General features: G+C 38.1%; 1 long non-coding RNA gene and 1 pseudogene across 1 annotated transcript; one reads left to right on the top strand and one right to left on the bottom strand.

The window, feature by feature from the left end:
- Positions 1 to 14532: 14532 nt before the first annotated feature.
- LOC149123568 (uncharacterized) lies at positions 14533 to 16282 on the top strand. Its single transcript, XR_016216901.1, has 2 exons — positions 14533 to 14681; positions 14871 to 16282. It is a non-coding gene; the product is annotated as an uncharacterized LOC149123568 (long non-coding RNA).
- Positions 16283 to 20252: 3970 nt separating this feature from the next.
- On the bottom strand, positions 20253 to 33468 carry LOC127490928 (oxaloacetate tautomerase FAHD1, mitochondrial-like; annotated as a pseudogene).
- Between the last annotated feature and the right edge of the window lie 38621 nt (positions 33469 to 72089).

Here is a 72089-nt window from a genome sequence, read left to right as displayed (position 1 = left end):
TTTTTTTTCCTACTGTGGAGGAGTATTTACGGGAGGCAGAAATAAATGCATTTCAAATTTCAATGTCTCAATCAAAACAATGAGCTTATTGTGTGCTGGGTGTGGTTTTCCAGGGCTGTTTGTTGACTGCAGTCTTCAGCATGATATGTGTGCCCAGAAAGAGCTTGTGCTCAGATCCGTGTGGATTTGGGGGAGGAGAAAACGCTTCAACAAAGGGCAGGCAAAAGAGAGGTTGTCTCTCTCCTTCTTTGTGTCCTAAATTATAACTGCTGAACACCCAGAAGCTCAACCTACACTTACCAAGGATTCCCTAATCAATTTCAGATTATGTCATGGAGAAAGAAACAAAAAAATTCTTCCAGTTCCTCAATTATGGTGCTTCTCTCTCCTTATATTTCCTTCCCCTAAAAGTAGACATTAACCTTATTAGCTTTTTTAACAGTGTATCACTGGTTACTAACAGACAAGCCTTGAGAGCAGGTGCAGTGGGCAGCTAAAAAAAATGATCTAGGGTTGGTGGATTTGGTCTTGACTCTGGAAACAAAGTGCACAGACTAGCTCTTCAGTTCAAGGAAGTCTGCCATTGCTCCGTCTGGGGCTAGAAATGGACTATGTCTTTTTCTGTGGCAATGGCCTTTCTCTCGCGTGCTCTTTTCTTTTTTTTTCTTTTTTTGACAGCCAGAGTGGACAGTGAGAGAGAGAGACAGAGAGAAAGGTCTTCCATTTTCCATTGGTTCACCCCCCAATGGCCACTGCGGCCGGCGCGATGTGACCGGCACTCTGCGCTGATCCGAAGCCAGGAGCCAGGTGCTTCTTCTGGTGTCCCATGCGGGTGCAGGGCCCAAGGACCTGGGCCATCCTCCACTGCACTCCCGGGCCACAGCAGAGAGCTGGACTGGAAGAGGGGCAACCGGGACAGAATCCGACTCCCTGACAGGAACTAGAACCCGGTATGCCAGTGCCGCAGGCGGAGGATTAGCCTAGTGAGCTGCAGCGCCAGGAAGGGTAAAGGTAGTCCCTGGGTTGAGGGTGTGGTAGCTGAGCTGGAGAGGCTCAATGTGGCTGGACAAAAAAAAAAAAAAGAAAAAAAAAAAAAAAAAAAACAAACAAACATGGAGGATAAATCAGGTAGGAATAGAATAGAGAGGTAAGAGATGGAGAGGACAGAACAGGAGAGGCCAGTGATGCAGAGGGAGTTAACATTAACAACTCGATACCTACGCATACCCTTTTCATACTCTCATGCTGGTACTGTCCACTGAAGTATTGTCTAAAATGGGACTTCCATTTCAAAAACACAAGGGTGCCTGATGGAGTGCAGATTTTTAGGTCCCATCACAAACTTAGGGGAACACTAGCTTCCTGAGCATGTGGCTTAGGAAGCTGCATTTTCCCAAGATTTTACATGTTTTCAACAGATGTTGACATTTGAGAATGACTAGAGTAGAGGAAGTGGAGAGTAGAAAGAAAGGAACGGCAGTAACAAGCCATAAAAAGTGGCTGGGAGCCAGTGGATTGATGTCAGGTTCAACAGGCATGTATTCCGTACTCAACAGTAAGAGCACTATGAGTCAGAGGAGTGCAGTAGCTCCCTGTAAGCAATCTACCTAATAAGTGGCAGAGTCATCGTTGATACTTAGAGCTTCTAAGGACCTGTTTTTTTCTGTGCTCCAAACTTAAATGACTATGAATAGGGAAATACTAGAGTTTAGATAGCAGGTTATAGTATGTAGAAAGCAACATGACTTGGGATCCAGGCTTTGCATTGGTTATATGAGCGTACTTCAAGATGTGTGTAGAAATAGAATTCAGAGATAAATTTATTTTGGTGCATAAAGTTGTAGAAATTCACATATAGGTCTTCAGAAAGTTTACAGGAAATATATAGTATGCAAAAAATATGTATGACTTTCAAAATCCCGTTCATAGATTTTGTTTTTGTTACATTAATGTGTATTTACTGTAATTATGTATTCAACTTTTCTTGTTAAATTGATACATTTTAATGTATTATATCATGAAGTCATCATTTTGATATATTAATTTTTTCTACTACACATTAGCAATTGTTCATCGAAACATCTATTTAAAAATTTATCTGTATATTACTTAAAATCATTTTGCCAGTGGTTGTACACCTACTGCACTCTGGATATGGTATTTTTATCAGTCTTCTCATCTGTTCTAAATTAATGCCTCTTTCATCATCCCTTGGTTCCTCCTTGTCTGATAGGAGTCCTCGTTATCTAACACCATCATTTTTTTTCAGATTAGCTTGTTCGGCATTATGTTATCAGTGATGTAGCCTGAGTCACTTTTCAGGGACTCCACCTGTCTTTCTTTTCATGTTGCTGAATTTCTCTTCTAGCTCATATTTCTAGCAGAATTTTACCCATGGAATTTGAGACTCTGTACCTGTAGTCATCCTGTGAAGAGGCTCAACTTCTTTCATCTGATAAACTTGAGCATCTTATGAATAGCTTTCAGTTGCATGCTTCTACTGACATGGTATCAGTAAAATATTTAATCAATTAACAAGTTAATCCTATTAAATGGTTGGCTGGCTTTTAATCAGTGTTATGACAGGGATTGAAAATGAATAAGTAAATATGATTTTTTGAAAAAAATATTTATTTATTTATCTGAAAGTCAGAGCTACAGAGAGAGGGAGGGGGAGACAGAGAGAACCATTCACTGATTCACTCCTCAAATGGCTGCAACAACCAGGCCTGGGCCAGGCTAAAGCCTGGAACTAAGAGCATCCTTCAGGTCTTCCACACGGGTGTAAGGGTCCAAGCACTTGGGTCATTCTCTACTGATTTCCCAGACAACTAGTGGGGAGCTGGATTGGAAGAGGAGCAGCCAGAATTGGAACTGGCACCCATATGGGCACAGCATCACAGGTGGTGACTTAACCCACTACACCACAACACTGGTCCTAATAAATGTGATTTTTAAAAAAGATTTATTTATTTATTTGAAAGTCAGAGTTAGACAGAGAGAGAAGGAGCAGAGAGAGAGAGAGAGAGAAAGAGAGAGAGAGGGGAAGAGAGAGAGAGAAAGAGAGAGAGAGAGAGAGAGAGAGAGAGAGAGAGAGAAATCTTCCATCCAATGGGTCACTCCTCAATTGGCCGCAACAGTTGGAGCTACACCAATCCGAAGCCAGGATCCAGGAACTTCCTCCAGGTCTCCCACAGGACTTGGGCCATCTTCTACTGTTTTCCCAGGCCATAGCAGAGAGCTGGATCAGAAGTGGAGCAGCCAAGACTCGAACCGGCACCCATATGGGATGCCGGCACTGCAGGCGGTGGCTTTACTCACTACACCACAGCACCAGCCCCGAATGTGATCTTAAGATATTGATTTCTTATACAGAGACAATGAAACAGAGTAAGTTACACAGAGAGACTAGAGGGGATACCTCTATGAAGAAGGAAAGAACTTTAATAATGGGAAGGAATCAAGTGTTTGAGAGTATCTGGAGGAAGAACATGAAAAGCACAAGGTGCAAAGACTACGAGGTGAGAATGAACTTAAAGGCCAGGGAGGACGGAAAGAAGCCTCTGGGGAGGGCAGTATGCTGGAGGAAAGGTTGGTGATGCTGTCGCTCCCCCTCTTCATGGAGGAACGACAAAGGACCCTGCGTTGTTCTTTCATCTGCTCGGCCCTCCCCGGGTTTGCTGCTGGTTCTTCCCGGGTTGGCTACCGACCCTTCCACCTCCGTGGAAGGGCGGTTCCCCCTGCCACTTTCCCCACTTCTGCGGGGGAGCGGCACACCGCCGGCCGGCTCTCTCGGGGGCTGCTCAGGTGTTCCTCATAGATGTTCCCCTTAGATGTTCCTGGTGCATGCTGTCTCTCTCCTCCTTTATAGTCCTCTTCCACCAATCCCAACTCTGCTACCCACAAGCTGAGTACGCTGCTCTCCTCCAATCAGGAGCAGGTCCTACAGTTTATTGGTTGAACTGGAGGCAGCTGTGTAGAAGCTGTTTCCTCCTCTCCCAGCGCCATATTGTGGGAGAGCAGATGCATAGAATAAGTCTTAATTCCAGTAACTTAGTCTAGTCCGAGTTGCTCCCAGTTGCTCCCCACAGATGCAGGCAAGGGGAGCAGCCCCTGGGATCTTCTACTCCATGAAAAGAAGGAAGAGGTAACCCTTAAGTGTAATAGAAGTGGTTGGATAGGACTTGCAAAGGGAGGAATACACACTAATCCATCTTCTCTCAGTCCAGGCTCTGGAAGGACTGAATTAATTACAGCTTCCCTTACATTGTGTGTTCCTATTTGCTTATTGTATGGTATTTTCTTCCTGGATTACTTTCCCTAATTCTCCCAGTTTTCCTAACTCATCTTTCTCCTTTTTGAATCTAGATTTGTAATGTAAAGAAATCATGCCTAACTGTTTCATTTGACATTTCTCAAACTTATGTATAGAGTTTTTAAAAATTCTATTACTTTGAGAAAACATCCCAGATCTTTGTTTAAGGTACTCAAGTTTCTCTTTCTCCAGTTGTAAAATGGTATAATTTTATGGTAATCAGGGTTCTCCAGAAGCAAAACAGAACAGACATCAATATACTCTGTTATTAGTGTGCTTTCTGTTGCGACAACAGAATACCTGGTGGTGACTCCCTTATAAAGATCAGAGATTTGGAAGATGAAATTCCAAGATCAACCATCTCCATCTGTTCAGACTCTGGTGAGGGCCCTCTGGCTGTATCATGGCACAGTGGAGAAGCAGGATCTACTTTGAGACACTAAGAAGGATAATACATCAGTTTGAGACGAGTCCCTATCAGATGAACATACTGCTAAAACTAAAGCTAGAACATCAAATGATACTGAAGTCTGGGTAAAAGAATTGCAAAAGCAACTTTATAGAGAAAAGTTCCCAGGGAAATCAGCAGTTTGTAAATGAGTAGCTCACTTTAGGAAGAGAAAAGATGGGTCTGGCACTGTGGCATAGAGGGTAAAGCCTGTGGTGCCTGCATCTCACTTGGGTGCCACTTTGGGTCCTGGCTACTCCACTCCTGATCCAATTCTCTGCTATGGCCTGGGAAAGCAGTAGAAGAGGACCCAAGTCCTTGGGCCCCAGCATCCAAGTGAGGGACCTGGAGGTATCTCCTGGCTCCTGGCTTCAAAATGACCCAGCTCTTGCCATTGCAGCCATTTGGGGAGTAAACCAGTGGATGAAAGAACTTCCTTCCTTCCTTCCTTCCTTCCTTCCTTCCTTCCTTCCTTCCTTCTCTCTCTCTCTCTCTCTCTCTCTCTGCCTCTCTGTAACTCTATCTTTCAAGTAATAAATAAAATAAAGCCAGATGTCAAGAGCTTCATCCAGGTCTTCCATGTGATTGGCAGGGGCCCAACTTGGGCCATCTTCTGCTGTTTTTCACAGGCTGTTAGCAGGGAGCTGGATCAGAAGCCTTCATGACTCAACCTGGCACTCAGTGTCACGGGTGGTGGTTTAACCTTCTATGCCACAAAACCAGCCCGTTTCCTGTTATTAAAAAACAACTTTAAATGGTGTTTGCTTTTCTTCAGTTAATAATGTAATGATCAATCCATGAACTTGGTTAAATTCCCAGAACTCTCAGTTCTTTAGGCATCAACAAAATGACAGATATCCTCACTTACAAACATATATTGAACTTGAAGGAACTTATGTTGATATTTTTATCATTATTTTTTAATTCCATGTTTCTGCAAATTTTTTGAAGTCTCTTTGTATATATGCTATGGGTGGGGTGGGGAGAGATTAGATAGAAGAGTTCCCTGCAGAATTCTTTCTTGTTAAAGGAGGATTAGTCTTTTGTTTAGGTCTTCAATGGATTGGCAGAAGCCCACCTACATCATGGAGAACAACAGATTTGTTGAAAGCCTACTTACTTAAATGTTAATCTCATTCACATTCAAAGTATCCTCAAGGGAACATCAGAACAATATTTGTTATTTGCCTGTGTTCTGTGGCCCAGCCAGGCTGACACATAAAATGAACCATCATGACTTTTCTTAAAGAATGAGACAAAGGAAGAAAACTCTATTTTCCTATTTTAAGAAGGAGAATTTTCTATATCTTACCACAAATGAGTTTGGCTATGCACTCTTGGTGCTGCCACTAACTCAACAACTATGAAATTAACAGATTCCTAATAATATTCATATTTATTAATAATGAAATTCACAGTAAAGATGTAGTACTGAGACAAGGAAGAACAAGGTGAAGAGGAAGAGATGAAGGGTGAGAGCATAAACTAGGTCAGGCTTAAAATAATAGAGAGGCAAATGTTGAGAAGAATTTACTAATGAGATTCTGAGGAAAAGAGAATAAAGAGTAAATACAGTAGTAACCTAAGCTTTGCTGATGCAGAATGGGAGGCAGCCAGAATGCCTTATTATAAATTATATTTTTTTTAGAGAGAAGCTTTAATTGATCAAAATTTCATGCAAATGAATAATGTAGGTGAACATTATCAGCATGCTGGAAGGTTACAATTATTCAAATTACACAAAGCCATCAAATTTGAGGAAATCAAAACAACAGAAAGAGCCATTAATTCTCGTTATATCCCCCCCAGCATTCTAGGATTTTACCCACTTTTGTGTAGGAAGACACTTCAACCTTGAAATTACGCAGAGAACACAGTATGGTAATTTAGTCACATGTGCACCATTTAATTGTTTTAAAGGTGATCTAGGCAAATGTACAACATTGAAGTGTGTGCATTTTTAGTGTGCAGCCAAATTCTGTTCATGTGTTGTGTGATGATTTGGAATTTCAGGTCATTCTACTTAATGGAAAATGTGTTAATTAAGATCAGTTTAATAGTGGTGTTTTTGGAAAATTTTTTGAAAAATGTTTCATTTGTGTACTGCATTTTTATTTTGAAAAGCTAGGGTGACTAGAAAGTGAATATGCTGGACATTAAACCCCTCCTAAACAAATCATCCTTCAAAAACTAGATTTCTGTCTTTGAGTCTGAATTCATATATCATTCAACAAAGGACTCTGCCCTCCCTCTTGCTCAGTTTCACTTTGCCTTTACATACATTTGTAGTATCAAGGATTTACAACAGTCTTTGCCAACTAAAATCCTACAACATCACAGGGAGGGGCCCTGGAGAAGGCAGGATCTTTGCTGAGTTTCTGAAAATTCAATTAATTGATACTTCTTGTTTAGTCAGGTACCATAGATTACATGGGCACAAGGACTACCCTATGTGTCCTAATCATGTCTTATTCAATGACATCAGGAAAGTTAACTGATAGCAAATTCAGTCACAAAACAAATATTAGAATAAGAAGATATGATGGTTTCAAAAATCCATGGTCACTAGTAAGCTATATGATCTAAGATAAGTTATCAATTTTTCTGTGCCCAAATTTTTTCCCCTAAAATGGATACAACAAACTATTATTGAGATTACATTATGAGCTATGCACTTTTCATAATTTATCCTCTTTATCTTCATGATAATACTTAGAAGCAGGAATAATTATACAACCATCATTTCCTGAATGATGAAATAACTGATGCTTAGAGATGGCAAGCACTACCAAGGGTCACACAAGTCATGAAGGAAGGATTTGAAAACAAGCTCTCCGTTGCTCTCAGCCTTGTTTATAGCACTGACCCATACAATGATAATTAGCAAATGCCTCATAAAATTGTTCTGAAATGAATTTATATACTGCTTGTAAAACATGTAGCACAAATACCTGAAAATAGATGCTAGCTTTAGCAACTGGGTACAGGAACAGTAACAGCAACACAGACTCTTTAGGCAAGCTGTTTATTAAACCTCCTCCAAAATTTTCCTCACTTTCTTTCAGTGCTAATGAATTCAGAGTCAATGCCATCTAACAGGTATCTACCCATATAATTGAAACCTCTAATTGTCTCCTAATTATTTCATGAATAAAAAGATTATCTCAGGGCCGGCACCATGGCTCACTTGGTTAATCCTCTGCCTGCACCGCCAACATCCCATATGGGTGCCAGGTTCTAGTACTGGTTGCTCCTCTTCCAGTCCAGCTCTCTGCTGTGGCCCAGGAGGGCAGTGGAGGATGGCCCAGGTGCTTGGACCCCTGCACCTGCATGGGAGACCAGGAGGAAGCACCTGGCTCCTGGCTTCGGATCAGCGCAGCGCTGGCGGTAGCAGCCATTTGGGGAGTGAACCAACGGAAGGAAGACCTTTCTCTCTGTCTCTCTCTCTCACTTTCTGTAACTCTACCTGTCAAATAAATAAATTAAAAGATTATCTCTACTGGTTGGCTTGCTTTAGGTAGTAGGAGAAAGTAAAGGAACAATAGACTCTTCTAAGACCAATATGGGTTCTTAGTTGTTCCAATGGACTTTAAGGAATAAAATTGTAGAATCTCAACTTTTTTATTTCTAAATTTAATGATAATATATATTATTTTTCCCTGTCAGTACTAGAATAGTACTCAAATGAAAGCAAGAATATAAAAGGCTTTATAAACATCAATGTGTCACAGAAATATAAGGCTTTTTTAAAAAATTTATTTATTTACTTGAAAGTCAGAGTTACACAGAGAGAGGAGAGGCAGAGAGAGAGAGAGAGAGAGAGAGATCTTCCATCAGCTGGTTCACTCCCCAGTTGGCTGCAACAGCCAGAGCTGCGCCAATCTGAAGCCGGGAGCTTCCTCCAGGTCCAAGGATTTGGGCCATTTTGTACTGCTTTCTCAGGCCATAACAGGGAGCTGGATGGGAAGTGGAGCAGCCGGGGCTTGAACCAGCGCCCATATGGGATGCTGGCACTGTAGGCAGCGGCTTTACCCTCCACACCTGCCACAATGTAAGGCATTTTAAGCAAGGGTTATGACATCTTCTGCTTCCTTTCTATTCATCCATTTTTATGGGTCTATCAACATAGCATTCAATAATTTTTTGAATCGTAAATTTATTGTTTAGACTCTACTATTGAATGATAAAACAACAAAAGGATGATGATGCATTCACATGTTATTCTAAGTGAATAACTTATGGAAAACTAGCAGAGGGTTTCATTCATATTTAGACCAAAATTTCAAATTGCTGGCCAGTATGAAGGTACTTTAAAAGATTCATGGAGGGGAACGAATTTATCACAGCAATTAAGATACCTCTTGGGACACTCACATCTCGTATTGGAGTGCTTGGGGTTGGAGTACCAACTCTGCTTTTGATTGTAGCTTTCTGAGAAGCAACAGGTGATGGCTCAAGTACTTTGGTCTCTGCAATCCATGCAGTAAACCCTATTGAGATTCTGGCTCCTGGCATCAGCACAGTCCAACCCTGTCTGTTACAGGCATTTGGGAGAGTAACCTCAATGAGCACTTTATGTCTGTTTCTGCCTCCAAAATAATGAAAAAATTAAATGTTTTAAAAATTCATTAAAAGATGAAAGAAATTTAAATGGTTCAAAAATTTTTGAAATTCATGCATAATTTTTTCATCGTATGGGTCATCCATTAGTATCTGAAAGACCCCAAGTATATGGGCTCTAAAAGTTCATGTGAGTTAGTTAATTTGTATAAAAGTTATTTGGCTGATTTTAAAAGGGATTAGGTAGGAAAGAAGCCTTCGAGGCAGAGATTAAATATAAGTCTCTTATTAGGGCATTTTCTTGGACCTGGCACCTGTGCAGGTTGTAGGATTGAACAGAGAGAAGACTCAGTAAAGGCCTCAGTTGATCTCATGGAGAACTCTAAAGTGGGATGATTCTTCATATGGTTCTTCAGAATTACCTCAGGTGAGGAAGAAAGGACTGGGCATTGGCGTCCTGTAGCAACCAGTCTTGGATATAGGTGGTCCCAGATGGATGGCATGGCTTTAAAGAAGTTGGCTCTTCTGCAGATAAGATCAATTCCCAAGATTCACTGATAGTCAGAAGCACTCTTAGCAGCAAGTGAATTATGTTCCTCAGTCCTTAATGGGATGACAGTGCTTGCCACACGTGGAAGTTACCTGTTCTTCCTAATCCATTTATACATCTCATCCTCATCCTCCTGCAGTCTCAGACAACTCATCACCGTGTGGGGAGCAACTCGGACTAGACTAAATTACTAGAATTAAGACTTATTCTATGCATCTGCTCTCCCACAATATGGCGCTGGGAGAGGAGGAAACAGCTTCTACACAGCTGCCTCCAGTTCAACCAATAAACAGCAGGACCTGCTCCTGATTGGAGGAGAGCAGTGTACTCGGCGTGTGGGTAGCAGAGTTGGGATTGGTGGAAGAGGACTATAAAGGAGGAGAGAGACAATGCACCAGGAACATCTATCTGAAGGAACACCTGAGGAACATTTGAGCAACCCCCGAGAGAGCCGGCCGGCGGTGTGCCGCTCCCCCGCGGAAGTGGGGAATGTGGCAGGGGGAACCGCCCTTCCACGGAGGTGGAAGGGTCGGTAGCCAACCCGGGAAGAACCAGCAGCAAACCCGGGGAGGGCCGAGCAGACGAAAGAACAACGCAGGGTCCTGTGTCGTTCCTCCGCGAAGAAGGGGAGCGACATCACCGCATGAGTATCTCTGTCCATACACAGGCAGAAATAATTTCTATACGTTATACACAGGTCTGTGTAAGCCAACATCTATCTCCAGATTCATTGAAAAGAGAAAATTCTGAAAAAAAAAAAACTCTGCTAAAGAGCCCAACTGGCATCTTGAATGAAGAGAGACAAGCATTAAATTCATGACTCAGAAATGTTAGCTGAAAGAACAAATGGTAGTGTGAAATGCAGAATTTAAATAGTTAATGGCTATTGCACGGATCTTCACTCACAGACACAGTTACTTCAGCCATAAATAAGAACAATAGTTAGCATTTATTGAATATTATCTACATATTGCACATTGTTCCAAGTGTATTACATAAATTAACTATTTTGATATCACAAAAACCCTACAGAATGTGTGTAATATACAGGTTTAGAGAAGTTAAAAGTATGTTCAAGTCACAAGACTAGTAAATAAAACTGACAAACTTGTTTACATCTCAAAATGACAAAGATAGTAAAAGAAATTGGGAAATTGGCATCTCATATTTTACTCCTTCCTTGTCTTCCTGACTTTTTTTTTTTTTTTTTTTTTGTCTCTGCACATGAGTTAGTTTCCTTTGGTTGCCCCACAAAACATAACAAACTGAGTGTCTGAAAAAACAAATGTATTTTACCTGAAACAAACTTATCAGCAAGATTGGCTGCTTGTAGAGAGCACTCATAGAGAGTTTTTCCATGCATTTCTCTTACAGTCTGGTGTTAATCTGGCGTTCCTTGGCTCAGAGCCACATTAAGCATCAGAACAGAATCAGGAAGACCACTTGGGTGGCTCCTGTAGGAATCTGAACAAAAGATAATGAGACTCTCTGGGTGGGCTGGGGTAAGTACGGCAATTGGTGAGCAGTTGTAACACATATATATACTAGAAGTAGAAAGGATGGGACATTCTCATGAGTCAGATGTAAGGTTTGAGCAACAACAAAAGACATTAAATATGACACATTTCCATTAAAGAGCTTATAATGTAATGAAAGGCATTACAGAAAGAGATAACTTCAACTCACTGCAATGGGTGCTCCAATAACAATAAACCTGGAGGGAATTTTTGAAACCATTCAGGACAACTTAAAGAAAATTAGTTTCTTCAAGACTGGTGGGCATGCATGCTTCAAAACTGACATTTTCTCCTACCTTATTTCAAAAGTTTTCATATCTAGGAAAAACACTGGTTACACATGGTTTTCTGGACAAAGAGAATTCAGGTCATAGCACTTTATATTTTGATGAAGACTCCTCTTTTATGGCTCCTAAAATATCATGACAATGGGAACCATTTGATGGGTAGAAGGAACATTGAAATTCAAGATTGAATTCACCCCAACTGCCTGTCTCTGATTCTAAAGGAACAAACCCAAGAGGCCTTGGGGTTCTGCTCTTGAAATGAGCCTGTGTGGGAGGATGGCAAGTGGATACATTGTTCATTCAACACTAAGTCTCTCTAGGCAGTGTGTGTTAAAGATGTGTTTCTACTGTGCTAACAAAAGTTATCTTGAATTGTAATGGATTCTGCAGACAGGACAAGAACTGAGTGAAACTTACATGAGTTTGTGATCCCCAAATCACATTTCCATAGACAGCATTCTCTGTACTGGCATAGAACAAAACCACCAGTAGCACACACTTTATAATTGCTGTGTATTGGCTATACTAAGGTAGAAACACCCTTACTACTGCTAAAAAGCAAAAAAAACCCAACCAACCAACCAAACAAACAAACAAAAACAAACAAACAAAAAAACCTTCCTACAACACTTAGATTTCAACTTATTTCAACTTCAAGCATGCGCTGCCTATGCTTACCTCATTTTATTTTTTCGATATTAGAAACTTAGCTTGACTTTGACCCAGGAAGTTAGTGTGCCATGTTGCTCTTCTAAGTTTCTGACTACTCATTCATATGTTGTTTCTCTGGAGGCTTTTCCCACTCTATATTGAATGATGAGCTAGTCCAGCATACATTTTGTTTCATTTTGTTTTTCTTTGGTATGGGAGATGGCTTTGTGATATGTCTGTATTTCTATGTTAAATTGTTCAAACAAATTTATGACTTTGTTTTTTCAAACAAAGTCTTGGAACTATAGCTGCAATTCAAATTGTTATTACCATTTGGGATAATGAGGTAACTGTCACTATTCATTTGCCTAATCATAGATTGGAAAGCAACACTTACAAATAGATACTTTCAATATCAAGTGTGTTTTTCTAGAAACACAAGATTTCTAAATAAAATATTCAGCATAAATATTTATTAAAGTAAGCTGTAAAGGAAAGGTCAGAAAAAGACAAAAGTGGACAGATTTGAAGGATTGCAGTTGAGTAGGGATAGATTAGTACATTTACTCTACTCTCAACAACAACAACAACACACACACACACACAAGAGGGCTTCAAAGTTTTGTGGAAATGGTATTGAAAGATAAATTTATTCTAGTGTGAAAAACTTTGAAGTCCATGCATAGCTTTTCCATAATACAAATTTCCCACAAACTATTTGAAGATGCCTGGTGTATAATTCAAAGTTCTACTATTATCAGAGAATTAACTTTTGTACCCTGATCTTCCTAAGCCAGTTAATGTTGTGCTCTGTAGCCAGTGGTGTTTGAAAGTCTGATGCTTTGACTAGGTTTTTTATGTAGATGTTCAACTTTTAGCAGCCTCTCAACTATCTAAGGCTACTCTACTTTATTTGACATGGGGAATAAAAACAAACCTCTCCATGTCATGTTCTCATAAGTTATGTTGAGCAAAGAAAATGAATATGTTTAAATTTTCCATTTTTTAAAGGACTGACTTAACAAAACTCTGAATTCCAGGTTTATGTACTCATTTCAAATTTCTGTTTTCATTCTATTTCTTAAAAATGCTTATCAATACTTTCACAACATGCTTGTTAATTTTAAAGATACTACCACTTACTAGTGAAAATATTGAACTCTGCTGCCATGCAATTTTTAACACATCCTGAGAAAATCATACAGTAGCCATTTTAGGTGAAATCTGAAAGTGGCTTCCCTCAAAGCAGTAATTCATTTTCCCAGTAGAATATTCCTTTCAGTGCAATTCAGAATAAAAATCGAAGTCTACAGTTTAGAGCATAAATAGAAATTTACTATAGGTGTGTTATATCTTGGTGAGTGGAAAAGGAGACTGAGACAAGGAAAATCAAGCAAAATAAATTTGATATGATACAAGAAAGGTCACTCCTAGACTTCATAGTATTTTAAAATGAAAGGAATTCCACAAAAGCATTTGTATGAATTGTATACATATACACAAATATAATATTTGTGAATATTCTAGGCTTCAAGGAAACATCTACTTATTTGTTGAATGTGGAGTCTTGGAATCGACTGTAGCCAGAGTAACTAGATTTCCTGCAATATAGACATTACCTTTGTGATGATTCAATTAATGTTTCTCAGATTTATAGTAACACATAGTTGATACATAGTCAGTAGAAACTATACTTTGAATTTTAGATTTAGATTTTTTCCTGGACAAGCTATCCAGCAGGAGGCTGTCTCTCAAGACTGGGAAATGGCAACAACTACAGCTACCAGTCAACTACACTACCGTTAGGGTAAATCACTGATACACTACAGTGTGATGTGTGGCTATGCTATATTTAGTAGACAAAATGTAGATCTATTTAGAGTTATGATATTTTCAATTTATGATGCATTTATTGAAATGTAACCCTGATATAAGTCAAAGAGCATTTGTAGATTCCAACATTAATGCATCATCAAAATTATATACAGGATTTATTCTTCATGACCATCTGTCTGTTGCAAGTGGAAGCTGTGGACATGGGCTTTGAGGAATAGCAATATGGCAGCATGGAGAATGTAATCTAAATAAATTGGAACCAGTTAAGAAACACCAAGAAAAAGAAATCACTGCTGTCTTGTCATTTTGCTTTCCTGCTCAGTCAGCTTCTAGATACTATATTATGTCTAATCTCTTTCTGCAGATGCTGATGTTGGATGACGCTTAATAGTAAATGGAAGAAAACTAAGAAAATATGTATATATACTTTAGTCTATGAAGTAAGTCCTTCAAGAAAAATAACATTTGAGAAATGTTGATATTCACATTGCTATTCCCATCCATACATGTGTCACTGGTGAGTAGTACATAAAACAAAATATCAATATTCTAAATGTGAGTTTTAGTTCATGATGACTAATGATAATTAACTATAATGTTTTTTTAATATAACCATATGTTTTGGAAAGTGCCTATATATATCATTAGTCTACAATGTTATTCAGAAGTTTTGGGAAATATAAAGAAATTTTGTCTTTTTTTTAAGATTTATTTACTGGGGCTCTACTTCAAATCCAGCTTTCTGCTATGGCCTGGAAAAGCAGTAGAAGATGGCCCAAGTCCTTGGGACCCTGCCCCTGCGTGGGAGACCTGAAGGATGCTCCTGGCTCCTGGCTTCAGATTGGTGCAGCTCCAGCCATTATTGCCATCTGGGGGGTGAACCAGTGGATGGAAGCTCTCTCTCTCTCCCTCTGCCTCTCTGTAACTCTGCCTTTCAAATAGAATAAATAGATCCTTTTTAAAAAAGACAGAGAGAGAGAGAGAGAGAGAGATTAGAGAGAGAGAGAGGAAGAGGGAGAGCAAAAGTGAACCATCTTATGGTTCACTCCCCAAATGACCCCAACGGGAGAGGCTGGTCAGGGCTGAAGCCAGAAGCCCTGAACTTTATCTGGATCTACCACTTGAGTGGTGGGGACCCAAATACTTGGATGATCTTCCACTGCTTTCCCAGGCACGTTAGCAGGGGGCTGGATGGAAAGTGAAACACTTGAGACTCGAACCAGTGCTCTGGTATGGGATGCCAGTGTCACAGGTAGCAGTTTAATCCACTGTACCACAAAATCAGTCCCAGACATTTTCACTTAGTTAATTTTTTTTTTTCTGAAGAGGCTCAGTTTCAAATAATTTAATGCTGTCAAACCTTGCATGTCATTATCTTTTCCCTAACAATTAGACACAAGTGAAATCATTGGCTCAGGCATTTAGTCTAGCAGTTAAAATGCCCACATCCAACATTGGTGTACTTGAGTTTGAGTACCAGCTCCGCTCCCTGCCCATTCCAGCTTCCTGCTAGTGTGCACCCTGGGAGGCATCAGGTGATGACTCAAGTAGTTGGCACCCTCATGGGAGATCTAGATTGAGTTCTTAGCTTCTGGTTTTAGCCTGGCCTTAGCTGTTTCAGACATTTAGTGAGTGAATCTGTGGATGAAAGCTCTTTCTCTCTTTCTCTCTCTCAAATAGATTTAAATGCAGTCACTGTAATTGTGTCATGGACCGATCTATTATAGATTGTACACAGAATTAGTTTCTGTTGTAGATTTTTTTTAATTTGGGAATATGGATTATGGATAAGTATTGAGGGACATAATTAGAATTGTGCTGCCTACTGGGGCTTGGAGTTATTAAATATTGCTGTGGGACTTTGTTCTTGATGTTTTTGTAATTTACATTTATTTTAGTGTTTACAGAGTTAAGCATATTCTAACATGTCACAGATAATCAGTGGAAGAGATGACAAATCCAGTGACATATTTTGCTCATGTAGAAGTGTTACCTTGTCATGATAAGACTCAGATATGAAGAAGTATTATATAAACATAGAGAAATTGGTTGGAGGAGTCATGTTTCCTGTCACAAATTTAATAAAAACTAACACTACTTTTTGGCATTGTATAAAAGAATTTTAAGACTTATTTTCTTCCTTATATCTACCTGTGTTATACCTTAGTATTTTTGTGCATGCATTGAATTGTATATGGGCTTTTACTTTTTTTATCCTTTCAAGAAGAAAAGTGTGTTGAGATGGACAGAGAAATGAGTGAAAAGGAATAGCATAGATTCTGTTACTTTAATGTTTCTGATCTTATTTTTGTTTTTTATCACTTAACGCTGGAGGAGTTATTTTGATGGGAGAATATTGAAATTTGTGCAGAGCACATTTTGTTTTGAGTCCAGATAACAAAAGCCAGAAAAAAATTTGTGGAAGATAGTATTCACCTCAATAATGTTGTGGCTTTGAAAGCATTGAGAAACAGCCCTCTTGGTGGCTATTAGAGGTATCTGCAATGACCAGGCCTCTCAACTGACTTGTTTGGCACCAACTTTCAAAAGGGAAAGTCAGAAAAGAAGCAGAATGTGATGGGCACCATGCATGTACCTTAGTTGAGAATGTGGGCTGTAAACACACTAAAAGAACTTGTGAAATTTCCTGAAACACATGCGGGAATCATAAAGAACCTGGTGCTTCTGTTGTGGGGATGTAGGTAGCTAGGGAAAGGAGTTGTCTGACAGTCCCAGCTCTAAATCACTGTTGATCATTTCCCCACCAACACAGGGATCAGTGCATGTCACTGACTGACCGCCCTAGCCTCTCCTGGCGGGTTGCTTATTGACAGCTTCAAGAGACCAGCAGTTTGATATTCAGTTTTCTCACCATGAGAAAGCAACATTGAGCCCGTATTTCAGCCTGGCCCTGCCCTCATGGCAACTCCTTTTTTGTAAACTGGGCACTGTCTATGCCTGCCTTCCATGCACCTCCACGCCCCTCCCCACTATTCCTATCATATACCTGATGCCATGACACTTCCAAGATTTCCAAACAGGAGCACAGAAATGGGCCTTGCCTCAAACTTCGCTTCTTTTTTGAATATTCTATTAGACTTCATCCTGGACATCATTCTCTATGCTTCTAGATGGCATAAGGAGAAGTCTTCTCTTTTGGGAGAGATTTTTCTTGGTTGAGGGCTTTTTATTTGTTGATGGTTTTTCCCTGGCAATGGATTTTTCATTGTTGTGATTTTTGTGTTTTGGGCTGTTTGTTCATGCTCTCACTGGCCAGACTTAGTTCTTGAGTTTGCACTTTTGCTGTGCTCTAAGTAAATCCCGCTTCCTTGTATACCCTTATGCCTCCACTTAGAATTCTTACACATGTGGAAGGAAGAACCTGTGATAAGCTTTGCCAGGAACCCCCATCCCACAACAGCTCTGCATGTACAGGTGACAAAAAGAATACAGGCTTATTGTGGGTTAATTTGTACCCATCTGATGATACACCTTGATAGTTTGGGCCTGGACATGATCAGAACAAAGCTTAGATCCTAAGATGTCATTGCTGTAAGATCCTTGGTATCTGCTGTTTGAGTAGCAGGACATATAATGGCTTGTTTCTCAGTCACATGAGGTTTGGTATAGACTGGATGTCTTCTATTTTGAGCGTCATGACTTGGAGATCATGACTTCCATGTTTACTGCAGCTAAAAAAGGGAAAGACAGAGGAAACACCCTAATCAAGATATAATCTGTATCAGTCAGAGTTCTTCAGATGTATAGACCAATAGAAGATAAACATCTGTGATTGAAAAAGTGACAGCAAATGAGAGCCAATAAGAGGGGAGAGAGTAGAGGGGGATACCTGTGGATTTGTTATGAAAACTTGGCTGACATAATTATGGAGATGGGAAAATCCTAAAATCTGCTGGGTGAATCAACAAACTAGAGATCCAGGAGAGCCAGTGGTATAGTTCCACTTCAAAAGATGGACAAACAGTATCCTAATTAGAAGGCAATCAAGCAGGGAGAATTTTCTTACTTAACGTAGGATTATCCTTTCTGGTAGGTTCTAGCTTTCAGGTGCTTGACTAATACTCACTCACATTAGGAAAGGCAATATACTTCACTCAGTTTATCAGTTTATATTAATCTCATTCAAAAATACACTCAGAAAAACACCTATGATGATTTTGTCCAAAAATATGGGCATTGTGTGGCCCAGTTAACCAAACAAGTAATCACCCCACCTACCCTTTGTTGACTGGGCCTCCATACATTTCTCCCATACTTAACCTTCAAGCAAAGTTAATAACAAGGTCATAATTCTGTTTAGCATGATGTAACTATTGTGCAGATGACTGTATATATACTAATGAAGTGGAGTTGAAGTCCTTGTGTAATTTCTTCTTGATATCTGATATCCTATAACTTAAATTTAATTCTGTAAAGTTATATAACATATAAAGTCAGTATGTCACATTTCCCTTCTTCCAATAACAGAGGGAAGAAGACAGGGATGTACTCTTCATACACACATGTTCATAACAAAATAAGGAGTGGATATTCATAATTATTGCAATCCTCATTTCTATGTCTAGTCTCTTGGACATAGCTGGTATTTAAAACTACCTTGTTCTACTTCCCGTTCTGTACTCCCCTTGCCTTCAGCAAGCACCTCGGCTAGTCATGCTTCTTTACCTGGTGGATAACCTGAGCCCTCATTCCTGAATGGTCTGACAGGTGTTTCAGAAAGACAGAGAGAAACAGATTGAATGTTTGATGAACATCTGAATACAATAGATGAATTTTTAGAATTGTAAAGAAGATATAGAAGGCTAAAGAAATTAATTGTGACAAAGACAGAAAACCAGACAGACATTCTTGGGTCATATGAGGCAGTGTTTAGTTGTAAATGAATCCTATGTTATTAGTCCAAGTGGAAAAGACAAAAAAAGAAAAGAAACTGCTGGTTTTATGCCTCAGTTGTGGACAGCTCTCCGGTTGATTTCCCCTGACCAACCCTGGCCTATTCATAATGATCTTCTCCTTGGGGTTCTCCGGCATTTTCACAGTAGTGTATATACTAACTTCGTAAAGTGATCCAGGATATCCGTTATCAGTTCACAGTTCAGCGTGTACTCTACTATCCTGTAAGCCCCTTCATGAAATAGTCCTCTTCCAGAACAGATAGCTTTGGGGATTAACCAAACAAAAAGTTGTACTATGTGGAGTTAATCTGTCCTTCACAATGGTTCTGTTTCATATCTCCAGCAAAATATCCATGGGTCAGCTGTAAAATTGTAGGAATCAAGTTGACTTTCATCCTTGAAGACGCTTCCTCCCTGTGCTCTAAGACTTATCCAAACACTGGGCATCCTTGAATAGTGCTTGCTTATCTTCTAAAACCAAATACAACTACATAATAGTAATACTAATACTAAGTTTGCTGAGCTGCCACAGCTGAGAGAATGGGTGAACTCCCAGAAAAATGGAACAAAAGAAGAACAATTAAAGATTCACACTGTCAGAAAAGAAAATTGATAGGTTTTTATCCCAATTAATTAATTGGTGTCTGAGTTCTTTTTACTTTTCTGTTCTCCAGTAGTTCTCTTTTTTCAGGACACAAAAAAGACAAAATTTATTTGGAAAACAATAATTTCAAAATTATCTTCCAAACTCAGAATCTATGAGGTAGGGTGACACTCTAAGTAAGTAGGAAAGATCTTCATCAATCGTTCAGTTATTAAGTAAATATTTAAGTTAACTGATTATGTAGAGTAGTGTTTTTCTTCCATATTTCCCTGATAATAATCATTCAGAGTGTTGTACACATACAAATTCCTGGAGATTAATATTATTAGTTAATCTAGTGGACATAGGATGGGCCAATAATTTGGAAATTTTTATTTTTACAAATGCTATCTGATATTAAATCTGAAGAAGTTTGAGAAATACTGATTTGGAATGTGACTTTCACTTTCCTTTGCAGTTTTTAAGTCTTGTGTTACCCTGAATGATCCACTGAAAAGTCTTACCATGTCCGATTTTACCAAAAGAAAACAAAATTTAAGAATATTTGGTTTGAGAAATTCTCTTCAAATTATGAAAATTCTCTAATTTGTCTCCATTCTGTCCCAGATCTTCTAGAACATGGTTTCCTGGAATGGTCCATCTCCCTTGAATTGAGATATAGCAATCCAACCAAATAATTTTTTAGACTTTGTATCTTATTAAAAAGATTGCCATTGTTTTCTTTAGGTGGTCCAATTCCCTTTGGTGTCTCAGTCAAGATAATATCTCCTTCTTCCAAGGCAATCATTTTAGAAGCTGATGATGTAGGGAATGGAAAAAAATCATGGAGGATGTCTCACCCTCCTTGTCTGAGTTTACCTTTGGCCTTAAGCCAAAGCTTAAGCTGGTTGTGAGAATCAAGGATCTTCTCTTTGGACAGGAATGTGCTGACAGGACAGGAGGTCTAGAAGCTATTGTCCAGAGTCCAAATCAGCCCCTTCTTTTTGCACTTGTCTTGATCATCTCTGGAGGTCATGTCCAGGCACAGGGCATAACCAGCCATGTATTCCATGGCAATGGCCTCGGGGACAGCATGACCGTATTGCCATCACCATGCCCATCTCCAGCTCATGGTGCAGGCTGTGGGTGTAGGGTGGGAGAGGGTAGCCAAGCCCTTGGCTGCATAGGCTTCAGGAAGAGTCCTGGCTCACTCAGCACCGGACTGTGCATTTTCCTTGATGTGATCCGTGGAGCTCCTCCCCACACAAGCACAGATGAGGTTCCGCCCCAACTCTCAGAAGTGGATCAGTTGCCATGGCACCAGCCAGCAGCTGGACTGAGGTGGATATCTCTTCAGTAATTTAACTGCAGCTGTTACCTTCTAGTCTATCTTTTCATAGATATAAAAAAAGTGATAGATTTAGCCAATTAAATGACATAAATAAGACTTATGTTTGAGGTTATATGGAGAAATTGAACTTCCCTGTTTTCTTCCAGATTCTCTTGGAAAAAAGGACCCATAGTTTTCATCTCATTAATCTATAGACCAATGTGGGAGAGTTACAAGGTATATGTAGGTGTATATTTGTTGACATACATGTTTGTATGTAAGGAGGCTGTTAAAAAATAAGCTTTAAAGTTAGACACAATCAACTTTCCAATGAACTTTTCCAGTATTCCTACTCAATGCGTTTCTTTTTCTTTCTTTTTTAATTTGTAGACTTTGTTCTGAAAGCATGTGATTTATACCCTATTTTGTAACAATACAAATTTTCAGTCAACATTTTTGCTCATATTTTACTTATTTGCTTTGATGTTTCTGGCTCTTTCCTTAGATGGGATTTCTTGTATTATTTTCTTCTCTTTGATCAAAGAAATGTCACAAAGCCCAGGGATTTCGTCTCTTAGTGTACATGAAATTCAAGGTTGTGAAGTTCATGAAAATTTAAAAGATACATATTAGTAACACAACGCTGAGTAGACTGGTATTTCTTGCAACTTTACATTGTCACATAAGGATTATAACTTAGACCAGGTCCAGCAATCACAATATATTTCTTTGGTAGCATATGAATTTAACAAAAAGCATTTATAGTCAACTCATGTTATATTTAGAGCAACCCGTAAGAAAGGTGGTGTGTATATTTTGATCCTAATCAACAACAAAATTATGAGCATTCTAGAAGTGACAATATGATTAGAAATTATAGAATCTAGTGTGTTTCAAACAGTGTCAGTCCAAGTTTATACAGATAGAAAGAAGCAGAACCGGAACTCTGTAATTTTTAGCTAAACTTCTTCAGTAAGAATGGGCATGAAGAAACTGGAGAAACCAGATAAACACATAAGGCCCAAAGAACTAGAGTGAAACTTTAAATGGGTAATGGAGTAATTGGTCAAAGAGATCTAGTAATATGATTAGAGTAACTCAAGCATGCAGGAGAATTCTGGGACAAAGAGAAAAGTAGTTAGGGTTCTGAATTAGGATTGTGCTGAATTAATAAGTGATAGCATTATAAAGTACAAGGTCAGAATGGAAAATGCTGTCTCTCTACATAGAATTTCTGGAATTTGAAAACAAGAAAACTTGGTCATCAGATTTACTTTGTCAAATCGACGTTTGACCCTGACAGATTACATATCTCTAAAACATAAAAACTGGGAATGGAGGAATGCTGGTGACCCAGGGATGGAACATCAAGTTTTTAATAGAAGGGGACAATAGGCACTGTTAGTGCTGGAACACTGGCCACTCAGGTGTGATCTTGAAGAACCAACTTACACAGGGTGATTACAAAGGAAAGACACTGTTTTTCTGTAGTCACTCAGAGAATACTTCTGACACCCAATGTGTTTTCCCCACACCAACCAGTTTTACATTTCTCAGTTGATACTAACCAGATATGCTACAAATTACTTTAATTCTGACATTAATTGCCCAGTTTTAGTGTATTTTCTTTAGGTTAAGGACTCAAGCCTACAAAGTTGTCTCCAAGTTCAGATGCTTGTCTCAAGTAGTGTGTCTCTAATTTGTCTACAACTTCTGATTAATTTAGCTAAACATCAGAGGTGCTCATGACCCTTTCCTCACGTTTGGTTTGCTAGAACAGCTCACAGAACCCAGGGAAAGTTGACCTACTGATATGAATTTACTACAAAGGAAAACAAGGATACAAATGAACAACCAGGTGGAAGAGATACATGAGGTCAGGTCTGGAGCTTCTGTTCCCATGGAATTAGGGGTACACCTCTTCCCTAGCATGAGATCTATTCACCAACCCCAAAATTTCTCAAACTCCATTGTTTAGGATTTTTATGGAGGCTCAATACATTGGCATGGTTGATTTCATCATTGGCTATTAATAAGTGGATTCAGTCTCCGGTCACTGTCCCCTCCACAAAGGTGGGAGAGGGATGAGGCTGAAAGTCCCAATCCTTTAATCATGTGGTCAGTTTCATTTGACAACCAGACCCCATTCTTAGGGACTTTCTGAACAGTCACCTCATTATCATAAACTTGGGTGTGGTTGACAGGAGCTTATTATGAATGCCAAAAGGCATTCCTTTCATCTTGGTAGCTCTGAAGCTATTTCAGGAACTGTGGATAAAACCAAATATTATAACAAAAAATGTTCCTATTGCTCTGTTCTTACCAGAGGATATTACAAGGTTTTAAGAGCTCTGGCTAAGAGCAGGGCACAAAGACTGAAATACGCACTTATTATTTCACAATAGCACAGTGATTCTTAAATAAATTGAGAAAGGTTGAGTAGGAAGGACTTTCACAAAATGCTTTTAGTCATAAAGTCCCTTCTTCAAAAGATATTGTCTTAGTCCATTTTCTGTTGTCATAATAAAGTACCTGAGACTATGTAATTTATAAAGAAAGTAAGTTTATTGAGATCAAGACTCTGGAGGCTGGAGTCCAGGATCATGGCTGTGCCTCAGGAGAAGTTCATGCTGCATTTTACATGACAGAAATGTGGATGGACAAGTGGGCACATACAGAAGAGACAAAACAAGATGGCTAGCCTTACTTTATCACAATCCGCTCCCAGGAGAACAAATCCTCTCCCATCTTAATGACTTCATCACCTTCTTAGTGACTTCATCACCCTTTAAAGGCCCTACTTCTGAACCCTACCTCAAAAACAACCACATTTCAACATGAGTTTTGCTGGGAGGGGGACAAAAATATTTAAACCATAGCAGATATTGCTTATGGATACCCGATCTCTACAAGTGGTAGGAGAGGGATTGCTTTGGTTGAAGCTTGGATGAGGGCCCCAGAGTCCTCTACTCTCCTTCCCACTTCCACAGTGGACCCTGAGGTACATTTCAGAATCCATCATGATCTGCAGAGTGTTATTTGAAAATCATGTAGGATGATTTCTGATCTCAGTTCCATTGTTAAAAATTCTAGTGGACTGTGATTCAAGATGCAGATTTTCACATTTGATTAATGAGGGTAGACAGTGTATGTGGTTCCTCTAGTTTATGTCTGTCTACAGCTCCTTAAATAAATATCTTGTAGGGAAACAGATCCTATTTCCCATCTGGCTTAAGTTTGGGGATGCATTAGGCCATGAAGGCAAAAATACTTGTCAAAGCTTCAGTCCCCTCGTGTCAGGGTCATACGATTCATTGCCATCTAGGGAGGTCCAATTTTATTCTCCAGAGACTGCAGGAAATTGGGTATTGGTGGTGTCAGTAGCATCTGCTGTCATAGCAGGTATGGACTTCTGGACATGGAGAAGCTAAAATCAGATGAAACAGCTATATTTTATTCCCAATATGGTTATTTCCTTCAGGTAGGATCTTGAGTGTATAACTTGACATAATAGTTCACTTGGTATTTAGCATGACACCTGGAGACTTGGAGTCTGCAGCCAGGTTTGTTAATTCTTAATTTTCTGATTTTGGACATGTTAGGGTACTTCAGGAAGTCATGTAAGTGATAGCACTAACTATGCAAATGGTATCTATAATGACAGATACAACAAAGCCAACAGCTTAGTAAAATTAAGAATTAGCAAAAATAGAAAGATAAAATAGTAACTCCTATTTTTGAGCCCCTAATCTATGATAAACATGTAACATGAATCATCTCATCTAACTCTTAATATTATCTGATTAAGGAAAGTCAAATGTATTCTTCCTTGTTTTATTGGTTAGCAAACTGAGGTTCAGAGAGCTAACATGACAAAAGTCACACAGCTAAATAGACACCAATGAACGTCCAACCAACTCTTTTGACCGTGAAATCTGTTAGGTTCCTACTATGGTTCAATATTTTATTCTTTTAACAATATGGAGGTTCTGTAGAAATAATGAGCAAATTAATAATCTCTAAGATAGAATTAAGTATAAAGCTCAGAGGGAATATATTATTATATAACACATCAATTGATATTAAATTTTAAATACTTTTTTCAACTTTTATTAAATAAATATAAATTTCCAAAGTACAACTTTTGAATTATATTACATTGTATTCTATTTCCCCCCATAACTCCCTCCCACCCGCAACCATCCCATCTTCCACTCCCTCTTCCATCCCATTTTTCATCAAGATTCATTTTCAATTATCTGTATATACAGAAGATCAACTTAGTATATACTAAGTAAAGATTTCAACAGTTTGCACCCACACAAAAAAGTATAGAGTACTGTTTGAGTAGTAGTTTTACTGGTAATTCGCATAGTACAACACATAAGGAAAGAGGTCCTACATTCAGAGTAGGTGCACAGTGACTCCCGTTGTTGATTTAACATTTGACACTTTTATTTATGACGTCAGTAATCACCTGAGGCTCTTGTCATGAGTTTCCAAGGCTATGGAAGCCTCTTGAGTTCACCAACTCTGATCTTATTTAGACAAGGTCATATTCAAGTGGAAGTTCTCTCCTCCCTTCAGAGAAAGGTATCTTCTTCTTTGACGGCCCGTTCTTTCCACTGGGATCTCACTCACAGAGATCTTTCATTTAGGTCATTTTTTTTTTTTTTTTTGGCCACAGTGTGTTGGCTTTCCATGCCTGAGAAACTCTCATGGGGTTTTTAGCCAGAACCGAATGCCATAAGGGCTGATTCTGAAGGCAGAGTGCTTTTTGGGGCTTTTGCCACTCTATGAGTCTTCTGTGTATCCTGCTTTCCATGTAGGATCATTCTCTCCTTTTTAATTCTATGAATTATTATTTGCAGACACTGGTCTTATTTATGTAATGCCTTTGACACTTAATCCTATCTTTTTGATCAATTATGAACTTAAACTGATCACTTTACCAAGTAAGATGGCATTGGTATATGCCACCTTGATGGGATTGAATTGGAATCCCCTGGCACCTTTCTAGCTCTACCATTAGGGGTCCAAGTGAACATGTGCCAAACTGTACATCTCCTCCCTCTCTTAATCCCACTCTTATATTTAACTGGGATCACGTTTCAGTTAATTTTAAATGCCTAAGAATAATTGTTTGTTAATTAAAGTGTTCAACCAATGGTATTAAATAGAACAAAAATACTAAAAGGAATAAAACAGTAAGGTGTTCTTCAACAATCAGGACAAGGGCTGATCAAGATATTGTTTCTCATAGTGTCCATTTCACTTCAACAGGTTTCCTTTTAGGTGTTAGTTGTCACCATTCAGGGAGAACATACGATATTTGTCCCTCTGGGACTGGCTTATTTCACTCAGCATGATGTGTTCCAGATTCCTCCATTTTGTTGCAAATGACCGGATTTCATTTTTTTTATTGCTGTATAGTATTCTATAGAATACATATCCCATAATTTCTTTATCCAGTCTTCTGTTGATGGGCATTTAGGTTGATTCCATGTCTTAGCTATTGTGAATTGAGCCGCAATAAACATTGAGGTGCAGACAGCTCTTTTATTTGCCAATTTAATTTCCTTTGGGTAAATTCCAAGGAGTGGGATGGCTAGGTTGTATGGTAGGGCTATATTCAGGTTTCTGAGGAATCTCCAAACTGAATTCCATAGTGGCTTTACCAGTTTGCATTCCCACCAACAGTGGGTTAGTGTCCCTTTTTCTCCTCGCCAGCATCTGTTGTTGGTGGATTTCTGAATGTGAACCATTCTGACTGGGGTGAGGTAAAACCTCATTATGATTTTGATTTCCTTTTTCCTGATGGCTAGTGATCCTGAACATTTTTTCATGTGTCTGTTGGATATTTGGATTTCCTCTTTTGAAAAATGTCTGTTTAGGTCCTTGGCCCATCTCTTAAGTGGGTTGTTTGCTTTGTTGTTGTGGAGTTTCTTGAACTCTTTATAGATTCTGGTTATTAATCCTTTATCTGTTGCATAATTTGCAAATATTTTTTCCAATCACTTTCCTGACTGTTTCTTTTGCAGTACAGAAACTTCTCAATTTGATGTAATCCCAATTGTGAATTTTGGCTTTGACTGTGCCTCTGGGGTCTTTTCCAAGAAGTCTTTGCCTGTGTCTATATCTTGCAGGGTTTCTCTGATGTTCTCTAATAATTTGATGGTGTCAGGTCATCCTCCACTCCCGCCCACACACCAAACATTCTTCTTCCTCCCATACCAATTTCCATTCTTAAGTTTTACAAAGATCTATTTTCTGTTTACTTTATACTAATAAGGTAAACTCTACACTAAGCAGAGTTCAACAAATAGTATGAGAAAAAAAATCACTGTTGTCAATGAAAGAGACAAGGGCTATAACAATTATTGAATCTCAAAATGTCCATTTCACTCCAATACATTACATTTTGGGTACTCTATTATTTACCACAGATCAGGGAGAACATTTGATATTTGTATTTTGGGGACTGGTTTATTTCACTAAATATAGTGGTTTCTAGTTGCATCCATTTTGTTGCAAAAGACAGGATTTCATTCTTTGTTTGTTTTTTTTTTTTTTTTTTTTTTTTTTTTTTACAGCTGAGTAGTACTCCATAGTGTATAAATATAATAATTTCATCATCCAGTCAACAGGTGATGGACATCTGGGTTGATTCCATGTCTTAGCTATTGTGAATTGAGCTGCTAATAATATGGGGGTACAGATAACAGTTTCGTATGCTGATTTATTTTTGTTTGGGTAAATTCCTAGGAATGGGATGGCTGGATCATTTGGTAGGTCTATATTCACATTTCTAAGGTATCTCCATGATGTCTTCCAAAGGTGCTGCACTAGTTTATATTCCTACCAATAGTGGATTAGGGTACCTTTTCCCCCACATACTCGCCAGCATTTTTTGTTTGTTGATTTCTGTGTGAAAGCCATTCTAACTAGGATGAGGTGAAACCTCACTGTAGTTTGGATTTGCATTTACCTGATGGCTAGTGATCTTGAACATTTTTTCAAGTGTCTGTTGGCTATTTGAATTTTCTCCCTTAAGAAATACCTGTTCATGTTCATTGCACATTTCTTAACTGGAAGGTTTATTTTGTTGTTGCATTTCTTGAGCTCCTTATAAATTCTAGATATTAATCTTTTATCACTTACATAACTTGCAAATATTTTCCCTTTTCTTTTGGTTGCCTCTTCACTTTGCTGAGTATTTCTTTGAAGGCAGGAGCTTCTCAGCTTGATATAATCCCATTTGTCAACTTTGGTTTTGATTGCATGTACTTCTGGGGTGTTTTCCAAGAAGTCTTTGCCAATAGCAATGTCTTGAAGAATTTCTTCAATGTTCTCTAGTAATTTAATGGTATTGGCTTGTAGATTTAGGTCTTTGATCCATTTTGAGTGTATTTTTGTATAAGGTGTAAGATAGGGGTCTTTTTTCATACTTCTGTATACAGATATTCAGTTTTCCTAGCACCATTTGTTGAAGACACTGTCCTTGTTCTAGATATTGAGTTTAGCTCCTTTATCAAAGATAAATTGGTTGTATCTGTGTAAATTAATTTCTGGAATTTCTACTATGTTACGTTGGTTTACACATTTGTTTTTGTGCCAGTATCAGGCTGTTTTGATTATAATTGCCCTGTAGTATATCTTGAAATCTGGTATTTTGATGCCACTGGCTTTGTTTTTGTTGTAGAAGATTACTTCAGCTCTTCAGGGTCTCTTGTGTTCCATATAAATTTTAGCATAATTTTTTTTTAGATCTGAAAAGAATGTCATTGGTATTTTGATTGGGATCACAATGAATCTGTAAATTGCTTTAGATACTATGGACATTTTGATGATATTGTTTCTTCCTATCCATGAACATGGGAGATTTTTCATTTTTTCTGTGTCTTATTCTGCTTGTTTCTTTAATGTTTTATAATCTTCATTGTAAAAATATTTGACAACCTTGGTTAAATTTATTCCAAAGCATTTAAGTTTTTGTAGCTATTTTGAATGGGATCGATTTTAGAAGTTCTTTCTTAATCATGGCATTGTCTTTGTAGACAGACTATTGATTTTTTAAATTAATTAATTTATTTGAGAGGCAGCATTACAGAGAGAGAGAGAAGGAGCAAGAGAGAGCAATTTTCTATCCACAAGTTAGTCCTGAAATGACCACAATGGCCAGAGCTGGGCAGATCCAAAGCCAGGATACAGGAGATTCTTCCAGGTCTCCATCTGGGTGCTGGGGCCCAAGCACTTGAGCCATCCTTCACTGCTTTCCAGTGCGCATTAGCAGGATCAGAAGTGGAGCAGGTGGGACTTGAACCAGTGCCCATAACAGATGCTGGCACTGTAGGCTGAAGCTTTACCTGCTATGCCTCAACACTGGCCTATAGCCATTGATTTTTGTGTGTTAATTTTATATCTTGCCACTTTACCAAACTTTTTTATGAGTTCCACTAGTGTCTCTCATGCCATCTGCAAATAGTGATAGTTTGACTCCCTCCTTTAAAATTTGCATTCCCTTGATTTCTTTTTCTTGCCTAATGGCTCTGGCTAAAACTTTCAGGAATATCTTAAATAGCAGTGGTGAGAGTGGACATCCTTGTATAGTTCTGGATCTTAGTGGGAATGCCTCCAACTTTTCCCTATTCAATAAGATGCTGGGTGTGTGTTTATCATAAATTACCTTGAGTGTATTGAGGAATGTTCCTTCTATATCCAATATGCTTAGAGTTTTTATCATGAAAGGATGTTATATTTTATCAAATGCTTTCTCTGTATCTATTGCGATAATCATATGTTTTTTGTTCTGAAGTTTTTTAATGATGTATCAGATTGATTGATTTGTGAATGCTGAACCATCACTGCATACCAGGGATAAATCCCACTTGGTCTGGGTGAATGATCTTTCTGATGTTTTGTTGGATTTAATCAGCTATTATTTTGTTGAGGATTTTTACATCTATATTCATCACAGATGTTAGTCTATAGTTCTATTTCCCTGTTGTATCTTTTTCTGGTTTAGGAATTAAGTAGATTCTGGCATCATAGAAGGAGTTTGGGAGGATTCCCTCCCTTTCAATTGTTTTTGAATAGCTTAAGAAGGATTTGAATTAGTTCTTCTTTAAATGTCTGGTAGAATTTAGCAGTGAAGCCATCCAGTCCTGGGCTTTCCTTTGCTGGGAGGGTCTTTATTACTGATTCAATAGCCATCTTGGTTATTGGTCTGTTTAAGTTTTCTGATATCTTCATGACTCAATTTTGGTAGATTGTATGTGTTCAGGGATCTATTGATTTTTTTTCTAGATTTCCCAATTTGTTGGCATACAACTCTTTGTAGGAATTCCTGTTGTTTCTTTCTATTTCTGTGGTATCTGTTGTTTTCTGTTGTTTTATTTCCTTTTCTATCTCCTACCACAATGCTTTCTATATTATTTAAAACTCAATCCAAGGGCTTATAAAACCCTACATGCTGTGCTCCTTTTCAGCATCACCCACATCAATCTTCTGCTGTTCTCAAGCATACAAAACACACTCCCTTCCTCATCTTCCCAGAATCTTCTTACTTCTACCTACAGGGTTCTTTCTCAGATTGCCAAAAGGACAATTCCACCATGTTACTTCTTCAGTCTTCTCAAAGAAATTATTTTATTCAACTCCATAAAAGTTAAGAGAAAGACAATTTTCATTTTTCTCTCTCCTGCCTTATTTTTCTACTGCCTTAGTTCATTTAAGCTGCTATGACAAAATATAGTTGGCTCTCTGTGTCAGCAAGTTCTGTATTCATAGTTTTAGTTAACCTCAGATCAAAAATATTGGAAAAAATGGCATCTCTACTGAGCATAACACAAAATTTTAATTTTTTATTTATATGAGAGGCAGAGACAGAGAAAGAGAGAGAAAAAGGGCACTCTCTTCTACCAGTCCACACCCAAAATGCTCCCAAAGGCCAAGGCTGGGTCAGCCTAAAGCCAGGAACCAGGAACCTAGCCCAATCTCCTACGTAGACGCCAGAAACTCAAGCATTTAAGACTTTGCTGCTGTGCATTTCTGCACCAAGAGGAAGCCTGAGTCAGGAACTGGAGCCAGGAATCAAACTCAGTAACTCTGATATGAGATATTGGTCATACAGTGGAACAGCTTAATGCCAACTGCTGGTGTTTATATAATTTAGGTACCAAGAGTAATCTAGGCACAATTTATAATGTATGGAAGGATTGTGTAGACTATGCAAATACTCTGAATTTTCACATGAGATTTGAACATTGAAGAATTTTGGTATGCTTCAGAGGATCCTAGGATCAATGGGTAATTAAAAAATTATAAATTTATGGCTCATAATTCTGGAGACTGGGAAGTAAAAAAAGAAAGTGGTAGCAGATTCAGTGTCTGGAGGTGATTTGTTTTTCATAGGTGGCAGCTTCTATGTATCTTCTCATGGCAGAAGCTGTGAACAAGCTTCCTTGGAATTCTTTCATAAGGGCATTAATCCAATTCATGTCAGTAGATGAGCTCACCCAAGATGTGAATGTAGATTGGGAATGAAAGAGGTCCATTAATTAATTGATCAGGGGCACCCTATAACCTTTAATTGAAAAGTGAATGATGAAAAAGCACTAAAAGAGGTTTGAAGAATATCTATAGTGGTAGAGAATGTAGTTCATGCATTTTCTGGCAGGATGTGATCACTGTGTTAAAGCTGAGGGTAGGGGGTTTTGTGTGGCACAGCAAATTAAGCCATTACTTGGGATCCAACATTCCATATCACAGTGCTAATTTAAGTCACAACTACTCTGTTTCTGATCCAGTTTCCTGCTAATGAGTGTGGAAAGGCAGAAGATGGCCAAAATATTTGGGCCACTACCACACAAATGGGTGACCAAGATGGAGTACTTGGCTCCTGGCTCCATTCTGGCCCAGCCATTTGACCTAGTGGCTGGAAGTCTCTTTCTCTTTCTCACTCTCTCCCCGCCTCACTTCCTCCTATTCAATTCCATAAATAAATAAATAAATCTTGAAGACAACTGATGATAGATAATTAGGTGTTTAAGTAGGGAAAATCAGATCTCGTAAAATAGATCTTTCCTATAAATATAACCATATCTGGTAACATACAATATTTAGTATAAAAAAGATCATTTATCCAGGTAACTCTAAGTATTGTTATAAAATGAACTTCCATAAGAATTATATAAGAGAAATGTAAACACTTAGTCAATTTTTGTTATGTCCACTGTTGAATTAAATGTACCTACATTGGCCTCTGAGCACAATGGCTGATAGATTAACATTGGCATCAGACAATTTCATGTAAATCACCACCTTTATTATAAACTATTGATTTTTATAGAATATTTAAAGCTTGTAAATGATTTGCAAATGTATTACTTAATGAATAATATTCAATATGTGGGAACTGTAAATATTATTGCTATCAATGTCACTTTACAAATGTGGACAGTGAATCTTACAAGGGTCCAGTGATCAATTTCACTTTGCACATATTGGAAATGTAATCTTAATCCTGTTATGTGAACCAATATTGTGGCACAGAGGGTTAAACCACCAGTTGTGATGCTTATATCAGATCACCTAATTCAAAGAGCCTATCAAGCCCCACGTACTCTTCTTCTCATCCAACTCCCTGCTAATATGCCTGAGACAGCAGCAGAAGATGGCCAAAGTAATTGGACACCTGTCACCCATATGTGAAACCTGAATGTAGTTGCAGGCTCTTGGCTTCAGCCCGACCCAGCGCCAGCCATTGTGGCTATTTGGGGAGTAAGCCAAAGGATAGAAAATGTTCTCTGTTTCTCCCTGTCTCTCTTTCTGTCACTCTGCCTTTGAAATAAATAAATTTTTAAAAGTCATAAATCCTGTCATTTGCCTCGAAAAGTCTATTTTTTCCTGTTATATTATTTTGCTGTTTTTTTTTGTGAGAATGAATCCATTGATTCCAAAAAGCAGAATGTGTACTTGTGTGTTTATGTGTATGCATATTTGTGTATATATGTAAATATTTGTTGATGTTGTGTTATTTTCCACTGATTGCAAAAAGTAAAATTTTGTGTCTATGTGTATGTGTATTTATGCACATATTTGTTTTTATATTTTTGTTGGTGTTACATTGTTTTTGTGCTTTTAATAGATTTATATGCATTCTCTTAATCATTTTCCCCATAATCATCAACAAGCAAATATTGGCAAGGAGACAATGGTTGAAATCTCTGATGTAGAAAATAAAGCAAGGGAATTGGAGCTCTTTGAGTTAAAACTTTAGCTCTTGCAACTTCTACCACATGACCTTGGGCTCATCAGTTATCATTTCTGGCCTCATTCTCTTTATCTGTGCAGTGCAGATTGTCATATATACTATAAAAGGTTTTTAAGCAGTCAAGATACATGACGTGTAAAGTCTTCCACTTACCTTCTGGAAAGCTTGGCTGGTTACTGTTAGTACATGCTTTCCTCCCATGCTGCAAGGCATATATCATGCTCCCTTGTAGCTGTCAGTCTCCTGCATTAGCATATTGAGAAAAATAGCATTGCTGTTTGCCTGTTTTGTCTAAAGAATATGGCAACATAATGGCACAATTAAGTGTACAACAAATTATAGCATTATTAATTCCATTATTATCTAAATACACAAAAAACAAACCCATGACTTTGATCTCAATGACAAGAAAAGTCGATTAACAATTTTGTGCTGCCATAGAAATTTTGCATCTAATTTAGTTCTTATATTTTTCATATGCCCATCAGAGCTAATGATCTCCCAAAGATAATTGAACAACACTACTAGAATAAATCACTTTCAAACTAATTCTACATGTTGGTAAAACTCAAATTAAAGGTATCTAATGTCAGATATTTATTTATCCTCACTGTACCATCTTATATCCTCCAAGTTTCTGGGGCTTCCTTTTCTTTCACTGTCTAATTAATCTTGGTGTCTGAATCTAAGTCATGAAGACAGTGCCTGCTAAAGAATCAAAGAATAAATGAATATAGTAGTGATGATTATTAACAAAAACAAAGGCTTAAAATTATGTCTTTTATACATTATCAAATTCCACAAGAAGGATCTTCCAAATTTTTCTACCAAGAACATGATCCTTTTTCTTAAGCTATGTGTGCATGCTGTGAGATGTTTTTCTCTTATGAATTTCCTTATTTATACTCAGTTTTTAGACAGCTGAAAATTATGAGTTTACAGAACAAGATGTACTTTCAGCTCTTATTTTATGGCCTAGTCCTATGGCATGCACTATTATGAAAACAATTCTAAACTGTGTTTTATTATATTATATTGTGCAATTTATATTCAGAAGATACTATCAGCACCAGGGAACAGACAAATTTAATAAAAGACACAATGTTCCTGTTGTCCTAATAGTTATTAAAATGAAAGTCTTCCCAGAAGACATTTATAGTGTCTTTTTTGAAGATATTCCGCATGCTTTGATGGCTCAATTGGAGCCTATATATCTGAACAGCAACATCAAAGATCATAGAAACATGCTGTATTGAGCTGGAAGGAAGCTTTAAAATCATCTACACCAACGCCTTTCATTTTGCAGGAGATTTCACTGAGGCTGAGGGAGAGCAGTTGATGCAACCTCATGCATGTCAAAGTTGTGGCTAAAAATGTAGTCCCCTACCACACAAAGATTCCTCCCACTTTTATTATCAGGAATGTTAAAAATTTTGTATGTCCATAGACTTAGCCAAATATAGTCCCATTGCTTCTGAAATAGCTCCAAAAGGCTGAAAGAAGGGATTTAATTTTTACTACTTCTCAAAGCAGAAACCATAGTCTTGAGAGGATACTAATTTGGTCACTGCCTGCTATTTCTTATATATTTTTAAATTCTTTGATAGAATATAAGTTCTATGAGAGCAAGAAGCATGTTCATTTGTGGTGTTGCCGAATTCCATATGCAAGCAGCATGTCTAAAATATAGAACTCATTCAAGAAATTGTTGTAAATATATAAATATAGGTTTAGGGGCTGCAAACATTTTGTAAAACTTAGGAATGACCTCAAGGATATACAATCTGGCCGGCGCCGTGGCTCACTAGGCTAATCCTCCGCCTTGCGGCGCTGGCACACAGGGTTCTAGTCCCGGTCGCCCCTCTTCCAGGACAGCTCTCCGCTGTGGCCAGGGAGTGCAGTGGAGGATGGCCCAAGTGCTTGGGCCCTGCACCCCATGGGAGACCAGAAGTACCTGGCTCCTGTCATCGGATCAGCGCGGTGCGCCGGTTGCAGTGCGCTGGCCGCGGCGGCCATTGGAGGGTGAACTAACGGCAAAGGAAGACCTTTCTCTCTGTCTCTCTCTCACTGTCCACTCTTCCTGTCAAAAAAAAAAAAAAAAAGGATATCAAGAATTACATACACACACATGCATGCACACACACACACTCACAAAACACAGGTACAATATCCTAAATGGCATATAAGCACCCTAAATATAAGTTGCAAGATAATAAAAAGTCACTGTGACTCTTTTAGCAGGAAGTGTACAAAAATTTATAAGTAGCTATGAGATTTACGTGAACATAAAAAGTAAGAAAAACATGAAGGATACATCATAATTCTGTGACGCCCTCCAGCTGTGCTGACCAACCCCAGGTACTTGGTAGTGTTGAAACTGTTGAAAATGAGCCTGCCTTGATTCTGTAATGTGAAAGCTATAGTCTTATTGAGAGTATTTGAAAGACTATCAGGGTGCAGCCTGAATCAATGGTTAAAAGGTATTTGAGAAATAGAATAAACTTTTTTTTCAGATATGTAAATATGGTGGGCAAATATTAAATAAAATATGATTAGTAGTCAGATATTATTTGCAATAATTTTTGTAAATTTTTGAATAGATGGTAGGATGAAGGAAAAGGGGGGTATAAAGGAGAAAGGATAGCAGGGAAAGAGGGAGAGAGGAAGGGAGAGAAGGTGGAGGAAGTGAAGATTGGTGAAAGAGAGACAGGGTGGACAGGAACAATTTGGAGGACACCTATTCTAAACCCAATGCTGTATACACGATGATTGCACCTACATTTTATTTAATCCTCACTAAAATGATCCACTTTTATACAAAAGAGCTAACTTAACTTAAAAAAAAACCCTAGAACCAAGATTCACTTTGAATATCTACCAACGCCAAAGCAATTTCACCGTGCACACTTCCAATCCGTATGAATGGTTCTTTGCACAGTTTCACATTTTATTTTTATTTAGGCTTTAGTGATTACAGAGCGTTTTTGCATAATAATTTTGCTGTTTCTTTAAAATAACTCTGTGAAGGGATGTTTCTTAGCTCTATTCAAGAGGTGAACAAATTGAAGATCAAAGAGGTGATTTAATTTATCCAAATGAAATGAAACCCATGTCTATGGATCTCAGTTGATGATCCTTTCAGCCATGATATGCAGTGGTATCCAATACACATATCATGCTCCATCCATACCCACAGCAGTACCAGGTATTCCATCAGAGACTTTTGCATATTATCTTTACATAAAACTCTGAATGGAAGCTTATTTTATTGAACTTCACATATGATGAAATTGGCACAGATGTTTACTCAGTAGTCTTGTATAAAAACAGGAAAACAGAAAGCAAATTTTGAAATTCAAAGAAAGTTAGACATTCTTTTCAGATCACATAGGGCAAAATTTTTCTTATGTACAAATACACATTGAGCCTTATTCGGAAACTCACTAAGATAACTACTTTAAACTCCCTCGCACTGTCCTTCAGCTACGTCCGGTAAGCCAGAACAAATTGAATAGTTCCTTTAGTAATAAATCCAGTCTGTGGCTGTAACCCATGGTCTTTCATTAGCTCCTTAGATGACTTGAAGATGATTTGTTGGCTTCTTTCACCCTCCTCAACTTAATGCTATTTGCCAACATGCCCAGGAAATACATGGAAGAAGCAGAGAGACTGTGGGACTCCTCATTTGCAAGATTCTCTCAGAAGACCTGCATGCGTTCAATAGGAATGTATAATTCTTACAACAATCTGTTTTTAAAAATTAAAAGCAGCAGTGGGACCACTTATCAAATTTAAAAGATAAGACTTTCCTGTAAACACAAACAAAATCAACATTTACCTGTACCTCAGTGGGACTTTTCATAAATTCCAGTCCAAGTCTAAGAACCAGGTAGGCAAATGATGGAGCTCGTAGCCTGAGTATGAAGGCCTGAGAAGGATACTAGTGTAAGTTCTGAGTCCAAAAGCCCAGGAACCAGGAGAACTGATGTCTAAGGGAAAGAGAAAAAGAATGTTTCAGCTTAAGGAAGTGACTTGATCCTTTTCCTGCCTTTTTGCTGTATCCAGGCTCTCCATGGATTGGATGATGCCCAATCACACAGGTGAGGACAAATCTTGACACAGATCATCTGTTCAACAGCCTTTCTTGGGACAGCTATTGTGGCTCAGCAGGCAAACTGTTGCTTGGGACACCTCCCTCCCATGTCAGAGTGCCTGATTTGATTCCCAGCGCCTCCATTTGATACAGCTACCTGATAATGAGCGCCTTTGGAGAAGGCAGGTGATGGCTCAAATCTTGGGTCCCTGACACTCATGTGTGAGTCCTGGATGGAGTTCTGGACTCCTGGCTTCTGGCTGACACTGTCCCTGCTGTTGTAGGCATTTGGGAAGTGAACCAGGTGATGAAATGCTCTCTCTCTCTCTCTCTCTCTCTCTGTGGTTTTCAAATATATGACAATAAATAAATAAACAAGCAGATGGTAATCTTTTCCAGAGATATAAACACAAATGCAATCAGAAATTAGATGCTATCTGGCATTCCCCTAGCTCACTAATGTTGACACAGACAATTCTCCATTTCAAGTATCATCTGTATTTATTTGTTTTAAAATGTTGAATCTACATAAATTTTTTCTTAATACTGAGGATTGAGGCCGGCGCCGCGGCTCGCTAGGCTAATCCTCCACCTTGCGGCGCCGGCACACTGGGTTCTAGTCCCGGTCGGGGCACCGGATTCTGTCCCGGTTGCTCCTCTTCCAGTTCAGCTCTCTGCTGAGGCCCGGGAGTGCAGTGGAGGATGGCCCAAGTGCTTGGGCCTTGCACCCGCATGGAGACCAGGAGAAGCACCTGGCTCCTGGCTTTGGATCAGCGCAGTGCGCTGGCCACAGCGCGTGGGCCGAAGCGGCCATTGGAGGGTGAACCAACGGAAAAGGGAGACCTTTCTCTCTGTCTCTCTCTCTCTCTGTCTCTCACTGTCCACTCTGCCTATCAAAAAAAAAAAAAAATACTGAGGATTGAAGTTTTTCACATATAGAAAATGTTTATATTTATAAATAGATGAATTTCAGTATTGTTTTCTATGATGGAAAGGAGTAATAAATTCCAGAAAGAGCAGGAAGTAAATATGATGAAATTTAATTTTTGAAAACTGGCTACCAGGGCCAGCGTTGTGATGTAGCGGATAAAGTCCTAGCCTGCAATGCCAGCATCCAGTATTGGAACTGGATTATGTCCCAGCAGCTCCACTTGTGAACAAGCTCCCAGCTAATTGCATGAAAAAAAGCAGCGGAAGATGACCCAAGGGTTTGAGCCCCTGCATCCATGTGGGAGACCCAGATGAAGCTCCTGGTTCTTGGCTTCAGTCGGGCCCAACCCTGGCCATTTCAGTCATCTTAGGAATGAAGCAGAAGATGGAAGATCTCTCTCTCTCTCCCTCTCTCTCTGGAACTCTGAATTTTGAAAATACATCTTTTTAAAAAAGACAAACAGTTGGCTACCAATAAAAAAATTACAAGAGCTTCAGGTTAGCCCAAGCATACAACAAACAGATTAGAGTTTGGTGGTGACAGCATCTAACATATTTAGTGCTTAGCAAAGTTCTAAATAGTTGTTTTTGTTTTTGTGGAGTTTCTTGATCTCTTTGTAGATTCTGGTTATTAACCCTTTATCTGTTGCATAGTTTGCAAATATTTTTTCCCATTCTGTCGGTTGTCTCTTCACTCTCCTGACTGTTTCTTTTGCAGTACAGAAACTTCTCAATTTGATGCAATCCCAATAGTTGATTTTGGCTTTGACTGCCTGTGCCTCCCGGGTCTTTTCCAGAAACTCTTTGCCTGTGCCAATATCTTGAAGGGTTTCTCCAATGTTCTCTAATAACTTGATGGTGTCAGGTCGTAGATTTAGGTCTTTAATCCATGTTGAGTGGATTTTTGTGTAAGGTGTAAGGTAGGGGTCTTTTTTTTTTTTTTTTGACAGCCAGAGTGGACAGTGAGAGAGAGAGAGACAGAGAGAAAGGTCTTCCTTTGCCGTTGTTTCACCCTCCAATGGCTGCTGCGGCTGGTGCACTGCGGCCAGCGCACCACGCTGATCAGATGGCAGGAGCCAGGTACTTATCCTGGTCTCCCATAGGGTGCAGGGCCCAAGTACTTGGGCCATCCTCCACTGCACTCCCTGGCCACAGCAGAGAGCTGGCCTGGAAGAGGGGCAACCGGGACAGAATCCGGCGCCCCGACCAGGACTAGAACCCAGTGTGCCGGCACCGCAGACGGAGGATTAGCCTAGTGAGCCGCGGCACCAGCCAAAAGTATATTTTCTATGATATACATGATCAGTTTTGTGCCAATGTAAAGTCAAATAACTAAGCTGAATCATTGTCTATAACATTACAATCCGTAGTTTGCCCAATATCCTATCACAACCAGGACATGATGCAAATGTCCCTGGTAAAGTGATTAGGTATATAGGTTCCAAGACCAGCTTATACAACCCTACCATTCTCCATTGGGTGGAAACAAGCCTGCTGGTGCCCGTAGCATATCATTTCTGGAAAGAAGAGAGTGAAAGTCCGGTGTAGTACAACATTCCTCCCCATGGCAAGCAGCAGGTTTAACTGGTAGTTGATGTTCTTTACCTGGGGGTATCAAAGTTAACATATTGACAAAGGCACATTTTATGCAAGTCTCTTGAATGCCTGGTTTCTGTGTTGTGACTGGAAGTCAGAGGCTAGGGGATTGCAGCACAGAGAGAGGTAAACTGTACTTGGGTTCTACCTTAGTAGACTGAACATAGCTTTCCCACTCATTGTGGGACCTCTGACCCTCACTGTGCTACCAGGACTTTTGGACGAAGGTGGAAACTGCATTTATATATATTATTGCATCCCTGGTATAGAAGAATCTTATCATTCACTCAGCATTTTGTGTTTATATAGTTAGTGAAATGCATTCATTCATGAGTGATTGAGAACATTAACTCACTCATCATTCTGTGCCCATTCAGTAGGCATAGTAATTCATTCTAGATGAATTATTTTGCAATCTGCATCTACAGAGTTGGTTAAGAGCACAGACTTTACTTTAATCTTATAATTTTGGCTCTACTATTTCCTAGTTCTGTTACCTTGAATAAATTTCTTTCTGTCTCCAAAATTTATGGTATCATCATAAAGCAAGAGAAAAATAATACTTTTCTCACAATAATTAAAGGGGCTATATAGATAATGCTCTTAACACTATCTGAAACCTAGATAATGAACTGTAGCTATGAATATTAATTATTTACTTTTGCAAAATTGTCCACAGAAAAGATGCTATTTTAGATACATGCAATAAAATTTAAATTGAGACACAGTCCCTTACTGCAAGGAATTTATGGTTATAGTGCCACCAGATTCCTGATGTTTTTCAAGTCTGAGAAGCTGGATGTAAGATTAGTTGACTGGAGACTTTGAACATTAACACAGCTTATAAGTACTTGACAACAGTATGTAAGATTATTGATACAAAAGATAAGATATTTGGACATACCAAGTGATATACATATGACAACATTCCAAGTGTTAATAAAGTCTATGTTTTGAAATTGATTGATAATGGCAACATAGAAATGGTAAGAGCACAAAATATATTGTATATTAGATGCCATAACTCACTTGATTATGAAAGAACACATTCTCCATTAAAGGCAAGTCATGTGCATTATCTGTCCACTGATGTGCAATGTCATTTCAGACATTCCATCATTCTCTGCTTGAGCACTCTTCTGTAATCTCATGAGGTGTCCAGGGAAGAGACAATGATAGCCCAGACATTAAAATGTAATCAAGATATGCAAATTCATATCTAAATGTGAATTGTTGGGAAAAAGAAATTAATCTAGGCATGGTCAAATAAACAATGTGTAATATGGATAATTAATCACCAAATTAGCAGATGCAGTCCCTTGAGGAAATTATGCAAATTGAAAAGGCCCCCATCCACTGACACAATTAGACCACTTAATGACAAAACTCTCAATAAAATAACCCCTGGGAACATCACAAAACAAATAGCCTAATCAACCTTAGTATCCCAAACTCCATTGCAATATTTAATATTATTTAATAATGTCTCTTCCTGGTTTGAATATACAGAAGGGCCCCATCATATTTTGGTAGAAAATACTAGATGATTCCTCATCTTGGATGGTCCATTATGTGGTTCCCTCAAAATCTAGTTTCCACCCCCCATCGATCAAATATCTTATTACTGAAATTCAAAATCTCACAATGATAAAGCTTCATGCAAGACAAAAGGCCAATTATGTATTTCCTGTGAGTAAGAGCAAAAGCAAGGGAAGATTGATGCACCATGAAAATGTATGCCCTCAGAGGCCTGATGTCACCCATTTATTATATAAACAGCAAAGGAAGGATCTCTACCTTGTACTGATGAATGTCTTCTTAGGAAAGAGCATCTTCCCCAAGAATGTTGGAGTATCCCACACCTGCTTCTAAAGTGTATAACTAATAATCCTACCTCCACTCTCTACTCCACACACACAAAGGTCAGTGATAAAGTGACTCCTACAGAAACCTCTGAGATTGGGCCTAACAAAATCTATTGTTAAATCCCCCTAAATATGTAATTTTACCTGTAAAGAGGTACCTTTGCTTCATAGATAAAAACAAAAAAATCTTTCACCCCCCAGAAAAAAACTTTATCTGGTATTTTATTATGATAATTTAGTTGCTAAAAATAATAGTGACAGGAAGAAATTGTACCAGTACTAAGCTGTTGAAAACTATATAAGATAGTGCTAGCTAAGCATCAGAACAGTACTTCCATAAAGGATGTATTCAAGAAATATTAGTTATTACTTCTGTTATTGTTTTTGTAACTATTTCATTATTATTATCAGCCTAAATCAGTAATAACAGAAATTTTGTAAAATTAGGGTAACTAAAAGGTTAGTTTCTCAGTGAAAGTTTTTGCATATCTTTTTTAGAGGACACATATTGAAAAGATCTCTGCTAGCCTGCATCGTGTCAAGAGTAGAAAACATTTCTTTGGCAATTATTAAATGCCCAACAGTATTCTAACTGCCATACAAGTATTAATACATTTAATCAGAATGACAATGAAATAGAAACTGTTATTATATTTGTCACATTGTTCTAACAGGGAAGCTTTTACACCATCCAATGAATGAGAAGACATTCAACTTCCAGAAAATTGCTGCTGACAAGATAATCCCATTGATTCTTTCTCTTTCCTTGTCACTGAAAAATGATTATACTGCCACTTTCCAACTTTTCTACTAGTAATGTATCAGCAGTCATCTTTCTATTTTATTATCTACACAGATTTACCTCATGATTTTTAAAGACCATAGAATCATAATTCTATACTGGAATTTGTTTAAACCATCTTCTACTGAAGAATATTTTGGTTATTTTAGAATCTTTATTTTTGTAAACAATGTTTCAATGAATACAATACTTTTCTCTGAACATCTACTTTCTGTAGTGTATGCAATGCAATCACAGCCAATGTTTAGTGAGTTTTTGATCTGTTCCAGGCACTACCTCAAGTATTATGTGCTTTGTATTTGAACACATCTCATTTGAACCTTATATGAATCCTACAGATTTTACCCCCTTTACCCAAGTTCTCCACATTACAGAGTTCCTGCCTTGTACAGGGACACCTATTTTAGGTGACACATTGGAGCTAGCATGAACCTGATTTTTTTTTTTCTTTTTTGGAGTTGGTGTTGTAGCGAAGTTTTCTTCCTGCACAACTCTCAGCTTTAAATTAAAGAACAATGGACAAACAAAATTATATATACTTACAATGTTTTTTAATACATGTATATTGTGAAATGACTAAATCAAACATGTCAACATATTCATCACTTCATGTACTTATCATTTTCTTGTAGTGAGGATATTTTAGATCTCTCAACAATTTTCAACTATACAACACATAATAATAATCATCCCAATGCTGTACTTTAGATCGCCTAAATTTATTCCTCCTGTCTAACTGAAACTTCTCAGCATTTAGTACCATTTCACTCCCATAGCCACTGGCAACAACCATTCTATTCTCTATAAATTTGACACTTAAAAGTATTGTGTGTTTATTTTAAAGTCAGAGTCACAGAGAGAGGGAGAGATGGAGACAAAGAGAGAGAGAGAGATCTTCATTGGCTGGGGCACCTCCAGGTGGTTACAATGGCCAGGGCTGAGCCAGGCCGAAGCCAGGAGTCAGGATCTTCATCAGGGTCTCTCACATGGGTGGCTGGGTAGCAAGTATTTGGGCCATCTTCCTCTGCTTTTCAGGCATGTTAGCAGGGACTGTATTGGAAGTGGAGCAGTGGAGCAGAGGGGACCCGGACTGGTGAACATACAGGATGTTGGCAACACAAGCAGTGGCAACAGCCCCAACCCTGAATTTGATTTATGATTTTATAATAAATGAGATGACAAAGTACTTGTTTTTCCGTGCTTGACTTATTCTACTTAATATAGTGTCCTCCAGTCTATCTGTACTATCTCAAATGAAAAGATTTCTTTTTAAAAGGCTGAATAGTATTCCACTTAGTGTGTGTGTGTACACGTTTTCTTTATCCAGTCATCCATCATCCATTGATAAATAGTTCTATTGTTTATATATTTTGGCGATTGTGAATAATTCTACAATGAGCATGCAGATGCAGGTGTCTTTTCCAGGTACTGATTTTGTTTCTTTTGGATACATATCCAGAAGTAGGGCTGCTGAATCATAGATTGTTTCTATTTATAATTCTAGCGAATCGCCCCCATGCTATTTTCCATAGTGGTTGCATAAATTTATGTTCCCATCAACAGTATATAAAGGTTTCCTTTTCTCCATGGCCTCAATGACACTTGTTATCTTTGTCTTTTGTATACTAGCTATGAGGTGATGAGGTATATCTCATGGTAGCATTTCCCTGTGACTTGTGATACTGTACTTTTTTCATATAACTATTAGCCATTTGTATTTCTTTCAGAAATGTCTACCTAAGTCTTTTACCTATTTTTATTTTTTTTTTTGCTATTTAGTTCTTTCTTAAATAATTAAGATATTATCCCCATCACATATATGCTTTGCAAATATTTTATCCCAATTATTAAGCTGTCTCTTCACCTACTTGTTCCTTAGCTTTGCAGTTTACGGTTTGATGAAATTTCATTCGCCTATTTTTGGGTATTTTTTTGCCTTGTTTTTAGGGTCATATTTTTAAAAAAATATTGCCAAGACTTATGTCAGGAGTCATTCCTTATGGTTTCTTCTCATAGTTTTAAGTTTCAGGTCTTAGATTTAAATCTTTAATCCATTTTGAATTGATTTTTTTGTATAAGATACGAGATATTCTTCATGTAGAAATCTAATTGTTTAATTATTTTTCATGTAGATATTCAATTTCTTAGCATTGTTTATTGAAGGGACTGTCATCCCAACCCCCTCCCCAGGGTCTTCTTTTTTTCTTACATAAGCACCATATATATTTTTAAAAATTCCATATATAATTTAAAAGGAACAAATTCCATATATTTCATATATAAAGTTTTAAGAACATAAAGAACATAATAATACTTCCCACCCTATTGTCCTTCCCTCCCTCCCACTCTCCCTGCTCTTTCTCTTCTTGTTTTTCTTTTAATTTTTGAAACTATGTAATTTCAATTTACTTTATAATCACAAGCTTAACACTACACTAAATAAAGAATTCAACAAGTAAGGGGAAAATGGAACGAACATGTGGATTTATTTCTAGGCTCTCTATTCCATTGATATATACCTATTTTTACAAAAATACCATGATGCTTTTTTAAAAAAAGATTTTTATTTATTTATTTGACAGGTAGAGTTACAGACAGTGAGAGTGAGAGACAGAGAGAAAGGTCTTCCTTCCATTGGTTCGCTCCCCAAATGGCTGCAATGGCCAAAGCTACGCCGATCCAAAACCAGGAGCCAGGTGCCTCCTCCTGGTCTCTCATGTGGGGCCTAGGGACTTGGGGCTTTCCCAGGCCACAGCCAAGAGCTGGGTTGGAAGAGGAGCAGCTGGGACTAGAACCTGGTGACCTTGTGGGATGCTGGCGCCTCAGGGGGAGGACTAACCTACTATGCCAACACGCCAGCCAACCATGATGCCTTTTTTTTTTTTTTTTTTTTTGACAGGCAGAGTGGACAGTGAGAGAGAGAGAGAGAGAGAGAGAGGTCTTCCTTTTGCCTTTGGTTCACCCTCCAATGGCCGCTGCGGCTGGCGCGCTGTGGCCAGTGCACCGTGCTGATCCGAAGGCAGGAGCCAGGTGCTTCTGCTGGTCTTCCATGGGGTGCAGGGCCCAAGCACTTGGGCCATCCTCCACTGCACTCCCGGGCCACAGCGAAGAGCTGGCCTGGAAGAGGGGCAACCAGGACAGAATCTGGCGCCCTGATCGGGACTAGAACCCAGTGTGCCTACGCCACAAGGCGGAGGATTAGCCTATTGAGCCATGGTGCCGGCTTCCATGATGCTTTTTGATTGCTATAACTTTGAGTATATTTGAAATCGGATGCTATAATGCCTCAAGTATTGCTTTTTTTTTTTTTTTTTTTTTTTTTTTTTTTTTTTCTGAAAATAGCTATAGCTTTTCCTCCCTCCCATCATCTGTTGTTTTCCTGGGCACATTAGCAGGAAGTTTGATCAGAAATGGAACAGCGGGAATCAAATGAAATAGTGGCAGGGGCATGCAGCAACTTAATTTGCTGTGGTACAATGCTGGCCCCTACTTCCCTTTTATTCAGAGGAAGCAGCTTTTCCTACTTTATACCAGGGTATTTTATGGGCTAGGAGTGACCTAGGGTCTCACTAACTTTTTTTTTTTTTTTTTTTTTTTTGACAGGCAGAGTTAGACAGTGAGAGAGACAGAGAGAGACAGAGAGAAAAGTCTTCCTTCCATTGGGTCAACCCCCAAATGGCTGCTACAGCCAGTGCGCTGCGCTGATCCGAAGCCAGGAGCCAGGTGCTTCCTCCTGGTCTCCCAAGTGGGTGCAGGGCCCAAGCACTTGGGCCATCCTCATCCTCCACTGCACTCCAGGGCCACAGCAGAGAGCTGGACTGGAATAGGAGCAACTGGGACAAGAACCCCGGGTGCTGGCACCACAGGCAGAGGATTAGCCTAATGAGCCGCGGTGCCAGCCCTCACTGACTTTTAATTACAGAGGTAGGACTGAATTCAGAGAAATCTTACATGAAAACTTCACCTTGAATCTTTACACAAATGCTTCCTGTAGGAACAACTTACCAGGAAAACATTTGCTCAGGCAAAAGATAGACACGTTACAAATGTTGAGTTTTCCCAAAAAAACTTATCTATTTATTTATTCCACCACTAGTTCATAAGATCATTTCCCTGTACCCTAGGCAATCTTGGATATTACAGTTACTTTTCATTTTTTTTATTTTTTGGTTTTAGTTATCATAGTGCAAAACTTGTCAGATATAGCCATGTATTTTTCTTGGAAATAAATTTTGTTAGTTTTTACTTGATCCATGGTAACCAATAATTTTCTTTTACTTGACTTTTTGACCTAAAATTAAAATTTAATTTAAAAAATGTGGCAAATTGCTGTTACTAGATTATTGATTTTATTCCATTTGAGCAAGTTCTACTGATGTATTTCATAGAGAGTTTTGATTATACAAAGACTTAGACTTCTTTTCAATGATGTTTTCAAGTTTGTGAAAGCTAACGCAGATACTAAATATCTTGATATGTTTTTAAAGGACTTTTTATTCATTAGCAGACTATTTGGAATGAACAAAATCAACTTTATTAGAATATTTTCTGAATGTAGGCTTTATCTATAGGCAGTGTTTGTGCTCTGTATTAAGCTACTTCAAAGCCTGTGTTAATTGAATCACCAAGGCCTCCCTGTACAGCATACTGCTCATATAAATTGCTAGTATGTCCTTTTATCTTCCAAGATCTTCTGATGTCGAGAATGGATAAAAGTGTGGAACCATTTTAAAGAATCATTTAAAATATTATCTATGCAGATTTGATTTTATTTGTTTTTCTTTACTCAAATGTGTTATTAGATTACCGTCTCTCCCCTTTTAATCTATTCCATGAATTCACATTTCTAATTTGGTTTACCATCTTTTGACAAGTGGTAAATATGTAGCCTAAAATAAAGAATTAGATCTCACATTCAGCCCAATAGACGAACTCAGAAGATATAGATGCAGTGGAGGCCAAGTCTTCTCACTTTCTCCTACAGGTTGATTATGGGTTCCCCAGAGGAAGAATTACAGACTTTATCATAACACAATTTAAAAATAGCTAACATTTATTAAGAAGTTAACATATGTCATGCACAAACACAACTATTCTTCATGCACTGACCTATTTTATCATACATATCTTATTTTGAGGTGAGAAAATTGAGGCATAGATAGCCTAAAATCTTGTCTGAGATCACGTGGATTTTAACCAATAGGTTGGTTTACTCCTCTTAATCATTGTGTTGTGCAAGAAGATGGCAGTTTGTTTTAAATTACATCGGATTCACTGCCCACCATGTTTCCAGGAGATAAATACCCTTAAGTGAAACAAGTATATTTTATGCTTCTCCTCCCTAATGCTTCTTTCAAGGCTCAGTTTTTGGGCTAGTGTTGTGCAGCAGGTAAAGCTGCCACCTGAAATGCCAGCATTTGATAGGGACGTGGGTTTGAGTCCCAGCTGCTTCACTTCCAATGCAACTCCCTGCTAATGCTCCTGGGAAGACACTGGAAGACAGCCCAAGAACCATTTGGGTGCATGAACGCATGTAGAAAGCCTGGAAGAAGCTCCTGCTTAGGTCTGGCCCTGCCTTAGCTATTGCTACCATTTAGGCAGTGAACCAGCAGCTAGAGGATCCCTCAGTGTCTCTTTCTCTCTCTGTGTAACTCTGGCTTTTAAGCAAATAAATTAATCTTTAAAACTTTCCAGGAAAATAAATCTGCTTTCTATTGATTTCATTCATTTGAAGATGAAGTGCAACAATGGTCTCCATCCCCAGACTGGGTTAGAGTTTGATAGCAAATACTACCTTGTAAAAATGGGCTGTGATTAAATAATTTGAAATAAAAATATTTTCCTTCTTGATTAGAGAGTGAGAAGAGAACAAAGGAACTTTGCTCAAGATTTCAACTAGAGTATTTCAGATGCCAACACAAGAATAAAACTCAATAAGCATCTAAGGCATTTGGAATGAAGACAAATATAGAAAACTTTCTAAAATCTCGCTCTTTACGGAGACATTCTAGATTTTGCCATAATAGTAATAATACTATACTAGTAATAGCAAGAGTAGCAGAACTAGATTAGAAAGAGCAATCAGATATATATATATATCTACCTCCAAAAGCTGGGTCTTCCACTCAGTAGTTGTGTGACTTTTTGGAAATTAAAGTAATCTTTTCTTTAATAATAAAATGAACATAATGATAACTACCTTGAATGATAGGAAGAAATGAGATGATTAGTATAATCACCTAGAGTGTACCTGTACATAAAGCATTCTTAGTGTTAGTTACCTCTTTTCTTTCTGTTTTGTCATCCAACATTTTCCATTACAATGGGAAAAGCACAATGTCTGACAGTTTCTGGAATCATTATTTACCCTCCAATACCAGCATGCTGGTTCTATATTTCTCATATTGATTACTTCCAATGTCCAAAATAATTATTGATTTGACTTATGTACTGTAAGTTAAATATGAGGAAGGAATTCTGGCATTTTGCTGCACAATAGGTTAAATGCAGGAGGACCACAGTTGACAAGAGGGAATATATACTTTGAAAGGGCTTGAAAGGAGAATTTTGAATCGTCGCATCATAATGAAATCATCAATTGAAGGAGAAAGATATGCTAATTAATCCAACTTAATCATTACTCAGTACATGCCTGCATAGAACAATTACATTGTGACCCCAACTACATAAAACTTTATGTGTCAATCAAATATAAACTAAAACAAAATAATGGAAAAAATTTTATATGTTTCATATAGTGTTTTTACTGCTCCCTGGTCAGTCTAAGCATATGTAAAAATCTTCTTGTAACAGATGTATTCAGTTCTTTATTTCTTCAAAGCATATATAATCAGAGGAATCAAATTCTAATATTCAGTAGTGCAGCATAACATATTAGAGCCCTGTAGGCTCAATATATTTATGTTTTTAAAGATTTATTTATTTTTATTTTTCATTGACTTGAATGGTAGGGAGAAGGCAGAGAAAGAAAGTGAGAGGGAATCTTTCATCATCTGGTTCACTCCCAAATACTTACAACAGCTAGTACTGGGCCAGGCTAAAGCTAGGAGCCCAGAATTCCATCCAGGGCTCTCATATGGATGGCAGTGCTTCAAGCATTTGGGTGCTTGAGGATCTATCAACTGGGAGCTGCACTGGGAGTGGAGTAGCTGATACTCAAACTGCTGTCCCCAGCAGTGACTTAAACCTGCTGTGCCACAATATCTGCCCCAAAACTTTTGTACTTATTAGTGTTCTTTTGAAAGTCTTATTAATTCATTTAACTTCTGTTGCGCTTCAAATCTAAGGGCAATTTGTTCTTTTCATTGGGATCCTGAGTTAAAGCAGGTGTTGGGTATCCAGTAATCACAGAGTTTTTTCTAACAGGAAATAGTTATGTCAATATCTTTGTGTTTCTTCTCAATATAACAAAGTAACCAGTGGGACCCACGAAGAGTATCAATTCAATTCTTATTGAGAAAAACACTATGCCTGGTCAAACACAATCTGGTCAAGATTGTGCCTTCCCTCAGGCACACAGATAGAAAATATGCCTGTTAGACTCCTGTGACTGCAAGAAACAGTAACTGATTCTAAATAAGCTATGTGGGAGGGAAAATGACTTCACTTGGCTGGAAGATGAGAAGAACACTGGACAAGATCATTAGAAGGTCATAAGAAAGCGCATCAAGCTCCAAAATGGATGTGAATCCAGGAAGATCCATGGATTTAGAGAATGAGAATAAATAAGTTTCAACTGATTTTTTTTTCTATCCTTCTATCATGATTCTCAAAATTCAGAGTCCTGGGGCTGGTGTGATACAACGCTGCTTGTAACTCCAGCATCCCATATCAGAGCATCAGTTAAGAGTCCTCACAGATCTGCTTCCAATCCAGCTTCCAACTGGTGCCTCTGGGAAGGCAGTAGATGATGTTTCAAGTACTTGGATACCTTTCCCCCACCTTCCCCATCGTGTGAGTTGTTTGGATGGAGTTCCAGGCTCCGGACTTAGGACTGGACCAGCCCTGGCCATTGCAGCCATTGGGGGAGTAAACTAGTGGATGGAAGATATCCTTTTCTCTCTCTCTTTCACTCTCTGTTGCTCTGTCCTTTGAGTAAATAAATAAGACTTAAGAAAAGAAGATTTAGAGTCCTGAAAAAGAGAATCTGAACTAGCTTGCATTAGGGGGTAGTGAGTGGGCAATATACATTGATAGAGCTCCATCATGACTGTGTGCCAGATACTTCTTTAAATTACCAAAAAGGCAAAGAAAAGAGTAGATTCTAAGCAATCACAAATCAGAAAAATACAAGTATCCATTATGGAAGACAATGAGTCTTTCTTTGAAATGACTCAATTATTTGGAAACACATTCTTACAAAAATACAAAATAAAATGGTATACATATTTTATAGTTAAAACAATAATGTACCATTAGGTTTAAAGTAGAATGATTTATAGTAAAGCTTACTGAATAAACAATATTTCTAGCCTTTTAAAGGCACAATAGGAAAAATTTTTGCTTAGTAGTTCTTAGTCTGCCACCAGCTAGCTACATGACTTTGGGTCAATAATATTACCATTATCTATATGCAATTTTATATCTATTTGAATGAATAAATTATGCAAATATTTCTTTAAAGTGTGAACTACAGCCTGTTAATGATCCCTGAAGCCATTCTTCCTTTTGTGATTCGAACCTAAACTGATCAGGTGAGTTAATTTACAGCCATGTTTTCAAGCTTTGGCCATAGTGAGCCAGATTAGCTTTTCTTGATTAACTCATCTTGTCCCAATAAGAAAAGGAGTTCCATAATTATTCTCGGCAAGCATCCAAAAATATGCCTCACCACCGAGTTCCAATTAATAATGTGTGACTTGTTAAAAACAGATTTTGTTCATTTGAAGGTTTTAACAGCACCCAGTTTCAACTTAGTTCTCTTGGGAAAATACTTAGCATGCATTTAACTAGCTTGACACATACAACTAATTAATTTGTCTAAAGCAAAATATTATGTGAATCATAAACAAAGAACTGTAAATTGAAATAGTGCCAGAATCAAAGCCCAAAGTGCTCTATGCTTAATTAGCTTCAGGTTGTTTTGTTGTTGCTGTTATTTTGAGTGCTTATTTCTGTTAAATAAGATACATAGTGTGAAGCTATGTCATCTTTAGATAGAAAAAGAAAAGAATCTTAAATAGGAATAAGAGCTCTTTACAGATTTGTAGAAGGAGCTTCAGAAATCTTTTTTTTTTTTTTTGAGGAAAGTGTTTAAATGGTACAGATAAAATGATAATGAATAAAGCAATAAACCAAAATAGGCTGTTAAGGCTTCTCTTTAGCCCATGGAAGCAGAAAAGAGGTTGATGGAGCTAAGTACAATATTTGCATTGTATAACTTAGTAAATATTCAACACTTTTTGCTTTGATGGGGTAAACATATATCACAAACAAATCTTGAGGAAAAAAGTTGGTTATGCTTTATTGTGAAAAGACAACAGTTTTCCAAAGTAGCAGAGTTCCAAATATAATGAATGGGAGAGAAATAAATATAGATTTTGTATATTCTCTCTATCTCTACCTCTCATGATTCTCACCAATACTGCCTTGGAAATATCATTGCCCAACTGGTAACTAATGCAAAACAGAAAAGTAGTAGTGATGTTTCAGCTTGGGGATGGGCTAGTAGGATAATGTCTAGTTGAGCAAAGGTGTAGGTAACAAGAAGTGTATGTAGGGGACAGTGTTGTGATGCAGTGTGTCAGGACATTATTTATAATGCTGGCAGCCCATATCATAGTGCTAATTCAAGTCCCAGCTGCTCTGCTTCTGATTCAGTTTTCTATTAATGTTCTGGAAATACAGCAGAGGATGGTCTCCCTCTCTCTGCCTGTAATTCTGCTTCTCAAATAAATAAGTAAATGTTTACAAAAAATTTGAGAGGTAACATAACCTTGAATAAAGTAGCTCCTTTTGGCCAAGGCTAATCCCTGGACAAGGACTCAACTGTGAGCCCTAGAGTAACAACACTGCTAGCAACTGAGGGAATTGTTTCTTATTCCTGAACTGTGGGAGTGGGGAGTTTAGCCCAATTTACAATACAACCTACACCTTGAGGCACACAGCATCACTTGCTTTGTGAAGTATGTTTCTTTGTCTAAGAATGCTGTCACCAGAATCTAGTTGGTCTCTTTCCTGGGGAAACTTACAAGATAAAGGCTGGTAGGATGAACTATGGTCCATGACACTATAGTTTATCTGTGACCAAAACTGATACTTATGATTTCATGTATAACCTACATTCCCTTCAAATTAATCTAGTATATGTATCTGTTTGGATGACACTAACATTGATGTGGAACCTAGTCTCTGAGTAGATCTTAGTTAATAATGGTTATGATGACTGCTATAATGCTTTACTTATTGTCAGAATTAATGATATCAGTAAAAAGAAATGCTACAGTAGATCACTTTGTATCAAATGTATTCTCTTATATTTACAAATTGTAACAACAGCCCAAAGTAATCCTGATGACTGAGGTCAAATTTGCCTACTAGGGTGGTGTCTCCTTTCTAGGTTTTCTGGTCTTTTGACATGGGGACCTTGAAGTGACTTGGGGGAGACCCAGTTTAAAATTTCATAGCAGTACTGTGTCATACCATGGTGAAACATTTCATCCTGAGAATCAGAACTATAGATCCAAGAGCATAGAGTTGACAGATAGGAATCATATATTCTCCAAGAGGATCATTAGACATGATGGTAAGGTCCTATTTCTATCCTTTGCTTCTTGAATTTCTGTATTCTTACTGCCAAATAACTATTGCTGATTTAAAGTATATTCTGTGTCTTGGGAGATGAGATCCTTTTCCTTCTAAATATTATCCCCAAACTGATACCTCAGTTTGTAGGTGGTATAGTATGTGGTTGGATCAGTGAATCTCATGACAATATACTACTAGTGCAGTGGCTTTGCTGTAAAATGAATCCTTTGTACTGAGTTAGTACTGTTTGAAGTGTATTCTTGATAGAATCAACTGTGTAAGTCTTCAGATAGGTATGTGAGCTGAGTGTCTGTTGGCAAGAGTCAAATTCACAGGAAAAAATATGTCAATAAACCAGATATTTGCTGCCTCTTTTAAAGTCAAAGGGGTTCAACGTAATTAATTTATTTGCTGCCATTTTCTGGTTGGTTTCCAAGAAGCATCAACAATTGCAGCTTAATATGAGGATGCAGACATCCTTCATTAACAATACTTAGATTTGGTAAGGGGGACTATATTTTGGGTCATGGATGACTTCTATCCTTACCATGGATATCATTGTGAAAACACTAGAATTGATGCATAGACTACTGACATCAATTAGCCAAGATGTTTAGTTCTTTAGTTCAACTTCCATGATGAAAAGTTTTTGGAAGGCACTAACACATCATGCACAAGTCCTGGTGCTTCATGACAACCTTTATGTGTCTATCCATGTACCTCTTCTCAAAGCCTCCTTGTTGAGTTATGTCTATATATATATATATTTTTTTTCATTTCAATGTCTCAATGAAACTTCTAAACCATTCATTACTCTCCATAAATCAAAATATATTTTATACTAGCTTTCATTCCAAACAAATTAAAATACATTTAAATATGTTAATTATACCAGTTTTTATTCGTTATCCAAAACTCTGCACCACAAGCAGGATTTCTCTTCATTTCTGTCTCTCAAGGTCACCAAGGAAAATAATTGTAGTGTAAGTACAGTGCATTATTGGCTTTCATCATTATATTGAGACAAGCAATCTATAAATCAAGTTCAAACTTTTCTTTCTCTAACAACTAGTTCTAAGCTTCTCTTCTTACATTAGAAATTGTTGTTAGCAAGAAGAAAGTGCAGGGGCAGCTATCATGGGTGACCTGAAAGTCTGGGGTACCGGTGACTTATTCATGTCTTCTTTGCAGCCAGGGTCCACACCAAAATATATGTACCACTTCCTATCCCAGACAATGAGTGGCTTCTGAGTTCACATGGTCTTATAACTTGGACCTGACAGAGCCCAGTTCATGTAGGGCAGTTTTGCTGCACAGCCCCTTGGTGTACCTTCACTAAGTGCCTCAGCTCTGTTGAGCCCAGCTGCACTCCAGGAGCTGTCCTTCAGACAGTGTGTACTTTCTTGTTATAGAGGACATAGTCTTGCTTCAGAACCTCTCAATGGTGAGTCTTATAACCTCTAAAATACCAGGTATTTTTCCAATTTTCATGGCCCTAGAGACAGAGATGTTTCTTCTGTAGCTTGAACTTGCTGCAGTCCAATCTTCCTCCAAGCTCAATTTAAATTTGACAGTAGTGTCACTTGGTGGATCTTTATGTCTCTTTTTTAGTGGTAGGAAATATGATATTCAGTCAAGTCTCCTCCCTTATTTTTCAAGGAATGTTCCAGCATGAATGTTCCTAAAGCCTTTATTTATGTGGTAGGTTCATGACTTCCACAGCAAGTGTCTTACCAAGTCCTGCAAGGTATTTACCAATTTTTATCATGCAGTCTGATTATGATAATGTTATTGATAGAAAACACTATTATAAAATTTTGTAAAATGTGTTCTCAGCGTCTATTATGACAGAAGATGGAAGAATTAAAATAATGTTGCCCATTTAATGTGAAGACAATCTGCTTCTGATCCTGCTCCTGGTTCTGGCTCCCAGTAAGGACAGAAATGAATGTAGTTAACAAATAGATATGTAGTTAATAAAAAAGATGGCTGCCTACCTTGCACCAAGGTTATGTGTTAATCCACTCCAGTAACTTTCACCATAGCTTTAACAGTACTTACTACTTAGTAGACTTTGGATAGTCTACTGTAATCCTTTGAAGTCTGCTTTTTTTTTTTTTAAGAAATCAAACCAGTAAATGAAATGGTTATCTGATAAAAATCATCACTCTTGTTTTATTTATTTCTGTAAGAGTTGGAGCAGTCTCTTTTAATTCCCAATATATAGGATTGCACTGGAGTTATTTTCTTGGAAAAGTTGAAGAGGGAAGAATTTGTCTTTGTTCATTTTCTCCAATATGATGGCTCTTACCCCACAGACAAAAGACCTTATATAGCAGTTATGCTAACTAATAAGCCTGTCTATTCTAATTATTCATTTAGTGGCTGCATAAATTTCCACTGGCTGGGTGTACAGTTCAACAAACCCACTATAAGATGAAACTAGACCAGAATTCCATTACTTAGATGCCAGCTCTCCCCATTCTGACAAGGTCATCGTGATTTTACTCCGCATAGTCCAGTATCAAGACCACCATAGATGCTATGTCCAACGTGTTTTCAAATGTCCAAGAATTCTGAGCACTCTCCTTTCCCATTGTGCTATTACCTGAGTCAATGATCGTAACCTTTGGAGAAGGACAAAGGGAATAATATATACCTGAAGCATTGCAGAATCCTTCCTTTCAACAACTGGCCTCTGCGTCAATCATTTGATGCTGGATCTAAAAATCTGACTCAGATCTAGAAAGTAGAAAGTGGTCATAGTTGTTACTCGGCTTCCTGATCATCCATCTTTGAATTATTTTGATTGTATAGCACCAGACATAACCCTTGTGGGCTGCACATCCATCTTGTCTCTATATACATCTCCATAGCTCCCTGAAGGTCAACACCACCCCAATTTTCTGGCTGCCTTTCAGATGTTGCTGCTTATTTTTATAATTGCAACCACCTGCCTTCTCAGTTAAATACCACCATCTGGCTTCTATTATTTTGTGATCTTATAATGCCCTATTGATGTCTGTTCTGGAACAACATTTTCTACCACCAGATGGCAAGCTTCTCAGTGGTGCTGTTGCCTTGTTCAAAGGTGCATTTCTTATAGCTAATGCAAATCAATTGTCTCAGTTTTCTTTTTTCTTAAGTGTTCTGATTATCACTGGGGGAAGCTGTGAGCTGAAAGAGACATGTCATAGATAGTATTGAGAAGGACCCAAGAATTTCTAGAGAATGCAAGGAGCAAAGGTGAACAAAATGATCTAGGTAGAATCCATTGAAAACAGTTGACTTCTGCTCAACAAATGAGTTTTACATCTTTCTATTCCTTATTTAACATATATACAACTAACTTTAATGAAATGAAAGTCATAAAAATTATTAAAAATAGGAAACATTTATTAATTAGTATTACAACAGAATTATTGTTAAGCCCAAATATGTCCAATGTTTTATTTATGAGAATCATTAAAATCTATAATTTTATTCTAACGGAAAATCTATTGTCCTGATTTTAAATTCTGCACTAAAAAATAAGAACCATTGGTACTTAGATGTTTTTCTTCATGTTCTTCTATCCCCAAATCACAAAGACTTTCTGTCATATTTTCTTCTATAAGTTTTATAGTTTTTAGTTTTACAACTAGATTGCAATGGATTATGAGTTAATTTTGGTATTAGGTGTAGGTCAAATTTCATTTTTCTTGTCATTTAGAAATCCAATTATTTCACTGTCATATGTTGAAAAGATAATCATTTTCTCAATAAATTATATTCTCTGTTGAAAATACAATTACTGTATTTATGTGGCCCTATTTCTGGATTTTACTTTGTCACATTTATTTGTTTGTCTATCTTCATGCCAAACACATAAAATCAGGTGGTATCAGCCTTTCAACTTCTTTATTTTCAGAGTTGGTTAAGCTATTCTAAGCCTTTTGCATTCTTATATGGGTATTTGACTGGGATTGCTTTGAATTTATGCATCAGTTTGGAGATATTTGACATCTTATTAATATTAAGATTCATAATCCATGTATTCAATATCTTTCACTTATTTAGCTTTCTGTAATTTTTCTAAGCATTAATTTGTAATTTTTAATTGGCAGGTATTGCATATATCTTGTCAGATGTATTCATAGGTGTTTTATGTTTTATGCCATTATAAAACATATTTTATGTTTATTTATTTGTATATATTTGAAAAGCAGAGAAAGAGAGAAAGGGAGAGACAGAGAGAGCTTCCATCGGCTGGTTCACTTTCCAAATGTCCACAACAACCAGTTCTGTGCAAGACCAAAGTCCAGATCTCAGAACTCTATCCATTTCTCTCATGTGAGTAGCAGGGATATATGCACTTGAGCTGTCATCTGCTGCCTCCCAGAATTCATTAGCAGGAAGCTGGATTAAAAGCAGAGTAGCTAAGACTCAAATCAGCAATTTTATATGGGATGGGAGAGCCCCAAGAGGCAGCTTAACCCATTGTGCCACAACTCCTGAATCAAAGTCACATTTTTAAAATTTCAATTTCTGGTTGTTCAATGAAAGTGCTAAGAAATACAATAAAATTTTCTATATTAATTTTGTAACTTGTAAAACTGGCAAAAAATACTTGATACTAGTAACTCTTCAGTAGAATCCCTTGAAATTTCTATCTAGACAATCATGTTGCTTACAAATTAAAAGATTATGACATATTTCTTTCAAATTTGATTGCTATTTATTTATTTTTCTTGCCTTATTGCCTTGGCTACAGACTCCAAGACAATGAATGGATACCTTTGCCTTGTTATTAATCTTAACAAATTCATTCTTCATACTTAAGAATTGTGTTAATCATAAATTCATTATAGATTCCCTTACTTCATTTTACTTTTTAATTGTACATATTATGTATGGGGTATCATGTGATACTTTGATACATGTATATAATACATAATAATAAAATCAGGATAATTAATATTTCCATTTCCTTAAACCTTTGTAATTTCTGTGGTTTTTTTGTTCCAACGCCCTCTTTTAATTTTTTATAAATTATATAATCAGGATCTGGTGTTGGAACACGATGTGTTAAATTGTGGCTTATGATGCTGGCTTCCCATGTAAATACCATGTATTGTCTCTCAGCTGCTACTCTTCAATACTACCTCCTGCTAGTGTGCCTGGGAAAGCATCAGAAGATGGCCCAAGTGGTTGGATCACTTCCACCCATGTGGGAGACCTGGATAGAGTTCTGGGCTCTGACTTCTTGTCAGCCCAGCCCTGAGGCCTTTTGAGGAGTGGAGGATTAATCTCTCTACCTCTCTCTTTCTCTGCAAGTTTGCCTTTCAAATAGATAAATCTATCTATCTATCTATCTATCTAAAATGAATTCTTAATAAACTAAAGTCACTCTCTTATGCTATAGGGCACTCATATTATTTTCTCCTAACTGTATTTTGGTATCTGTTATCTGACCTCCATCTCACCTCTCTCATTCCTACCCTTTTTAGCATCTGGTGATCTCTATTTTACTCTCTGCTTACCTAAAATCAACTTTTAGTTTCCACAATTAAGACATGTGGTGCTTTTCTTTCACTGCCTGGCTTATTTCACTTAATATAATATCTTCCAGTTCCATCCATGTTGCTGCAAATGACAGGATTGCATTTTGTGTGTTAGTAGCTGAAACAAATTTCATCGTATACATACATACTGCTATTTAAATTTTACTTTGGTTAGTTTTAAAGCATTATTTATTTATTTGAAATATAACTATAGGGGCTGGTACTGTGGCACAATTGGTTAATGCCCTGGCCTGAAGTGCCGGCATCCCATATGGGCGCCGGTTCAAGACCCTCTTGAAGGCTGCTGCTCTTCTGATCCAGCTCTGCTATGCCCTGGGAAAGTAGTGGAAGATGGCCCAAGTCCTTGGGCCCCTGCACCCATGTGGGAGACCTGGAAGAAGCTCCTGGTTCCTGGCTTCATATTGGCACAGCTCTGGTGGTTTCAGCCAACTGGGGAGTGAACCATAGGGTGGAAGACCTCCCTCTCCCTCTCTTTCTCTCTCTCTCTCTCTCTCTCGCTCTCGCTCTCACTCTCCTCTCTCTGTGTAACTCTGACTTTCGAATAAATAAATAAATCTTTAAAAAAAAGAAATATAACTATAAAGAGAGGGGAAGTGACAGCAAGAGTGAGCAAGTGAGAGAGTGAGAGAGATCCTCCATCCACTGGTTCATTCCCCAAATGATCAGAATGGCCAGAACTGGACCGATAGCAAATCCAGGAGCCTAGAACTCCATAGACATCTCCCACATGAGTGTGAGGAGAACAAGCATTCACACCACCATCTTCTGCTTTTTCAGGCATATTAACAGGGTGCTGGATCAGAAGTGGAACAGTGGGAATTGAATCTGTGCTTATATGGGATGCCAGCTTCACAATCCATTGTTTATTTAACCTGCTGTTCCACAACAGGAGACCCCACATACCACTTTTTTTTTATTTAGTGAATATAAATTTCCAAAGTACAGCTTATGCATTGCAATGGCTTCCCCCTCCCTATAACTTCCCTCCCACCCACAACCCTCCCATTTCCCGCTCCCTCTCCCCTTCCATTCACATCAAGATTCGTTTTCTTTCTTTCTTTCTTTCTTTCTTTCTTTCTTTCTTTCTTTCTTTCTTTCTTTCTTTCTTTCTTTCTTTCTTTCTTTCTTCCTTCCTTCCTTCCTTCCTTCCTTCCTTCCTTCCTTCCTTTCTTTCTTTCTTTCTTGACAAGCAGAGTGGACAGTGAGAGAGAGAGACAGAGAGAAAGGTCTTCCTTTGCCCTTGGTTCACCCTCCAATGGCCGCCGTGGCTGGCGGGCAGCAGTCAGTGCGCCGCGCTAATCCGATGGCAGGAGCCAGGTACTTCTCCTGGTCTCCCATGGGGTGCAGGGCCCAAGGACTTGGGCCATCCTCCACTGCACTCCCTGGCCACAGCAGAGAGCTGGCCTGGAAGAGGGGCAACCGGGACAGAATCCAGCGCCCCGACCGGGACTAGAACCCGGTGTGCTGGCGCCGCAAGGCAGAGGATTAGCCTAGTGAGCCATGGCGCCGGCCAAGATTCATTTTCAATTCTCTTTATATACAGAAGATCAGTTTAGCATACATTAAGTAAAGATTTCAACAGTTTGCACCCACATAGAAACACAAAGTGAAAAATACTGTTTGAGTACTAGTTATAGCATTAAATCACAATGTACAGCACATTGATAGAGATCCTACATGAGGAGTAAGTGCACAGTGACTCCTGTTGTTGACTTAACAAATTGACACTCTTGTTTATGGCCTCAGTAATCACCCTAGGCTCTTGTCATGAGCTGCCAAGGCTATGGAAGCCCCCTGAGTTCACTGACTCTGATCATTTTTAGACAAGGCCATGGTCAAAGTGGAAGTTCTCTCCTCCCTTCAGAGAAAGGTACCTCCTTCTTTGATGACCTGTTCTTTCCACTGGGATCTCACTCGCAGAGATCTTTCATTTAGGTTTTTTTTGTTTGTTTGTTTGTTTGTTTGTTTGTTTTGCCAGAGTGTCTTAGCTTTCCATGCCTGTAATACTCTCATGGGCTTTTCGGCCGGATCCGCATGCCTTAAGGGCTGATTCTGAGGCCACAGTGCTGGTTAGGACATCCGCCATTCTATGAGTCTTCTGTGTATCCCGCTTCCCATGTTGAATCGTTTTCTCCCTTTTTTATTCTATCAGTTTTATCAGTTAGTATTAGCAGACATTAGTCTTGTTTATGTGATCCCTTTGACTCTTAGTCCTATCATTATGATCAATTTTGAACAGAAATTGATCACTGGGACTAGTGAGATGGCATTGGTACATGCCATCTTGATGGGATTGAATTGGAATCCCCTGGTATGTTTTTAACTCTGCCGTTTGGGGCAAGTTAGCTTGAGCATGTCCCAAATTGTACATCCCTTCCCACTCTTATTCCTACTCTTATATTTAACAGGGATCACTTTTCAGTTAAGTTTCAACACTTAAGAATAACTGTGTATTAATTACAGAATTCAACCAATAGTATTAAGTAGAACAAACAAAAGAATACTAGGAGGGATAAAGTATTAAGTTGTTCATCAACAGTCAGGGCAAGGGCTGATCAAGTCACTGTTTCTCATAGTTTCCATTTCACTTCAACAGGTTTCCTTTTTGGTGCTCGGTTAGTTGTCACCGATCAGGGAGAACATATGATATTTGTCCCTTTGGGACTGGCTTGTTTCACTCAGCATAATGTTTTCCGGTTTCCTCCATTTTGTTGCAAATGACTGGATTTCATTGTTTTTGACTGCTATATAGTATTCTAAAGAGTACATATCCCATAATTTCTTTATCCAGTCTACTACTGATGGGCATTTAGGTTGATTCCAGGTCTTAGCTATTGTGAATTGAGCTGCAATAAATATTAAGGTGCAGACCGCTTTTTTGTTTGCCAATTTAATTTCCTTTGGGTAAATTCCAAGGAGTGGGATGGCTGGGTTGAATGGTAGGGTTATATTCAGGTTTCTGAGCAATCTCCAAATTGACTTCCATAGTGGCTTTACCAGTTTACATTCCCACCAACAATGGGTAGTGTCCCTTTTCCCCCAAATCCTCTCCAGCATCTGTTGTTGGTGGATTTCTGAATATGCGCCATTCTAACTGGGGTGAGGTGAAACCTCAATGTGCTTTTGATTTGCATTTCCCTGATTTCTAGTGATCTTTAACATTTTTTCATGTGCCTGTTTTCCTCTTTTGAAAAATGTCTATTGAGGTCCTAGGCCCATCTCTTAAGTGGGTTGTTTGTTTTGTTGTTGTGGAGTTTCTTGATATCTTTGTAGATTCTGGTTATTAATCCTTTATCTGCACATACCGCTTTTTAAAAATCCATTCATCTGTCATTGATACCTCAGTTAATTCAATATCTTGGCTTTTGTGAATGGTATTGTACTAAACGTGGGAGTATGGGGATCTCTTTACTGTATGAGATCCCTTTCTTTGGATATATAAAGAGTAGCAGGATCATATGGTAGTCTTCTTTTAGTTTTATAATGAACCTTTATACTGTTTTTCATAATGTCTGTACAATCTTTCTAGTCTGGTATTTTTGTGTTTATAATTTTTGTGTTTATAATTATAGCCACTCTAACTGGGATGAGGTTATATCTCATCGTTCTTTTGACATGCCTTGTTCTAGTCAGTCATGTTGCATGTTTTTCATATTTGTAACATATATACGTCTACTTTTCAGGAAATTGGCCCATTTTTAAATTAGATTATTTTCTCTTTTGCTAATTAAAGTTTTTGATTCCTTGTAAATTCTAGATATCAATCCCTGCAAATAGTTTCTCACATTTTACAGATTGTCTTTTCATTCTGTTGATTTTTTTTCTTTGCTATGTAGGACTTCTTTGTTTGCTATAACCCTATTTGTCAATTTTTGTTTTTATTGACTCTGTTTTTGAGGTGTTATTTGAAAATAATCATTGCCTATATAGAAGATCTTAAAGTGTTTACTTTTTCTTGTAGTACTTCCATAGTTCCAAATCTTATATTTTGACCTTTGATACCTTGAGTTGACATTTTATATAAGAGACAAGGGTATAGTTTCATTCATAGATAGATAGATATCCATTTTCTTAACACTATATATTGAAGAGACCGTCCTCTCTCAAGGGTATGTTTTTGGTGACTTTGTTTAACATTATGGAGTATAGATGTTTTGATTTATTTCTAGGTTTTCTATTCCAATCCATTGGCCTATATGTTGGTTTTTACGCAAGTACCTTATTTTTATTAGATCTCCATTACTAGATTGGAAAAGCTGTTTCTATTCTTAGTTCACTGATGCATTTTTTTAAAAAATAAAGAATAAATAGAGGATTTTATCAAACACTTTTTCTGTATTTATCAGTATTTTTTGCTTTTTTTGAACTGTTAATATAGCAGGCTATATTGATTTACTTTCTAGTTTAAAAGGAACCTTCCACTAGTGGGATTAAACCCTTCACTTAGTCTTAATATATTATTTCTCCTATATATTAAGAGATTCAGGTGTCGGCGCTGTGGCACAGCAGGTTAAAGCCCTGGCCTGAAGTGTCAGCATCCCATATGGGTGCCGGTTCTAGTCCTGGCTGCTCCTTTCTAATCCAGCTCTCTGCTATAGCCTGGGAAAGCAGTAGAAGATGGCCCAAGTCCTTGGGCCCCTGCACCCGTGTGGGAGACCCAGAAGAAGCTCCCGGCTCCAGATCAGTGCAGCTCTGACTATTGTGACCAATTGGGGAGTGAACCATAGGATGGAAGACCTCTCTATCTCTCTCTCTCTCTCTCTGCTTCTCCTCTCTCTGTATAACTCTGACTTTCAAATAAATAAAATAAATCTTAAAAAAAGAGAGATTCACTCAGCTGACAATTTGTTGGAATTTCTTTATCTTTGTTCACAAAATACATTGGTTTGTTTTTTTATAATATCTTTGTCTGAATTTGATATTAGAGTAATAATTGCTTCATAATGGAACTGGGACATTTCTTCTCCTCTAAAATTTTCTAGAGGACTTTGCACAGAATTGGTTTCTTTCTTTCTTACATGTGTAATGGGCTTAACCAATGTAGCTATCTGGGCTGGCAGTAACCTTTCTGTGAAGATTTCAACTTGAAACTCAATTTCTTCAATAAATAAATACAGGGCTGTTCAGATTATCCGAGAAGATTTGAATTATACTATTTCACAGCCCGACTGATAGACTGTTCTGAAGGAAATTGAAAAAAAATTTCTTAGCTCTAAGACATTTGAAAGAGATAAAGGAAAGAGAACAGAAGGATAGAATCAGGCTAAGTGCAATAAGTTTTTATTTTTTTTTAATTATGGCAGGGAAAGTATGTCAAGAGTTTTACATAAATCCCATTAAGTTCATAAGGTTGATTCTTATCAGACTTCATAAATTCACATATGTCATATATGCTTCACGAAGATAGATAGCTCATGATTAATAATACATAACATTCTACATTAGCGTCAATGTAATCAAGATAATATAAAAGTCATGGAACATGTGTGTATTGAAAACACTATCCATGGATTTAACAATATTGTTGCATCAAAGTAAACTTACCTTTTAATTTCATTTTCTATGAATAATTTGAAGTTCCATTGTAGAAATTGTTTCTTCATGCTTCTTTCCTCCGGAAACTCATTTATATACTCAATGACCAGTTTTCTTAATGCATTTATGAACTTACTCATTCTCAATCATCATTTACTGAAGGTATTTTATGTTCCAGGCACTGTTTGTGGCCCAAGAAATTTATCTGTAAAGAATGAAGACAACAGTAAGAAAACAACAGGGAAAACCTCAAGTGACCTTGAGTTTGCGGTGACATATTGCATAAAAACAAAGCCAGATGATGTGAAACAGAATGAGTGGGAGACTGCTTTCAACATGGAGGTAACAAAGGTGTTAACATGGAGAAAGAATCCAGCTGATACTTCAGGAAGGAAAAGAAACGCCACAAACACATTGAGGAGTCAGTTAATTCATATAAAGGTAACGACTTGTGAAAGGAAGATTGGATAAGCTGGGGCTATCAGAAGATCACTGAAACACATGAGGCTGGAGCAGATTGAGGGAACTAGAGTCAGTAGAGATAAAGAAAAGTAAAAAGAAGGGGCTGGTGCTGTGGTGCAGTGGGTTAATGCCCTGGCATGAAGTGCTAGCATCTCATAGGGGCGCCAGTTCAAGACCCGGCTGCTCCACTTCCAATCCAGCTCTCTGCTATGGCCTGGGAAAGCAGTAGAAGATGACCCAAGTCCTTGGGTACCTGCACCCACATGGGAGACCCGGAAGAAGATCCTGGCTCCTGGCTTCGGATCAGCACAGCTCCAGCCCTTGCGGCCAATTGGGGAGTAAACCATCGGATAGAAGATCTCTCTCTGCCTCTCCTCTCTCTGTGTAACCCTGAATTTCATATAAATAAATAATTTTTTGAGAAAAAAAAGAATCCATGTATTGGGCACTTTAAGCCAAGGTACTCCAGTATTTGAGAGATGCCATCAAGCAGAAAAATAACATTATAGAAATTATGTGCTAAACTTGAGCAATAGTGGAAGCAAGTGAACTTGTGAAAAATCTTGGTTTAGACCAGGGTGAAAGTGGAGATCAGTGAATGGACATAGGTTACATGTGCTCTGGACATAGATTCAACATGTTATTGGAATGGATTATGTTGCTGGGAGAATTTCACTACAGTTAACTGCTGCATTTTGGCAACAGCAGCTGTGTACAATGCTGCCATTTCCCGAGATAGGAAGTACTAAGCAAAAAGATTCCAGAGAATGCAAAATTAAAATGACCTGATTATTGCATGTGTGAAGTATCGAACAGGTTCCAGTGGAAATGCCAAATTGACATTTATATATACAGTCAATCCTCTGTATTTATGGGTTCTGTATTCACAGATTCAACTGAGAAACAAAAATAATGAAAAAAATTGCATCTGCATTAAATATGTGTGATTTTTTTCTTGCACAAATTCCCTTAACAATATGGCACAGTGACTATTTATGTAGCTTTTACATTGTTTCAGATAGTATATATAATATAGAGATGATTTCAAGCACGAAGCAAGATGTGTACAGTTTATATACAAATACTATACCACTATACCACTTTAGATAAGGAATTTGAGCACCTATACATTTTGCTATCCTTGAGGGTTCCAGAATCAACCCCCCATCTGCACTAGATACCAAGCATAAGAGAACACAATGTAAATGTAGGTTTTAGAGGGAAATCACTCATTAATTCATCCACTCATTCCACAAAAACTTACTTTAAATAGCTATTATGTTTTGTAACATTGTTCATGATAGGGATGTTGATATAAGAAATAAATAAGGTCACCACTTTCTTTAAAATGTTCACTTTTTACAAATAAAACTAGCATTTAAATGTTTAATAACTCTACAGTGCCATAAGTTCTATAAAAAGGAGAGATATGAGGCCAGTATTATAGCATAGTGGGTTAAGCTGCTGTCTGCTGCTCCACTTTTCAATACAGCTCCCTGCTAATGTGCCTGGGAAAGCAGCAGAAGATGGCCCAAGTGCTTGGGTTCTTGGAACCTTGTGGGAGACCTGGCTTCTGGCTTTGGCTTGGCCTAGGCCCTGCCGTTGTGACAATTTAAAGAATGAACTTGCAGATGGAAGACCTCTCTCTCTCTCTTCTCTCTCTCTCTTTCCTTGTGAGTATGTGTGTGTTTATGTGTCTCCTCCTCTCTGTCTCTGTAACTGTACCTTTCAAATAAATAAAATTTATAAAAAAAGGAATGAAACAGAACACTTTAAATATCAGATGATAGCATGATCATTTCTGCTTAAGAAAATTTGTAAAGCACTTAGTATGGAGTGACATTTTCAGAGTTGCTAAAATTGTGAAGTTGATAGTATTTTATCTTTAGTACAAATATGATGCCAAGTTGCTGGAGTAAATTTCTGAGAATAATCTTGTAAATGTGCGTGAGACCTCTGAAAGCTAAGCTTAAGATCTTCAGAATGCCACCGTGAAGAAGTATTCCCAAACCTAATAGGAGACAAATAGGTGAATCAATGCACTGCCTGTGCTGAAAGTAGAACATTTCTCACATGTCGAGTTTTGTCTGATCGGTTTTGTCACTTTTGGAGGGAGGGGGTGCAACATCATCTAATGAGTAATTCAGTAGACATCAGTTTCCTTTCATCTCTGTTATCATTGTCTAGGAAAGAGAGAATTTTTCAAGGTGTACTTTAAAAACAGCAATATCTGCCCACATCTCCCTGGTAGTTTCTTGGCAATGCATATTCCCAAATCTTATTTTCAAATGTGTGCTGTTATTATTAGTACATTACTTAATTAAGAGTTTTGTTGATTTCTTGTCCCACTTTTGTTAACTTGCACTTCACGTATAGCCTTGAAAGCTGCTTGAAACTAAAGTTTAACAGTTTCTGGTGCCCTCCTGGAAACTGTAACTGTAGGGAGAAAAAGGAGTGATTAGGCAGATAATTTTCCTCAGCCAGACAGGTTCTACATTCCCAGCACAGTTAAGAAACAAAGAAGCTCTGAGTAGAAGAGCAAGAGTGGTACATTTTTTAGCTTTCCAATCCCTCTGCAGATGTGTAATGTAAAACCTAAAACCAAGGCCCAATCCTAAGTATTGGCTTGGCATCTGGTAACATAGAGTACTGAAAACAACCTAATCACTATTGCCCTTCCCTCTTTATTCTCACAGATAAGATCCCTTAGCCAAACAATGCTTCTTGTCAAAGGGACCAAGCACAATTGTGCTTATCCTGAGTAGTGGGTTTCAGTTCCCCGCCATGGAATTATCCACACAGCCAATCACATTCTCCCATAGAACCAAGAGTCATCCAATTACCTTTTTTCACTACAAAGTCTGCCTGTATGGACCACTGTTGTTCACTGTGCGGCTCACTGTGTTTCAGAATGCAAGCCCTCCATATGTGGTATTCTCCTCTCCTGGATTGTGAGCCTGTGTGACTGAAAAACTGTTGCCAGTGGTATCTGTCTGTTGCTGTGTGTTCAGCCTGTTGAGCCTGTTCAGCCATCCCAATAACTTCAGTGCTGGATTTTCACCAACACCAGGACAGTAAATAGGAAGTTACTAAAACAAGTTAGAACAAGGATACACACAGCCCTGTGCCTTGGTCAGCTGGGGAGCAGTTTAAGAACAGGAAGGTGTGCATTTATCTCAGTGAGTTGAAAACATCAAATTTTCAAGGAAGTCACAAGAAATAATCTGTCCTCTTCCCCATTGTGATGTTTCCCAATTATAGTTGGAGCTTGATAATACATATTCAAGGTTCATGCTTTCTTCTTGCCTTCTTGTTTTTATCCATCATTACACCATTTTGGTCTGACCTTCTACTGTAACAGTGTTTTATTTCCTAAGTCAGTCTCAATTAATCCCTTTTCTAATCACAGTTTTTTTTTTTTCCTTTTCTGGGGGCCTTTCCAATATGCACCTTAGTCCTTATTCTCTGCCCCCAGTGTGTTCAGGATCCGGACTTAAAACAGACCAGATCCATTCCAGTTGACTTCTCCAACACTGATCCTTCAAGTTTTGATTACATTCTATTCTTTGGGCATCAATACTTGCCAGGTTCAATAGCTAAGATGCTTGCCTACAGTATCATTATTATGTTTGGAATACTATGCAGTTTCAGATCACTGTGCAACTTTCCTTTTGAAAATATAAAATCTTCCCTATAAATTCAAGCATAAGTGATAGCTGTTGGACTTTTTAACTACTCCTTGTATTAGAAAATGAAACCAAAAATTGACTAACCTCTATCATCCACATGCATGTTTGTGCATATCTACACGTTAGGCTATGATCCAGTTACAGTTACCTTCATTGTCATAGTTCATGGAGTTTTCCAGGAATAAGTGTTAATGCCATTAGCTTTGTGGCAATTTTTATACACATGAGTCTCTACTCTGCAGTCACACATGGCAAACACACAAGGACAGCAATACATTCTCCATTCCCACATAGACGATAGATTTGTTTCTGGTTCCCCTTCACACACTGCAAAGGCATTCTATTTCCATTTCATTCTGACGAGAAATGTACTACTGAGTGAAAGGTAGTACTTGCTTGTCCAGTGCACTGCAGCTGTGGTGATAACACCCGCAGACTTGTCAAGGAGGAGGAGAATGTTTTCTGCAAATGAGATTAAATGGCAAGTGAAAGTGATAGCTTCAGAACTCTCTCTCCCATTTGTGTGACATTGATCCTTCCTCCTGGTGCCAGCTCATTATCTTGTGGGCAGAGGGAAGTTGTGACTTGTGATTCGTGGCAGTTTTACAAGAGATGGGGGAGGAGAGATGGGCACAGCACTCTAATTTACAGACATTTGTAGCTCACAGTAATAGCATGAAATACTCAAATAAGAAGAAAAGTGTTTATTCATGGACTAAAGTTGCATTTGAACAGCATGGAGATCATTTAAAAATGGGAAGAAACCCTTCAATACACAATTCTATTACAGGCTAGTATTTAAAAGAAGAGGCTTGTATTAACATGACATTTATCAGCACATACTTTAGTCTGCTCTGCAGCTTGAAGACAATTTAATTCCATGTTGAGGTTTTGTCGTGCTTTGGTGCATTTTCCAAGGCAGATTAAAGACTCTTAGTGGACTGTAGAATGTGTCACAGGTACCCAACTTTAGGACTTGATAAAGAATGCATTTACTCTAGGAAGGTTCTGAGATCAAATGGGTATAGTGAAGTTGTTTGTAATAGATACTTCACATCACGTTTAAGAAGTGTCTGTAATCCCATCAGTTTACATTGAACGTTGCTTTTGGTTTTGGAATGGTCAAATGTAGACGTTTGCTTTTTTCCTTTTTTAAGATTTATTTGTTTATTTGAAAGTCAGACTTACACAGAGAGATGGAAAGGCAGAGAGAGAGGGAGGTTTCCATCCACTGGTTCACTCTCCAATTGGCTGCAACAGCTAGAGCTGTGCCTATCCAAAGTCAGGAGCCAGGAGCTTCTTCCAGGTCTCCCACGCAGGTGCAGAGGCCCAACTACTTGGGCCATCTTCTACTGCTGTCCCAGGACATAGCAGAGAGCTGGATCAGAAGTGGAGCAGCTACTTTAGCTCACCACGTTTTACTTTGTTTATGTGTAAAATGAATACAGGACTCACAGAGGAATTGAAATGATTGATTGTAAAAAATCCATGTACCTGGTGGCACATAGCAAGCAGTCAACATCTCTGCTTCTCTTTATGCTCTTATTTCCATCAATTCTTTCATTTATATCTTGACAACTCTTCATGCTGTATTGTATTCATATTATGCAAGATCATGATGTCTCATGTTTCCATAATTCTGCACATACTATTTCTTCTCCCTAAAACACTGGTCTCTCTATCTCCCTTCCTGTACACATTTTTTTTCAAAGCCCCTGTGAAAATAATTCATTTATGCTTTAGATGCTTGTTAATTCTGGTCACCAGCCAAGTAGATTAGAACTAGACTTCGTTTTGAATCTATTTCTAGGTAATAATTTTTATTTCAAATCAGTGTATGACTGTATTTGTAGTATTTTCATTATGGTATTAAAATGTTAGGCGAGGTAAGATGCTGGGCAATATTATACCTCAGTGCTCTTTTTATTTTTTCATTTTCTATGACACATATTTTATAGTGATAATGTTTACATAGAAAAAATCATTATTTATTTATTTATTTTTTTATTTTTGACAGGCAGAGTGGACAGTGTGAGAGAGAGACAGAGAGAGAAAGGTCTTCCTTTGCCGTTGGTTCACCCTCTAATGGCCGCCGCTGCAGCTGGCGCACCGCGCTGATCCGATGGCAGGAGCCAGGATCCAGGTGCTTTTCCTGGTCTCCCATGGGGTGCAGGGCCCAAGCACCTGGGCCATCCTCCACTGCACTCCCTGGCCATAGCAGAGAGCTGGCCTGGAAGAGGGGCAACCGGGACAGAATCCGGCGCCCCAACCGGGACTAGAACCCGGTGTGCCGGCGCCGCAAGGTGGAGGATTAGCCTATTGAGCCACGGCGCCGGCTTACATAGAAAAAATCATTAAAAATTAAAGTGATATTTTTAAACCATGGCTAGAAAAATGAGTACACCACTACTACAGCACTTGTAGACTTACACAGCCCCAGAAATCTCAAAAATCATTTCTGTATTTCTCCCTCTCCCTCAACTTCCTCCCTCAACTTTGAATTACTTTTATAACCATCTCAATCATCTTTTCAAATATTTAATTATTTATTTGAGGGACAGAGAGAACTCCCATCTGCTGGTTCACTTCTCAAATGCCCATATCATCTACGGCTGGGCCAGGCAAGAGCAGGGTCAAGCTAAAATGAGGAATTCGAGGCAGGTTTCCTACATGCGTGGCAGAATCTCAGTTGCTTGAGCTCTCACTGCTGCCTCTCAGGATGCATATTAGCGGGAAACTGGAGACACCAGGCCAGAGCTAAGAACTGAGCCATATTTCACAACACGGGACACCGGTATCCCTGGTGGATCTTAACACTGAGGCCAAATACTGCCCCTCAACTGATTTTTAATGTATGCTGAGTTAGTATTAAGTACATTTATATTGTTGTACAACCAATATCTAAAACTCTTCATCTTGTAAAATTAAAACTCTATACCAATTAAATAACAATTCCTCCTTTACCTCTTTCCAATAGCCCCTGGCATCCATGCCTCTACGTTCTGTCTATAAATTTCACTACCAAAACTATCCTTTCCTCACCCTGAAACTTCTCTGGTTTTTCACTTTTTCTGTTTTTCAATAATTTATCAACATTTTTGCTAAGATGATCTTGATAATACATGCCCATCTTCAAAAGTTATCACAACTTGTGTACATATATTTAATGAATTGGACACTGACTAAATAATCTAACATATCACCTTTGTACTGCTTTCTTTTAGATGGCTTTGGAAAATTCCTCAAGTCACAGTTTTATTCTAGTGTAAGAAAATTGCCATCTAACATAGCAAGCACCTGTTTGTATCTAAGAGGTTCTCAGAATGTTTTTGAGTTTGATACAGGCAAGGTTTGTAGAACTTAGTAGCTTTAATTCTAAGACTTTTACTTTTTTGATGGATTAGAATATGTAGGTAATTTCCAATTGGTGGAGATTATGAAGAGGCAAATATTGAATACAACAAAAAAAGAAAACCCTAGATTTAGAACCAAAAGTCTCTACTTTGACTCTTACTTTTG

The sequence above is a fragment of the Oryctolagus cuniculus genome, chromosome 11, assembly GCF_051225735.1.
Source record: "Oryctolagus cuniculus isolate XC-2025 breed Fujian yellow rabbit chromosome 11, ASM5122573v1, whole genome shotgun sequence".
NCBI classification, from domain to species: Eukaryota; Metazoa; Chordata; class Mammalia; order Lagomorpha; family Leporidae; genus Oryctolagus; species Oryctolagus cuniculus.
This window is presented reverse-complemented; position numbering and strand designations above follow the sequence as displayed.